Raw genomic sequence first — 62,778 nt, 5'->3', positions numbered from 1 at the left:
GCGATGCAGTGCCTTAGACCACTGCGCCACTCGGGAGGTTTTCAACAGGACAATGACCCAACACACCTCCAGGCTGTGTAAGGGCTATTTGACCAAGAAGGAGAGGGATGGAGTGCTGCATCAGATGACCTGGCCTCCACAACCACCCGACCTCAACCCAATTGAGATGGTTTGGGATGAATTGGACCGCAGAGTGAAGGAAAAGCAGCCAACAAGTGCTCAGTATATGTGGGAACTCCTTCAAGACTGTTGGAAAAGCATTCCAGGTGAAGCTTGTTGAGAGAATGCCAAGAGTGTGTAAAGCTGTCATCAAGGGAAAGGGTGGCTACTTTGAAGAATCTCAAATATAAAATGTATTTTGATTTGTGTAACACCTTTTTGGTTACTACATGATTCCATATGTGTTATTTCATTGTTTTGATGTCTTTACTATTATTCTACAATGTAGAAAATAGTAAAAATAAAGAAAAACCCTTGAATGAGTAGCTGTGTCCAAACTTTTGACTGGTACTGTATATTATAATGTTGAAACAGGCACACTGTTTTCATTGTCTGATGCAAGACTCAGTGTACATTCCACTCCCAGAGAATACAGCTTGGGGCTCCCCATTTCCATTTTCACCAGTTACTGTTTTGGACTTTAGATTGTATGTAATTCAAAACAACAGAAGGGCCATTAAAACTAAAATTGAGCTCCCTTCACCTTTAATGATGTCATATGATGCAGTTGGAAACTTAAGCTACAAAATTAATACGTACAATAGATTATAATAGTATGCTGCTGATGTAGAAAGGAATCGTCAGCTCACCTTGTTTGGGATGCTCCTGTCCAAACCTGAAAATGTGATGACACCTATTGCCTTAGCAGCTCCTAGTACTAACTACTATTGTAGCCAGCATCTGTAAAAACATAAAGTAAATCAAGTAATAAAACTTCACATGAGAGATTCATCTTTCATTTTATCCTAACTTTATCTACAAAGTATAGGTATGTTTACCTTAAAGAGATAGTTCACCCAAATTACAAACGGACACATTGGTTTTCTTACCCTGTAAGCAGTCTATGGAGAATGTATGCACTCACTAAAACTGTAAGTCGCTCTGGATAAGAGCGTCTGCTAAATGACTAAAATGTTAATGTAAATATGGACAAAGTATGACAGAAATCCATGCTTTGGTTTAGGTCCGATATTAGCATTTTTCGCACATCATGTCCAAATAATCTGAAAGTGTACAAAATGTATTGTGAAGCTCACCGAAGTTAATTATCGATGTTTTGAACGTGATGTGCGAAAAAATGCTAATATCGGTCCCATGAGTTGAATGGGATTTGTGCCACAAATGCTAAACCCTTAGCATGTGGAAACAGTGCCAGGGAAACTAAACCAAAGCCTGGATTTCTGTCATACCTTGTCCATAGACTGCTTGCAGGGTAAGGATTCCAATATGTCATTTTGTAATTTGGGCGAACTATCCCTTTAAGAAAGTACATTTGTTCTGGTTCTGGCTCTATTTTATAAGCAACTCTTCATTTCATGTTGATGAGGGGAATCTGCAAACAAAAATTATTAAATGATGTGTGACTTCAGCAAAATGTATGTGTGACATACAGTGTAGGGCAGGGTTCTTCAATTCCGGTCCTGGAGGGCCGAAACACCTCTGTTTTTCATCCTCTCCTTCTAATCAGGGGCTAATTCAGACCTGGGACACCAGGTGAGTGCAATTAACTACCAGGTAGAAATAAAAAACAGAAGTGTTTCGGCCCTCCAGGACCGGAATTGAAGAACCCTGGTATAGGGTATTATCATAACTACTATGGCCAGTATCAGTGGAAATTCCCATGTAGGAATAAAATACAGCCTTATTTGGCAATAAAAACACTCTTATTTTACCCTGATAAAATTAGCAACAGTCACAAACTCTCAGTACTTTGATTGGCTATAATGTCAAGTTTGACATTCAAAGCAGTCAGTGTTGTGTTCCTCTACACCAGAGGGTAGGCAACTAAATGTCTTCTCCAGAGTGACTTAGAGTAGGCCTAGTGAGTGAATACATTTTGGTACCGATTCCCCCATGGGAATCAAACCCACAACCCTCGCATTGCAAGTGCCATGCTCTACCAACTGAGCCACAGGTGACTTACTATTCTGCCACAGGACGGTTTTTGTTGGAGTGGATGGTTGTGAGGCCAGACCATAAAGTTGACTGCAAGTTGACCACAACTAAGCCCAAAAAGAGATTGTATTTGAAAATAATAATAATTTCGTAACTTGATTTATTTGTTGGAATAGATTTCATAAATTTAAAGTCATTTTTTGCTGAATTCCAGGTGGTTTTACAGTATTTTTTGACCAAAAACTAAAATCCTCCACCCCAAAATCACTTGCAGGACAGTTTTGCCCAGCCTGTTGCTGACCCCTGCTCTACACTGTGGTCAGCAAAACCTTTGGACAAGGTTTGATATGAAAATCTGTGCAAAACAGATTTCTGCCACACCACATGCAGCTACATTGACGTTGGTACGCCGATTTGCCTAACAACCCCAATCTGAATTCAGTCATTTCCTAAGTCCAACCATTGCCCGACAGCTGCTTACCTGTAACTGGTAAGGACGCTTTAAATTTGTTCACAACAATGATTAAAAACGAGCTGTATGTAAAATGCTGCATCAAAAAGCTTCAGAAACACAGCTGAACTCCCATCCATCATCCCTATGCTGTCATTCTTGGATAGTGAGCATTTAGCAAAGGTTTCCAATAGAGATAGAGGACTCATCTTCATATCTGTGCCATTATAGCGTCCATTGAGGCTACGACCCATAGGAAACCCCACCCAGTTGACTGCACGTACTTTGACTACCTTAAAATAGTGGAAGCTTGGGGGAAGCCCTCGATGGCGCTGCCCATGCTAAAATGGCATTTTGGCCACTAGAGATCTCTATCATTCTCTAAGGTTTTTCCCTTCAACTTGCACTTGTTGACGTTTCCGAAATTCTCTAAATACTACATCATGATTAAGTCAGAGGGGTTGTCTTCCAATGGTTTGTGAGTGATAAACATTGCTACAATGTCTCCACCTTGTGGGATGCAGAAGTACACTGCATGACCAAAAGTGAACATCTCATTCCAAAATCATGGGCATTCATATGGAGTTGGTCCCACCTTTGCTGCTATAAAAGCCACTCTTCTGGGAAGGCTTTCCACTAGATGTTGGAACATTGCAGCGGGGACTTGCTACCATTCAGCCACAAGAGCATTAGTGAGATCGGGCACTGATGTTGGGCGATTAGGCCTGGCTCGCAGTCGGTGTTCCAATTAATCCCAAAGGTGTTCGATGGGGTTGAGGTCAGGGCTCTGTGCAGGCCAGTCAAGTTCTTCCACACCGATCTCGACAAACCATTTCTGTATGGACCTCGCTTTGTGCATGGGGGCATTGTCATGCTGAAACATGAAAGGGCCTTCCCCAAACTGTTGCCACAAAGTTGGAAGCACAGAATCGTCTAGAATGTCATTGTATGCTGTAGCGTTAAGATTTCCCTTCACTGGAACTAAGGGTCCTAGCCCGAACCATGAAAAACAGCCTCAGACCATTATTCGTCCTACACCAACCTTTAAAGATGGCACTATGCATTGTGGCAGGTAGTGTTCTCCTGGCATCCGCCAAAACCTGCTCGGCCATGGAAAAGCATTTCATGAAGCTCCTGACAAAACAGTTCCTGTGCTGACATTGCTTCCAGAGGCAGTTTGGAACTCGGTAGTTAGTGTTGCAAGCGAGGACAGACGATTTTTACGCGCTACATGCTTCAGCACTCGGCGGTCCCGTTCTGTGAGCTTGTGTGGCCTACCACTTTGCGGCTGAGCCACTGTTGCTCCTAGACGTTTCCACTTCACAATAACAGCACTTGCAGTTGACTGGGGCAGCTCTAGCAGGGCAGACATTTTACAAACTGACTTGTTGGAAATGTTTGGCATGGGTCCTCAGGCATGGGTCCTCAGATCCTCAAAAGATTCTACAGCTGCACCATCGAGAGTATCCTGACTGGTTGCATCACTGCCTGGTATGGCAACTGCTCGCCCTCCGACCGCAAGGCACTACAGAGGGTAGTGCGTACGGCCCAGTACATCACTGGGGCCAAGCTTCCTGCCATCCAGGACCTCTATACCACGCATTGTCAGAGGAAGGCCCTAAAAATGGTCAAAGACTCCAGCCACCCTAGTCATAGACTGTTCTCTCTGCTACCGCACGGCAAGCGGTACCGGAGTGCCAAGTCTAGGTCCAAGAGGCTTCTAAACAGCTTCTACCCCCAAGCCATGACTCCTGAACATCTAATCAAATGGCTAACCAGACTATTTGCATTGTATGTGGCTATGGAGATTGAATGGCTGTGTGCTCAATTTTATATACCTGTCAGCAATGGGTGTGGCTGAAATAGCCAATTCTACTAATTTGAAGGGGTGTCCACATACTTTTGGTATCATATAATAGCACTCACAGCTTTCCAAGAAAACAAAATCTGAGACATTTATGGTCTGTTTACATACATTTTAGAGGATAATTATACAGAAAATGTGTATAAGACCTGCATAAACCGTATTTATAATTATTTGACAATATTTTAGGTTGACTATAATTCCATTACACAATTTCTGATATAATCACATGCCTTACTTCAGGAATCAGGAAATACATCACCTATAACTCTACTGCCATTCATTCCAATTAGATTGGTTTTAGATATCTCCCTGACCAAGATGGCTGCCATTTTGGCCCCATTATGGAACTTTGAGGGTTTATAACATAGTCCCTATAGTAATTTAATAGGATCTCTATGGACATAACATTGAAATAACACCAACATCACACAGTTTGAATATAGAAAAAGCACTACAGTCTTATGTTTTTCTTTTTAAAAAAAATCACAGTAATGATTTCACACAACTCACTGCCGTGGGCAGCATACATTTAACATCTCTAAGTAATTTATTAGAACAGGGATGTTTGCAGAGAAGTCTACCGTCAAGTGGCTCAAACAGTCTTACAAAAGGTTTGCGCCAGTCACCTGTGTCCATGCATTACCAGCAAGTCTTTCCAGAGCATTGTAATGTAAAGCTTTCAGTCACTTACAATATTAGTCTTAAATGTACCCCTTCCCCAACCCCAATGTGTGAAGCACAGGAGGTTGGTGACAGCTTAATTGAGGAGGACGGGCTCATGGTAATGACTGGAGCGGAATTAGTGGAATTAAATACATCAAACACATGGTTTCTAGGTGTTTGATACCATTCCATTGGCTCCGTTCCAGACATTATTATGAGCCGTTCTCCCCTCAGCAACCTACTGTGGTGTGAAATATACCCACTTTGGTCAAATAAAACCTCGCCTGGAAATGCAAGACACATGACTATAAGCAAGGTTAGCAGTTATACATTCTGTAGCACTCGATTGCTCCACATTGAACGGTCCATTTCCTTCAGACAAATTATGCAGTAGTGCTGCTGTAGTAATGATAAAACAATAATAATAATAGTAGAAAAATAACAGCAAAGATGATCACAAGAGGGAAAAAACTAAAATAAAAGTACGTTTCAGAGTACTGGTGCTGATAGAACCATGTGCTTTCCAAGCTCTAAAATAGATATTTATCAAAACGCTCTAAGTGCAAGATATGTCCAGAGTCGACAATCTTCCTTAGTATGAAACGACTATGTTCTCAGAAATAACAACTACTTCAGGCAAAACAGAGCTGCTTTTGAACTTGTGGTCAAGTGCCCGGAAGATGTCAAGTTCATGGCAGGGGAGTACTTTAAGTCTATAAGTAACAATTGTTCACAATCAACCCAATTGATTTCGCACGCACACACACGGTCACACAAAAAATAAGGTTACTAGTAGTAAAGCCTGTACGACCTACAAGGACCAGCCTAGAAATACATTTGGACCCTGGCTGCCCTGAAGACACAGGAAGTTAAGTCTGGACCAGGGACAAAGCACATGAACCACTGGTCCAGAAAAATAAGAGCCTATCAATAGGAAAATAAAGGAGGCATTGACTTTCACTGCATGACAAGCAGAAGAACATTAAGCTTAAGTGGTCACTAGACTACAGGTACATTTTTAAAACACAGTAATAGATTCAGTACAAAGGTACTCAAATGTATTGTAAGTTTAACATCCGAGTAATGCACAACTTAAAAGTCACCCTTTCAAAAAAAAAAAGCTTGTCTAAGATGACCCCAAAATATTCAGGTAAAGTCATGAGGAAAGCCTCGGGGTTAAAACACACACACACCTCCATCTCTGAAATACATTTATTCAAGCAGCAATATGAAAAAATATCCATGAAGTATGCATAATCTCTGAAAAAAAAAACATACTGTATGAAAACATCCCTGCTATCATGTCTCTAAATACAAAACGTTTACCAATAATTTGCTTCAGTTCATCAAGAGAAGTCATTTTTCCAATTTTTTTGGTCTTTTTATCTGTCCTTTTAAAAACAGGTTACAATTTCAGTCCTCAGGTGTGATGACAGTCTTTTTTTTTTATCGTATACTTGAAGAAGTTGTAAGCATGCAAGCCTCGTAGAGGAGGGGCCCGGAGGGGCGGGGCTAATGCCCGGAGGGGCTGATGGGGTGGGCTGGTAGCAGTGCTAGAGTATTAGGCCAGGGCCGGGAAGGCCTCTGGGTCGTCAACGTTGGGAACGGACACTCCACCCGGCTGGGGACAAGAGAGAGAGAAAAATATTTTTAAAAAAATTACAAAATCAGAGAATACTGGGTCGTGTTCAGTAGGGATTGGGAGGTACTACATGAACAACACAACTCAAAACAAGTAGAACAATGATCACAGTCAGCTTGAGCACCCAATTTGACTTTTTGTGGTCAGTGAAAACAGCTTTCTATGGTCAGTAACCATTAAGGTTGAATGGTGGGAACCCGGTTACCGAGGTTTACTGCCCAAAACCACTCCCTTTTCCTGCGAGAAACTGGTAAATTTGAATAAATTATTTATATGAACAGCATGGCGTGAAATGGAACTGTTAAATTATATGCAATGTCTAAATCTGGCTTCTCTACGGCCAATGCATGATGATTCAACGCTCAGGATGGGGACAGACAGCCCATCTCAGTATGGAGCGCAGTTCACAATGCATGTATCATCTCATCATGGCAACCTTTTTTCTTGTGACAGGTAGGCCTAGATTTGCTGCAGCATAGCCCTTGCTACAGTAATATAAGGACCGAATGCGTGTCTAATTTACCATCTCCATCTGGCTTTCGGGGTCACCTTGTTTTTAATTGTAAAGATTATAATTTTTAAAATTCCAGCTCCAGAGTTTTAAAAATAGCTTATCACTCGAATATCGTTGCTTTAAAATCAGTGCACGCGCGAGCAGTCTCTCGCAGTCTCTCTCTCTCTCCATCAACTCCATTCAAATTGCATCCAAAATAGATAATCCTGTTCTAGATTATATATATATATATATAAACTCAGCAAAAAAAGAAATGTCCTCTCACTGTCAACTGCATTTATTTTCAGCAAACTTAACATGTGTAAATATTTGTATGAACATAACAAGATTCAACAACTGATACAGAAACTGAACAAGTTCCACAGACATGTGACTAACATAAATGGAATAATGTGTCCCTGAACAAAGAGGGGGTCAAAATCAAAAGTACCAGTCAGTATCTGGTGTGGCCACCAGCTGCATTAAGTACTGCAGTGCATCTCCTCCTCATGGACTGCACCAGATTTTCCAGTTCTTGCTGTGAGATGTTACCCCACTCTTCCACCAAGGCATCTGCAAGTTCCCGGACATTTCTTGGGGGAATGGCCCTAGCCCTCACCCTCCGATCCAACAGGTCCCAAATGTGCTCAATGGGATTGAGATCCGGGCTCTTCGCTGGCCATGGTAGAACACTGACATTCCTGTCTTGCAGAAAATCACGCACAGAACGAGCAGTATGGCTGGTGGCATTGTCATGCTGGAGGGTCATGTCAGGATGAGCCTCGGCGTAACGCTCATTCCTTCGACGATAAACACTAGTCCGACCATCACCCCTGGTGAGACAAAACCGCGACTCGTCAGTGAAGAGCACTTTTTTCCAGTCATGTCTGGTCCAGCGACGGTGGGTTTGTGCCCATAGGCGACGTTGTTGTCGGTGATGTCTGGTGAGGACCTGCCTTACAACAGTTCTACAAGCCCTCAGTACAGCCTCTCTCAGCCTATTGCGGACAGTCTGAGCACTGATGGAGGGATTGTGCGTTGCTGGTGTAACTCGGGCAGTTGTTGTTGCCATCCTGTACCTGTCCCGCAGGTGTGATGTTCGGATGTACCGATCCTGTGCAGGTGTTGTTACAAGTGGTCTGCTACTGCGAGGACGATCAGCTGTCCGTCCTGTCTCCCTGTACCGCTGTCTTAGGCATCTCACAGTACGGACATTGCAATTTATTGCCCTGGCCACATCTGCAGTCCTCATGCCTCCTTGCAGCATGCCTAAGGCTCGTTCACGCAGATAAGCAGGGACCCTGGGCATCTTTCTTTTGGTGTTTTTCAGAGTCAGTAGAAAGGCCTCTTTAGTATCCTAAGTTTTCATAAGTGTGACCTTAGCGTGGAACCCTGTATTATCGGCATATTCAACAGCGTAATTTTTTTTTATTACCTTCAACAGTGTTATCTTGTGATCAAGCCATCAATGTTATGTGATTATTGGTGTCGTAAAAATGTTAGCTAACGGGTTAGCAATTAGCAAGTTTGACATTTCAGTGGAAATACTACTATTATCAGCTTTTTGATAAGCGGTTTAGCAAAGAAATACGTCCCGTATTATCGGCATACGGCCCCGTTATTGGCCACCTTACTATTTTGTTAAAAAAAGAGACACCAACCACGTACCCGAAGTGATTACTAGATAGTTGACTAGTTGGCTAGCCTTCCGGTAAAAAAGAATGACTTGCCTGTCAACTTTTCATTGCGTAGCCCGGTGCGCCCTCCTGTGGACTCTTAAAAAATGGTTCTTCACCAACATATTCAGCGTTTTACAGATTAATCTTATGTTTTGAGAAAGTAGATAACAGTTGAATACTAAAATATGAGTATTAATAATTTACATCAAATAAAACTTTAATTTCATTTATGTGCATTGACATAAACAATGAAAACACTGTTTGAGTTTGTGTTGCAGAGGTGCACTTGGAAAGTAAAGGAAGAAATACACAAGATGGGTTCAATAAATATATATTATATTTTAGACATTTATTTTTTGGTACAAATAAATAATTTCATATGAACACAAACAAAACAAACAATTAAATCTCGACCTATATTGTCACAAAAATCACAATAGAAATCCAGCTCCACCGCTACCTCTTGATCCCACTGCACACACCTGCAGTGGAACCAGTGCTGGCAGAAGTCACAGCACACCCATGGCACCTCGGATCTACACTCCTGAGAGGAGCTTGCAGGCGGATCATGCTCTCCGTAGCGAGCACAGCAGGTGTCTTCTTTCATATAAAATAAAATAAAATAATAATAAAAATTGATTAATATGGTTTTGCAAAATGTAGAAGTTCTTCAACAACAATAGTAATTGATACAACTGAGAGAGAGAGAAAAACAGATGATGAAGTACCTGAGAGTGGTGGCATGACAGATGTGACCGGTGGAGCTTTTCTCTTCCTTTTCTGTGCTGCAGTTTGAGAAAAAGTAGTGTTAGACAGAGCATGTTTCATGAAAACCCTTTTCAACTTTTTACATCAATACCTCTGGAGGAAGCTGCAGAGGTTTTGGAGGAGGTGGAGATGACTTGAGGGCTGGTGCTATGTACTGTAGATATGTAAAGAGAGATTGGCCGATGGTGTGGCCAGGAGAGTAGGCACGTGGCCTTCTTCTGCAGCTTGGGACTCCGGCGGCTCCTACAGGTGTTGCACACTGGGAGGCACTGGCAGTAGTGATACAGCTGTCAGGAGTGGTTCCAGCAGGGGGTCCTGCAGAGGCGATGGCGTCAATGGTCTCATCCATGGCAGCCCTCTCCTGTGCCCTCTGTGTTCTGAGGGCTGCCCGACACTCTTTCTCCTCTGCCTCGGCCCTCTCCTTCTCACCCCTCTCCTGCCACTGGCGCGTGTATTCCTCCCCGGTGAGGCATGTGGTGACCACAGGCAGTCTTCTGTATCGGTCCAGCCGATACTTCAGGACAGTAAGGATGTGCCCCAGGTCCTTCGCTATCAGCCCCCCCTCTATTAGGGGGTGCTCTTCTAGAGCTAGGCCTGGGACTGGAGCAGGGACTGGGACTGTAGATGGGGCTGAGGGTCCTCCTGTGGTCGCTGGGGAGGAAGTGCTGATGGACGGCACAGTGCTGCTGGTTCCAGGAGAGGCGGTGGTGTGACCCGGTAGGGACCGAGACGGCATTAAACGGGACCCTTCAATGGCTGAAGGGTGAAAAGGAAAGAGGCCACACTTCTTAAACCCTTCCACCACATAGCGCATGTCCTTGCATCGCTGGTACGGGTAGCGGAATACTGATTCTGATTTGTTTACCATGTAGGAGTGGTCAAAATGGCTAAAGGTCTCCAGCTACCTTGGAGAACTCAGCCTTTAAAGGGCCAAAGTATGCCACGTCCAGCGGCTGCAGGACATGGGTGCAGTGTGGTGGAAGACAAAGAAGTATAACCCCTTCCCTTAGTGCCGCCGCGAGCACTTCCGGGTCCATGTGGCTCTTGTGCCCATCGAAGAGGAGAAGGAGAGGGCGCTCCTTCACTGCATGCTTAAAGAAGTGCTGAAACCACTTCCTGAACAGGTCCCCATCAATGTAGCCACTGCTAGCCAAGGCTTGGGGGGGGGGGGCTCCCAGTGTGTAGTGGCCACCGGGGAAACACTTGGGGTAGATGATAAACGGGGGTACGTCCTCCCCAGCTGCGTTGAAGCAGGCCAGCACTGTGATGTGCTCCTTGGTCCCCGGAGCCTGCTGGTACACGTGTTTTGCGCCCCGGGGAGCCAGCACTTTGTGCCTGCTCTGGTCGCTACGACACCCAGACTCATCGCAGTTATAGATTTGTCTGGGTTACTCCCTCAACCCACTCTCCTCCAAGTGCTTCTCATAAGAAGTGAAGAAGGTGTCCATCGTCGGACGTGTGGCACACTCAGCTCTCCCCCTGCCCAGGGTGTCGGGCCTCCTCATGCTCAGGTTCTTGTGCCTCTTCCTGAACATTTCCCACCTCCTCTTCCCCAGTGGTGGGATTGTTTCCCCTGGGTGCCGAAACCTACAATAGAATAGAATATATAATTGTCCATCCAGGATGAAAATGTTTGTTTTGGCATCACCATACATATCCACATTTACATCACACACATTGAGAACAGTCAGTCCACCAATCTACATATATAAATACATAGAACACCAAATACCTGCCTATTTTGTTGGCGTATTTCATCAGCCTCTGTCTGGTGAAGGGGAACCCATAGATACAGTACTGCACCAGAGAATTTTCATCCTCTGGTGCAAGCAATGTGGGTGGTCCACTGCGACAACCATGGGTCACCCGGCCGCTCAGCCTGTCCGCCAGGGTCTGCCGAGGTACACCATGCACCTTGGTAGATAAGAAAATAAAACTGTTACTAGCAGATAAAATTCACATACACATGGTCATCTCCTAAAAACAAAAGATGCCTAACCTTGGCAGCCTGGCGGATAGCCATCCCTGCCCCGCAGTCCTCCATGGCATGGAACATGTCCACCTCACTCCACTGCTTCCTCTTGACTTTCTCCATGCTGTGGTGTTAATACATGTAGCTAAATAACTTGGCATACTATACACATTTTAGAAAGATAATCAAATCAAATCAAATTTTATTGGCCACATGCGCCGAATACAACAGGTGCAGACATTACAGTGAAATGCTTACTTACAGCCCTTAACCAACAGTGCATTTATTTTTTAATAAAAATGTAAAATAAAACAACAAAAAAGTGTTGAGAAAAAAAGAGCAGAAGTAAAATAAAATAACAGTAGGGAGGCTATATATACAGGGGGGTACCGGTGCAGAGTCAATGTGCGGGGGCACCGGCTAGTTGAGGTAGTTGAAGTAATATGTACATGTGGGTAGAGTTAAAGTGACTATGCATAAATAATTAACAGAGTAGCAGCAGCGTAAAAAGATGGGGTGGGGGTGGGGGGGCAGTGCAAATAGTCCGGGTAGCCATGATTAGCTGTTCAGGAGTCTTATGGCTTGGGGGTAGAAGCTGTTGAGAAGTCTTTTGGACCTAGACTTGGCACTCCGGTACCGCTTGCTGTGCGGTAGCAGAGAGAACAGTCTATGACTAGGGTGGCTGGAGTCTTTGACAATTTTGAGGGCCTTCCTCTGACACCGCCTGGTATAGAGGTCCTGGATGGCAGGAAGCTTGGCCCCAGTGATGTACTGGGCCGTACGCACTACCCTCTGTAGTGCCTTGCGGTCGGAGGCCAAGCAGTTGCCATACCAGGCGATGATGCAACCAGTCAGGATGCTCTCGATGGTGCAGCTGTAGAATTTTTTGAGGATCTGAGGACCCATGCCAAATCTTTTCAGTCTCCTGAGGGGGAATAGGCTTTGTTGTGCCCTCTTCACGACAGTCTTGGTGTGTTTGGACCATGATAGTTCGTTGGTGATGTGGACACCAAGGAACTTGAAGCTCTCAACCTGTTCCACTACAGCCCCGTCGATGAGAATGGGGGCGTGCTCAGTCCTCTTTTTTTTCCTGTTGTTCACAATCATCTCCTTTGTCTTGGTCACTTTGAGGGAGAGGTGGTTATCCTGGCACCACACGGAGATAACTAAATCTGAATATGTATAAACATTTACATTTCAAAGTTAAGGCATTGAAAGATGATGAAAGTTTTCACTAACTGAAAGTGTACCCACGTTTTTTGTTTGATGTTATCTGTAATGAAAATGAGTGTCCCAATTAGTTTAATATTGATGCATACATTGTAAAATTTGACTAAATACTGCCTGTATGTAGCTGTTGTAAGATGAAACATAGCCAACAGTGATAGGTGTCAAAAAGTTAATGGTTCAAAGTTCCAAATACATTTTTGCAGATTGTGCAAAACGCCCCCGTCAAAGGACTCCAATTTTGATACGATAAAGCTTGACAACATTCAGCTGTTTTTGTGATATGTATTATCTAACGCTTACAATTTCTTTCCTTTTTGCTGTCTTAGCAGTTCTAGCAACATTTAGCAACTAAGCTAGCAACATTAGAAAATCAGTTAGCTATATTTCAGAGGTAAAAAGTTGGATATGAAATTATGTGTGGTCTGTCGCGCAGTCAAATTTTACAATATGCAGCGTGTTGCACAAAATGTGTACATATATAACTTTTTTGAAAACGCTCAAAACCTAACTTAACTTACATAAATTGCACTGAAAATCGGTGGTCAGCTAGCTAGAAGGGTGTAGTCAAGAAACTTACCGTTCTTTTCCAGTCCATTTAAATGTTGAGCTTGAGGTGATTTAGTCCTCCAACCGCTAGAGAGTGTCCAAAGTTAGGGGGTGTCCGATGTTGGGGGGTGTCTGATGTTAGGGGGTGTCCGATGTTAGGGGGAAAATTAGCTAATTGCCTACTGTTAGTGTCTTGACGACCGTTCCACAGGTGCATGTTCATTAACTGTTTATGGTTAATTGAACAAGCATGGGAAACAGTGTTTAAACCCTTCACAATGAAGATCTGTGAAGTTATTTGGATTTTTACAAATTATCTTTGAAAGACAGGGTCCCGAAAAAGGGATGTTTCTTTTTTTGCTGATATATATATATATATATAGATAGATAGATGTCTTAGCCTACCTCTTACAGGTAATACATTTAATGCAGTACTAGCCTTATATTTATCTAATTAATGATGCATAACAAGTGTCTAACTTATAGCCTCTGTCTCTTGCGCAATACGCAACCACCTGTGCTCTGCTGGCCTCCTTAAAAAACGCTCCTTAGCTCTTGGAGTTCCATGCAGGAAAAGCTAGACTAGAATAGCTTGCTGGAAATCTTTTTTTTTTTTTTTTTTAGCATTTCTTATACCAATAGACTATTCGGCAAGCTATTTTTTGCTGAATGTTAAATACAGCAGCCAAGAGAACTCACGGGTAGTTTGAAAGAAGAGCAAACGCGCGATAGTGGCAGGCCATAGCAGTTATTTATTCAGCCCCATAACCATTCAATCTTAGTGAAGAGAAGTGAAAGCCTTCTGCATCTAATTCTAGTCCTATATTATTCAAGGATGTCATTAGAACGATGAAGAGGAGGCTAATAACATTAGGGGAAATATTATGAAAGGTATATATATTCGTCAGCCTACTAATGACACAAATAGGCCCCATTATATTTCAAAATTAAAATCTAAGTCAGTAGCCTATACTTGTAACTTTGTAGGCCGCATGTTCTGCACCAGAATCGCATGTTCTCTCCTGCTTTATCATGGTTTGAATGATGTGCGTAATTCCAGTCCGTATAATACAATACAGTACAGTAATACAGTTCACGCTCAAAAATATTAGCCTACTGGAGCTAGATTAATTGATTTACCCAAGAGAGGATATAGCTAGCTACATCTATGGGCTTTTATATAGCTAGGTACATCTATGGGCTTTTATATAGCTAGCTACATCTATGGGCTTTATATAGCTAGCTACATCTATGGGCTTTATATAGCTAGCTACATCTATGGGCTTTATATAGCTAGCTACATCTATGGGCTTTTATATAGCTAGGTACATCTATGGGCTTTTATATAGCTAGCTACATCTATGGGCTTTATATAGCTAGCTACATCTATGGGCTTTATATAGCTAGCTACATCTATGGGCTTCTATATAGCTAGCTACATCTATGGGCTTCTATATAGCTAGGTACATCTATGGGCTTTTATATAGCTAGCTACATCTATGGGCTTTATATAGCTAGCTACATCTATGGGCTTTATATAGCTAGCTACATCTATGGGCTTTATATAGCTAGCTACATCTATGGGCTTTTATATAGCTAGCTACATCTATGGGCTTTATATAGCTAGCTACATCTATGGGCTCGTTAATGTAGGACTGATAAAATGTATTTAATATATGTCTCAACAGGCTCAGGTAGCATCAAGTTTGAATTTTCATGCTGATCAAAGCTCTAATCAAATCCCAACATATTTATATGCTTTATAATGCTTTTGAATGACACTTCCGGTTTTGGCGGGAAATACCGGGTTACCCGGGAGAAAAGTGATTTATTCTCGGGATTGAACATTTGTAAAATACAGGGAAAATATTCAACCCTAGTAATCATAGCCTTTTGTGATCAATATTTACATCTATTTGTGTTCAATGACAACAGCCTCCATTAGCGTTACCTTTTCAGATCGGCCTCCTCCCGCACCGCGGCCTCCCCTTCCTCCACGGGCTCCCCCGCGCCCGCGCCGGCCCAGGTCTCCAAAGTTGATCTCCAGCTGGGCCGTGATGTCGTTGGCGGGCTTGCGGAAGTGGTGATCCGGGCCGACTTCTTCAGGATTGCCCTGATGGAGGAAGAATTGATGTTGTTTACATTTAACCAGAATCCACTGATAGCAACCATCTCAACTCAAATAGCCAACATGCTAACTACAGTTTGACATAATTAAACTCCTGATATACTATGCCAATGTGTATGAGTGTGTAGATAAAGGCTTGTTTTATCAGAATTGTATAGGGTTGAATATGTGAAACAACAGGCACCTTGAACAGAGGGGTCGTGTCTGCTTCAATCTCCGGAGCATCAATCACAGCTGGTCTCTGCAACATCCAAGAGAAAGGACCAACAATAAGGATGAATACGTCAGTCACATTTGTAATATATGCATAGCCTCTTGGGGAGGGTTGTAATGGCATAGCCTCTTGGGGAGGGTTGTTTGCTGGTTTACTATCTGGTTTATATCAGCCATTTTGTTGGCCAATACATAAACAAATACAGACCACCACAGTTATTTAATACCTTACCAAGATTTTTTCGCATTGATCCACAACTAGGGCTGGCACAATTACACATTGTTATTTTTATAGTTTTTTGTATTTTACCCCCCTTTTCACCCCAATTTCGATCTTGTCTCATCGCTGCAACTCACCAACTGGCTTGTAAGTTGAGTTGAATCAACAAATCACAGCACAAATTGATGGGTACACTTCCTGTTTTTACTTCCTGCTTTGCTCCTATGGATACACTTGTAATGGCCAGTCCACCCCTTATGCCTTCATTGACTTGAATGGGGATGCCCGTTCTTTTCATTATATTATTTATATGGCAGCACATGCAGTCAGGAGTGGAGGAAAGCAGAAAATGTAGGTCAAAACAAATACATATATATACACAAATATTCCTATTTGAATGGTTATTATGGAGACCGCGGCCATTTGGCTGGCCAATTACCGTCATCCAAAACTCCATGACTGTCACAGTCCTAAACACAACCAAATACAATGGGAAAACATCCATATATATATATATACACACACCTAACAGTGCACTGCACAACTATAGATAAGCAAAAAATAAATACAAATTCTCGGCTCGTGTCACTTACGTCTTTCGGCTTTTCGTCACTTACATCTTCGCTCTTGGACTTGTGCAGAACGTAGCCTTTGTTCCACTTGCTGTCGGCGCCCTCGTTGGGCTTGCGGATGTTGAACTCCACCTTGGCTCGCTCCTTGTCCTGCATGGCCTTCCATTCATCCAGGGTCATCTCCTTGGGGCCCTCCTCCTTTGGTTCCTCCACCTCATTCTCCCTGGAGGAGACAGAGACACATTTGTTATTGCAAGCGATTACCATCCATTGTCTGTTAGCTTTCACATTTCTGTTGTTGTTTTGGATTTATTCTAGATTGACTGTAGGGCTGCTTGCATTGTGGACCACAGGATGAATTGAACGTTGAGATCATACTGAATGAAGCAGCATGAATGCAGCACCATAGTGAACCAGTACAAATTCAAGAACAGGTATCCCTGGCAAAAATTCAACTTAACCTGTATAAATAAAGGTTCAATGAAAAGGAGCTAAATGAGTTGGTTGTGTAGTTGGTGGTCCCGTTTTACAGTCAGAGCAGCAGTCCTGGGGTGTTCTGCACAGAGGTGTGTGGGGAGGTTAACTAGACAGGTCCAGGAGGGTACTCACTTGTTCTCAGAGTCAGCAGGGGGGTGTTCCTCTCCCTCAGGGGTTACCTCAGGGGCAGAAGTCTGTTCAGCATCACCACTGGGGAATGGAAATTCAACACAACTTGATTTATCCCCTCAAGGGCGAAGGAACAAACCAGTCAACATCAACAAAGGACCTGTGTCCTTGACTACACATAACGATGCTCTTTCATCTCATTTAAGGGAGCAGGATATGATTGTTTGAACACCGACCTCGTTTCATCCTTGGGGTTCCCCCAGTTGTGAGAGCCACTCCCGCCACGCTTCTCCTCGGATTTCTGACTGTTGAGAAAAAAACGGAAACCAAAAGCTCCACCATCACCACCACTAGTCACAGAGCATCTGAATATCTAATCCCTCCAAAATACCATCACCACCACTAGTCACAGAGCATCTGAATATCTAATCCCTCCAAAATACCATCACTACCACTAGTCACAGAGCATCTGAATATCTAATCCCTCCAAAATACCATCACCACCACTAGTCACAGAGCATCTGAATATCTAATCCCTCCAAAATACCATCACTACCACTAGTCACAGAGCATCTGAATATCTAATCCCTCCAAAATAACATCACCACCACTAGTCACAGAGCATCTGAATATCTAATCCCTCCAAAATACCATCACTACCACTAGTCACAGAGCATCTGAATATCTAATCCCTCCAAAATACCATCACTACCACTAGTCACAGAGCATCTGAATATCTAATCCCTCCAAAATACCATCACTACCACTAGTCACAGAGCATCTGAATATCTAATCCCTCCAAAATACCATCACCACCACTAGTCACAGAGCATCTGAATATCTAATCCCTCCAAAATACCATCACCACCACTAGTCACAGAGCATCTGAATATCTAATCCCTCCAAAATACCATCACTACCACTAGTCACAGAGCATCTGAATATCTAATCCCTCCAAAATACCATCACTACCACTAGTCACAGAGCATCTGAATATCTAATCCCTCCAAAATACCATCACCACCACTAGTCACAGAGCATCTGAATATCTAATCCCTCCAAAATACCATCACTACCACTAGTCACAGAGCATCTGAATATCTAATCCCTCCAAAATACCATCACTACCACTAGTCACAGAGCATCTGAATATCTAATCCCTCCAAAATACCATCACTACCACTAGTCACAGAGCATCTGAATATCTAATCCCGCCAAAATACCATCACTACCACTAGTCACAGAGCATCTGAATATCTAATCCCTCCAAAATACCATCACCACCACTAGTCACAGAGCATCTGAATATCTAATCCCTCCAAAATACCATCACTACCACTAGTCACAGAGCATCTGAATATCTAATCCCTCCAAAATACCATCACTACCACTAGTCACAGAGCATCTGAATATCTAATCCCTCCAAAATACCATCACTACCACTAGTCACAGAGCATCTGAATATCTAATCCCTCCAAAATACCATCACTACCACTAGTCACAGAGCATCTGAATATCTAATCCCTCCAAAATACCATCACTACCACTAGTCACAGAGCATCTGAATATCGAATCCCTCCAAAATACCATCACTACCACTAGTCACAGAGCATCTGAATATCTAATCCCTCCAAAATACCATCACTACCACTAGTCACAGAGCATCTGAATATCTAATCACCCAAAAATACCATCACCACCACTAGTCACAGAGAATCTGAATATCTAATCCCCCCAAAATACCATCACTACCACTAGTCACAGAGCATCTGAATATCTAATCCCTCCAAAATACCATCACTACCACTAGTCACAGAGCATCTGAATATCTAATCCCTCCAAAATACCATCACTACCACTAGTCACAGAGCATCTGAATATCTAATCCCTCCAAAATACCATCACCACCACTAGTCACAGAGCATCTGAATATCTAATCCCTCCAAAATACCATCACCACCACTAGTCACAGAACATCTGAATATCTATTCCCTCCAAAATACCATCACCACCACTAGTCACAGAGCATCTGAAGCTCTAATCCCCCCAAAAGACCATCACTACCACTAGTCCTTTAAGGACTCAGAGCAGAAATGACTCACGGTTTGTCACCGCCGCCACTGTGTCTGTCGAAGTCCCGTTTGCCACGGGAGTCGAAGCCATCGCCCCGGCCCATGCCCCGCCCCCGTCCACCACGCCCGCCACCACGCCCTCTGGGGGGCCGGTCTCCAAGAGGTCTGAGGAGGGACACACACATAGGCTCAGCATCAAGCAGCACAGAACTACGAATACTACTTTATTGAACGTTTTAAAAACATGCAAGGATATATACAGTACCTTCAGAAAGTAGTCATACCCCTTGACTTATTCCACATTTTGTTGTCTTACAACCTGAATTCAAAATGGATTAAATTGATTTTTTTCCTCACCCATCTACACACAATACCCCATAATGACAAAATGTTTTTAAGAATTTTAGCATAAATTCTAAAAAATTCCTAAAACATGTAACAAGTGTTCACACCCCTTTGCTATGACACTCCAACTTGAGCTCAGGTGCATCCAATTTATTTTGATCATCCTTGCGATGTCACTACAACTTGGGAGTCCACCTGTGGCCAATTCAATTGTTTGGACATGATTTAGAAAGAAACACACCTGTCTATATAAGGTCCCACAGTTGACAGTGTATGTCAGAGCAGAAACGATACCATGAAATCCAAGGAACTGTCCCTAGATCTCTGAGATAGAATTGTGATGAGGCATATATCTGGTGAAGGGTATAGAACAATTTATAGTGTTGAAAGTTTCCTAGAGAACAGCGGTCTCCATCATCTGGAAATTGAAAAAATATAGAACTACCCAGACTCTGCATAGAGCTGGCCGTCAGACCAAACTGAGAAACTGGGCAAGAAGGACCTTGGTCAGGGAGGTGACCAAGAACCCAATGACCACTCTGACAGAACTACAGAGTTCCTTGGCTGAGATGGGAGAACCTGCCAGAAGGACAATAGTTTCTACAGCACTTCACCAATCTGGGCTTTATGGGAGAGTGGCCAGACAGAAGCCACTCCTGAGAAAAAGGCACTTGACAGCACGCTTAGAGTTTGCAAAAACGCATGTGAAAGACTGAGAGGCAAAAGATTCTGTGGTCTGATGAGACAAAAATTTAACTGAATGCAAAGCACTATGTCTGGAGAAAACCAGGCACAGCTCATCACCCGTCAAACACCATCCCTACCATAATGCATGGTGGTGGCAGAATCATGCTATTTACATTTTTTACATTTTAGTCATTTAGCAGACGCTCTTATCCAGAGCGACTTACAGTTAGTGAGAGCATACATTTTTCATACTGGCCCCCCGTGGGAATCGAACCTACAACCCTGGTGTTGCAAGCACCATGCTCTACCAACTGACCCCAAGCATACAGCTAAAGCAACACTAGAATGGCTTTAGAACAAGAATGTGAAAGTCCTTGAGTGGCCCAGCCAAAGCCCAGAATTGAAAATCTGTGGAAATCACCGCCGCTCCCGATCTAACTTAACAGAGTTTGAGAAAATCTGCAAGGAAGAATGAGAGAAAATCCCCAAACCCAGATGTGCAAAGCTGATAGACATACCCAAGACGACTCACAGCTGTAATCGCCGCCAAAGGTGTTTCTACAAAGTAATGACTCAGGGGTGTGAATACTTATGTAAATGAGATATTTCATTATTTCCTTTTCAATAAATTAGCAAAAATTTCTAAAAACATGTTTTCACTAATTTGATCCATTTTTAATTCAGGCTCTAACAACAAAATGTAAAATAAGTCATGGGGTATGAATACTTTCTGAAGGCACTGTAGGTTATACAGTGAGGGAAAAAAGTATTTGATCCCCTGCTGATTTTGTACGTTTGCCCACTGACAAAGAAATGATCAGTCTATAATTTTAATGGTTGGTTTATTTGAACAGTGAGAGACAGAATAACGCAGAAAATACAGAAAAATTCAGAAGAACGCATGTCCAAAATGTTATAAATTGATTTGTATTTTAATGAGGGTAAGAAGTATTTGACCCCTCTGCAAAACATTACTTAGTACTTGGTGTCAAAACCCTTGTTGGCAATCAGAGGTCAGACGTTTCTTGTAGTTGGCCACCAGGTTTGCCCACATCTCAGGAGGGATTTTGTCCCACTCCTCTTTGCAGATCTTCTCCAAGTCATTAAGGTTGAGGCTGACGTTTGGCAACTCGAACCTTCAGCTCCCTCCACAGATTTTCTATGGGATTAAGGTCTGGAGACTGGCTAGGCCACTCCAGGACCTTAATGTGCTTCTTCTTGAGCCACTCCTTTGTTGCCTTGGCCGTGTGTTTTGGGTCATTGTCATGCTGGAATACCCATCCACGACCCATTTTCAATGCCCTGGCTGAGGGAAGGAGGTTCTCACCCAATATTTGACGGTACATGGCCCCGTCCATCGTCCCTTTGATGCGGTGAAGTTGTCCTGTCCCCTTAGCAGAAAAACACCCCCAAAGCATAATGTTTCCACCTCCATGTTTGACAGTGGGGATGGTGTTCTTGGGGTCATTGGCAGCATTCCTCCTCCTCCAAACACGGCGAGTTGAGTTGATGCCAAAGAGCTCCATTTTGGTCTCATCTGACCACAACACTTTCACCCAGTTCTCCTTTGAATCATTCAGATGTTCATTGGCAAACTTCAGACGGGCATGCATATGTTCTTTCTTGAGCAGGGGGACCTTGCGGGCGCTGCAGGATTTCAGTCCTTCACAGCGTAGTGTGTTACCAATTGTTTTCTTGGTGACTATGGTCCCAGCTGCCTTGAGATCATTGACAAGATCCTCCCGTGTAGTTCTGGGCTGATTCCTCACCATTCTCATGATCATTGCAACTCCACGAGGTGAGATCTTGCATGGAGCCCTAGGCCGAGGGAGATTGACAGTTATTTTGTGTTTCTTCCATTTGCGAATAATCACACCAACTGTTGTCACCTTCTCACCAAGCTGCTTGGTGATGGTCTTGTAGCCCATTCCAGCCTTGTGTAGGTCTACAATCTTGTCCCTGACATCCTTGGAGAGCTCTTTGGTCTTGGCCATGGTGGAGAGTTTGGAATCTGATTGATTGATAGCTTCTGTGGACAGGTGTCTTTTATACAGGTAACAAACTGAGATTAGGAGCACTCCCTTTAAGAGTGTGCTCCTAATCTCAGCTCGTTACCTGTATAAAAGACACCTGGGAGACAGAAATCTTTCTGATTGAGAGGGGGTCAAATACAGATTTCCCTCATTAAAATGCAAATCAATTTCTAACATTTTTGACATGCGTTTTTCTGGTTATTCTGTCTCTCACTGTTCAAATAAACCTACCATTAAAATTATAGACTGATCATTTCTTTGTCAGTGGGCAAACGTACAAAATCAGCAGGGGATCAAATACTTTTTTCCCTCACTGTAGGCTGTGAGGATAATAGGTGTGATTTGAATTTTGACCGTTTTTTGCATTGCTTTAGTTACTAGTTAGCACAAACTACAGTCAAAGCCAAGTGAAAGAGAGAGGTGTCATCTGGTGTATGGGTGGTCCTCTGTAGCTCAGCTGGTTGAGCATGGCGCTTGTAACGCCAAGGTAGTGGGTTCGATCCCCGGGACCACCCATACACAAAAAAATTTATGCACGCATGACTGTAAGTCGCTTTGGATAAAAGCGTCTGCTAAATGGCATATTATTATTATTATTATTTGACACTTAGAAATAACAAACTGAAGCATGCAGTGTGTCCCGGACATCTGTCTATCCCACGATTCCCAGACATCCAGATTTCATCAACGATGATAATAATAATTATTATTATCATTAACAAAAAATTGCTCTAAGCGTTGTCATTTACTACAGCAACTACTCACTTTTCTGCAGAGAATTCTCCTCTCTCTCCGATGTCGGGCTTGTCCTCGACGGGTTTATCGAAGCGGCGCTCGCGTGGGGGTCTCCTGTTTTCCGGCCTCCTCTCGCCAGCGGGCCGCCCTTCGCCCTGCCCGGCCTGGTGCTGGGAGCCAGGTTGGCCCTGCTGGTCCGGTCTCCGGCCCACCCGCCTGATACCTGCCACCACAACAACACATGGAGGCTTTAGAGGTGGACACTGATATGACTACAGAGACTAATTAGAAGGGCGGTGCAACCAAAAACCACTCTTTCAATAATACTTTTTGATTAAAACATGTTTTGGCTTGATAAAGGCTATTGGGGCCAAATCATCATGTTGTAACCAAAAAGTATAATAACATCAAGAGTGGTACTGTGCACGAGTGTCTAGACTAGAGGCGAATTGCATGAGGAACTTCAAGTAAGCATAGATACACACGGCATGGCGTGGCATGGCTTAACGTGACCACGCCCCCGAGTAGGGTACAGCCGTAGGCTGCTCCTGTTACTCCCATGTTCAATTTCCTGCTTTACACATAACCCGACAACAGCTGTATTATTTTTTATTTGCATTCATTGGGCTCCCGAGTGGCGCAGCGGTCTAAGGCACTGCATCTCAGTGCTTGAGGCGTCACTACAGACGCCCTGGTTCGATTCCAGGCTGTATCACAACCGGCCGTGATTTGGAATTCCCATAGGGCGGCGCACAATTGGCCCAGTGTCGTCCGGGTTAGGCCGGTGTAGGCCGTCATTGTAAATAATAATTTGTTCTTAACTGACTTGCCTAGTTAAATAAAGGTTAAATAAAAAAATTAAATAAAAATCTATAATCATTTTGGATGTGCTTGATTGGTCATTTTTAACATATTTCCATGTCGTCTTAACAAGCTACATCAGGGTTCTTCAATTCCGGTCCTGGAGGGCCGAAACACTTCTGTTTTTTTATTTCTACCTGGTAGTTAATTGCACTCACCTGGTGTCCCAGGTCTGAATTAGCCCCTGATTAGAAGGAGAGGATGAAAAACAGAGGTGTTTCGGCCCTCCAGGACCGGAATTGAAGAACCCTGAGCTACATCATACCTAAAAACACGTTCATTTTAAAACAAAGAATGTTAGCATGAACAGGTAGACAGTCACATGGACTGTGCGTCACGATTATCAGCCAAAGAGCCGATTCCAACAGACTTTCTTCAATTAGCTAACTAACCCTGCTTTTAAAATGCCGAAAGGCTGTTGCGTTACCGCTTTGTTTGAACAATAGTACGAGAAAACACCACAAAATTAAGTTTCATCAACTGCCCAAGGACCAGGTTAGACGAATCTCATGGTTTCAGGCTATTACGCCATGTTGATGGAAAGCTCCGGTTACGCGATACATTTATGTGTGTTCAAGCCGTTCATCACCGGTAAGTCGCTTTGTATAAAGCTTGCTAATTGGCTTGTAGTAAGGCAGGGTCTCAAACCTTTTCTAGCATGAGAGCTACTGGAGAAAAAAATGAAACGTTGCAAGAGACTCATTTCTATCTAGATTTCAAATAGGCACATTCTTCTCTTCTCTCCCCTGGGTCCTTAGTGTACAAGATAAACTAGTACACTATGTTTTCTGTCAATATACCTGGTAAAATAATGGTTGATAAACATCTAAGAGGGACCCTATAAAATCTGTAATATTTTCCCAAATTATGTTCCGAGTTTTATTTTTCCTGGTTTTCGATTTTTTTGTTTTTCACTCTCAAAATTACAATTGTTCATAGAGAAACAATGAAATTGGATGTTATGAGTCCATGCCAATGGTTAAATCACAACAGAATACCATTATATTTGTAGGTCTGGAAGAAAACTAACAAATTTAGATTTTTTTAGTGTAATTCTCCTTTAATTGCGGCTCTGGCCCTTTAATTGCGGCTCTAGCGAGTGAGGAATGTGCTGTCTAATATGCAGGTCTAGCGATGGTTCTGTACGGCTGCTGCTCATTTTAAGGCAAAGTTTGCAAATAACAAATAATAGATACAAATGATATACTTCCTCATGACATTACTTCTGCCAGGTAAGACTACTTTGTAGTTAATATTTAATTGAGAAGGTTTTGAGGAAAGTATTTCTGTCAAATCACAAGACGGTTATCACATCAACTGGCTACACACGGAGTGATAGACAAACACGCGCACCACTCAGACAGACGGGCAATATTGCTGGAAATGAATAGGCATTTATTGTGTTCGGTTTGGCTTTTTAAACCAATAGTGGCTAACCAGGGGTGGGATAATGTCAATGTTGTGTTGATTAGCTAGTAGTTGGGAGCTTGCCGTGTCTGATACTTGAGATTTGTTCATGACAGGTTCGGTGGAACGTGAAAATTGCATGTACTTTCATGTACTTTCAGAATTGTTTGGAGAGTTAATCATAGTTGGGCTGCGGGCTACTGGTAGCTGGGGATCAACCTGTTGGAGACCCCTGAAGTAAGGACTATTGAGCTGTATCCGTCCAAATAACAGCTCTAATATTCTTCTGCATTTTGATATTTATGCAAACCTGGAGATTGCACCATGTAGGTGTAGATATCGCCATAGGCTACTTTGATTTGGGCCATTAGGTAGGGTTGTATCTAGTGCTGTCCCCGACAAAAAAAATTATTGGTCGACCGAGTCATCTGTTCTAAATGTTAAAACGTGTATTTTTCCACATATAGACACGACCTGTGTTTCAATAAAATCAACTATTACTGAACAAAAATATAAAACACAACATGTAAAGTGAGCTTCTCTGATGCTTTAAGCGCACTGTTTGATTAAATAATTAAGACACACAAATTACTCAAGAGATGGTCATGCTGTGTAAACATTTTTTAAATGACAGCGAGTGCCTGTGTGACTAGCGCACGTTGTCTCTCTCCTCCCTGCTGCAGCGAACAGGCACCACAGGACAGCAAGTGTTTATCGCACTGTCCGTGCTGAAGCTGCAACTTAATTACAGCCATTTCGTTTCTTACTTGTTTCTCTGACTGAAAAGTTGTTACTGAAATACCTCATTTGTTTAGGAAAAACATTCCCTCAACCCTTGCTCTCTTAATGTGAAACATCTACGCATTGCATGCACGTGACCAATAGGGCCTGACCTATAGCCTATCATAATGACATCAATAAATTGGTTATAACAAACTCCGAACACCGTAGCAGCAAAATGGATGCAGAGGTCAGAGGACATGAAAAAAGAAACTCGAAACGTGGGAATGTTTACTGGTTGCTCAGGAGGGAAAGGGGAAGTCAGATATGTGGAAGACATTTTACTTAGTTGTGGAAACTATTGGTGATCAAGAAAAAGGAGGGTATAGGACAGGGTTCTTCAATTCCGGTCCTGGAGGTGCCGAAACACCTCTCTTTTTCATCCTCTCCTTCTAATCAGGGGCTAATTCAGACCTGGGACACCAGGTGAGTGCAATTAACTACCAGGTAGAAATAAAAAACAGAAGTGTTTCGGCCCTCCAGGACCGGAATTGAAGAACCCTGGTATAGGAGCAAGCGCTATGTGAGTATTGTGTGCCAAACAGGTGCAGTAAGATTACAATATGATACGAACAGTGTAAACCCTGAATAAATTATAAATGTACCAAAAAAGTATGTTCTAACGGGAAAGAAAATAAATATATAGACTTTATTACAGCAAAGACTAAAAACAGTTGCATTCATTCATGAATTACGGTTTATTTATTGTTTAGGCTAATCATCCAAAACTCCCTTTTGTTATTTCATTTTAAAACTAAAATGCTTGATTGCATTTTCAAAGCATGAATTACTTGTATGCTGTGTGATGACATGAAGGAATGAATGATTGATTGATATTGAAATATAGGCCTAAGTAAGTTACGGTATTAGGACTAAACAGGACGCGCTCTTTGGCCTACAGCTCAATGGTGGTTATACAAGGCTGCTATACTAAGCCTACTAATGATAATGACATCACTTATTATAATGATTATCATAATAATAACAACAACAATAAGGAGATCAAGAAAGAGGGTATAGGAGTGAGAGCTGCGTGCATATTTTGTGTAACAAACAGGTGCTGTTTACATTTTTACATTTTAGTCATTTAGCAGACGCTCTTATCCAGAGCGACTTACATGAGCAATTGGGGTTAAGTGCCTTGCTCAAGGGCACGTTGACAGATTTTTCACCTAGTCGGCTCGGGGATTAGAACCAGCGACCTTTCGGTTACAGGCACAACGCTCTTAACCACTAAGCTACCTGCCGCCCCTGTTAGATTACAATACTATTTTCTACCCCTTGGGAACAGTGTGTTCTAATGAAAACAACATTGAAAAAGCCTTTTATTACAGCATAGCAAAGATTAAAAACTGCTGAATTTGTGAAATTGCTTTATCCGACATTTTGTGGTTGCCTGAGGCTTGGTGCTCATGGAATCACTAGGCTATTAAACAAACACTCAAACTGGAAACAGAAGCAGGATATGTCTTATTTCTGTAGATCTATATGGATGATTTAAAAGCCAGGCACGTTTAACAGTTAGGCTATTGATTATAGACCTAATTAAGTTGGGATTTCCTCTCTCCTCACTTCTCTTAGACAATTAAGGCAAGGGCTGTTTTCTCGTCTCCTGTCTTAGCTGCTGCCTCCCATACATTGTTCTCAACACCAATATGCTGCTTAACTTCGCTATTATGCACTTAGCAACATATAGGGAAAGGCGCCAATTCAACGGCGCACTGAAGACTGTTTCAGAACCGCGGACGGCGACCGCTATCCATCGCGGGACAAAGCGCATTTTGTTCTAAAATAATATGTATTAGTGTTGCACCATTATTCTTACATAATATAACCATTTACACAATTTCAGTAGCACATGTCTTAGAGTGATGGACTGTGCCATCACTGTGGCCTCCAAAGGATTAGTCCACTGAAACAGGCGCCAATCAGACAGGTGTCTTGTGCACCGTGAAACAAACTAAATCATTTGTGACAGCTCGACTAAAGAAATCTGGGTTGACCAACAGCCTTTCGACTAAACAATCGACTAAATGGGATCAGCCCTAGGTATCCCCATCTGGTCTCCAGCAAGTTGAAAGGTCATATAGGCCTGCCAACAACAATCTACTTTTCTAAATACCTAGACCGTTCAAGGGTAGGCAAAGACTGGAAGTAGTTACGCGACATATCTAAGACTAGCAAATTAGCCTAGATCGAGATGAACTTCTCTCACTAGCCAGCCAGCTAACGTCAGCTAACCGGCGAAAAAGCTAGGGGTAAACAAACAGTGATGTAAGTATAATGCGACAGCTTTACTGTAGGTCTTAGCAGGGTTGGACAACAAATTAAGAGTGACTGAATAAGTATCATGCAAATAATTTGTTGTTGTGACAGCCAAGTATGTTAATAACGACAAGTGCGGCTGCTGAAAACGTTTATTGAAACGACAAAAAAGTGTCAGTAGTTTGCTTTGGATGATGCCAAAGGTAGCCTAATTACATTGGAGTAACAGGAGTACCCTATGCCTGTACCCTACTCGGGGGCGTGGTCACATTAAGCCTTTCCATGTGTATCTATTTAAAGATGCACTATGCAGAAATCGCTCCGACATTTCCTGGTTGCAATTTTTTAAATAGTCTGCCTAATTTCAGTATGTGACAAAACAAGCAAATATAGTTTAGATAATTATTGTACCATCTAAACCATTGAGAAATACATTTTCCATAACCAAAAATATTGTTTTTAGCGGTTTGAAGTACAAAACTGAAAGTAAAAGAGGCACAATCTAAATTTAAAAACAGAAAGCATAGAAATAAAGCACATAGAAAAGATCCACTGCTTCTTAGACTTGCTTTCAATGAGAATATTTAATGACAGATTTATAACTAACATTTATATGTGAATTTGGTCGGGTCGCCCAAAAAGTTACATATTGTAGCTTTAACAACATGAAATATGGGCCTGCTGTCAGCAAAGATGTTAGGTTACTCCAGCGGAAGTTGCTTAGCTATTTCATGAGGGTGTTGTGTTAGCTAGCTACATCCTGTCATTATTACTTTGACAGCATGCACTCTTGACTACTGGCTGACACACCTTCCTTCAATGCATTTAGCTAGTGCTAATATTTCGAGGGGGCTTAGTTAGCTACTTGTGTTGTGGTGGACATCTGGCCAGATGCACTCGTTTACAAAAACATTGCGCATGCATGTCGAAAAAATCTTACAAGTAGCTTGTTAGCTAGAAAGTTAAGTACAGTAACATTATCTGTTTAGAAAAGCTTCTGAGCAGATGAAAACAAACGCCATCACGCTAGTTACACTGTCATAACACTTCACTGCATAAACCGTTTGAATACGCTAGCTACATGAAAACAGTGCTATGCAATAACTGGATAGCCAACTTGCACTGTTTTATTTGTGTTGGCCAGTTTCTAGCTACCAAATACTAAAACAACAACCACCTGCACCGGACATTGGTTGGCTAGGTCGCCCGAACTACCTAGTTACAGCATCACGCACCGGCCTTAACGTTCAGCTCGACATTTCTGACAGTTCAGTATCCGTGTTGTTTTGAAGAATAGCTAGTTAACTACGCAGCAAGCTAGCTTGTCCCGCAAATCCCTAGGAGAGCCAGCTAGCTTTTTATTCTGCTAAGAAATAATCTAGTTTGAATATGCCCACCAAGCTCGAGCTGTTTCACAACAAAAACATTCTCATGCGCAGCAACCACAGCGCCATCATCTACAAAGTCCACATCCTGCAGGTGGAATGGATTTCAGCGAGAGGCTAGCCAGAGTGCACAGGTGGATGCTATCCAATGCATGATTAACCTGTCTAACAATCATGCATTGGATATGTGCATGTTCGCAGTTGGTTCTTCTGTTGCCCTCTAAATTGATCGCAACAGGACAGAACCCATGTTGACCCTGATCATGTTGTTGTTAGCAAATTGGCTAGGTTTGTGCAGGTTTTGAAATAAATGCACCACCAATTTGTCAGCGTGCAACCTTACCTTCTTTCTTCAGAGGTACTGCAGCCTGTGTTTCATCTTTCTTGTCAAAGAGCGGATTCTTCCTATCCTTCTGTGACTCCTTCTTGGGCTGCTTGGCGGCTTGGGCTGCAGACTTGGTGATACCAGCTGCGGCCGCCTCTTTCTTCTTATTCTCCGCAGCCTTTAACACCTCGAACGGGTCTGATTCATCGTCCAATAGCTGGTCGAACCGATTGGTTACGACGCAGCCGAAGCTTTCTTGCAGATGTCCGGGCATGATCGCGCCCCTTCAGCGGAATTTCACCTCCGATTCTACGAGGCTTGGTGCGAACAATTCGCTAGATACGGCCACAAGATGGCTGGGAAATGTACCTCTTCTCTTCCGGCGCGAGGAATATCCGGGATATTCAGTAGCGCGATATGGGGAATGTAGTCGTCTAGCCCAGTGTTTCCCAAACTCGGTCCTGCCCCCCCCTGCTTGTAAACAAATGCAAATGTTATCGTGTCAGGTGACGACTGTTTGATTATTCATAGATGTCATTAGCCATTAAATAATATTGCTATTAAAATGCATGTTCATTGACAAAAAACCAAATGCCTATGCACTGTTGACTGGTTAAGAAATACACCGATGACCGATACATCTCTTCATTGCCTTATGTTTACATGCTTTATATGCAGTTAATGCTTTTCACTAAATTTTGAGAGAGAGGAAGAGAGGAAGAGAGAGAGAGACGAGAGAGAGAGAGAGAGAGAGAGAGAGAGAGAGAGAGGACCTTCCAAGTGAAACATTTCCACATTCCAATGTACAGCTGCTCTCTGTGTGTGAACTAGTGCACATCTTGATGAATAAGGAGGATTTTAACTGTTTATAAAAAGCAGCAAATAAAAGTGTGTGGGGAGGGCAGGCAGGGGTCATGTAGTAAAACAGCTGGCAGTGTCATACAGCTGTCTATCTGACGAGACACTTCTGTTGTAGCCTATCAGGGCAGTTTGGGAACTAAACCATCAAGCCATATACACAGCTGTTGAATACATGGTCACACATTTGATGCCAAGTTCATATTGCTTTTTTTCTTCTTCTCCATTTTCTGTTCTAAGAGTACAATATATACAATATCTTTGTAATAGTGCTGGGAGGAATCATATTTTCTGCTGTTGTACATACAGCATGTCTACTACAGAGTCGTAACAATGCAAGGGCAACACACTCACCACTAAATAGTGACAAGGCAATTTGGCAAGCAAATGCCTCTCCTGGTAATGCCCAAAAGTGGTTTCAATTAAATTAGAGCCATGCACAATATCAGTGACAATCTAAGACCAATAAACATATTGGAAGTATCTGTGTCATGTTGGAACCAGCATTATAGCTGATGTATTTCTCTTTAGACCTACTGTATATGGTGCACATCTGACTTAAGACCTGTTTTAGTAGAGGGAGGGATATTACTCATAGATTAACTTCACTGTTCAAAATGCTGTTATTCGTTGTTAAGTGAGACACCATCCATCACCACAACTATTCTTCATCTTTTATGAATGAAGTAACATGACAAAATAAACACAAATGATAACTGGCTTGACGTAATTGGCGTTGGCCAAAGGAAACCACACCACTCAAATAACCCTAATCATGTCCCATAAGGCCACACCACACCGTAGCAGCCTGTGTGTAACATGATAAAGCTATCAGGTAAAGACCTGGCTAGTATTTTAGTTACACCAGTGAGCTAGGCTATTTCAGCTCACATGCTCAGCAATACAGACTACACCAACTGTTGCTGCTCTGTAGACCCATTGCAACCTGTGAAATATCCATTTGAACACATTTGAATATAACAATGTTGATTTCAGATTGAAATATAATTGGAAATGGTTGTCTATGAATACTTCGATGAGATTGAACAAGTATGCAAGACAATAATGTGAAGCCAAAGTCATGTACAGTCAGCATTGGATAGAACAGTGGTGGTACTAGATAACATTTTTGTTCAAACAAATTAAAGGAGTAATGCAGAGATGCGCAAAAATCGTTCATTTTAAACGTACATTTTAATAAAAGTTCAACAGCTCACAAGTAGTTATTCATCTTGCCATAAGGCAGCACTGTGAACCTAACACTCACAGAAAAGGAATGCTTTGATATCATTTTTCTCATTTTGGTCAAGTTATTACCATGTGTGCTTTACGATTCACAAAGGCCACCACAGTCTAGAGCCATCACATTTAGGTCATAGAGTTAGCAGCAGGAATTTACAGCCTAGTCTGTGACAATAACAAATGTCCCCTATTAAAATCAATTTTAATAGCATTTCTGTATAGGTGCTATTTGGAACCAGAAAGAGTTCTATCTGATCTTAAATGGTTCTATCTGGAACCTTTTTTTCAGAGGATTCCCCCATTGTCTTACGTCAGATAGCGCGACGATTCCACCTGCACTGATCGGTTGAGGGGACAAGCGTTGCGTAGGAGTGACGCCCTCTGACGTAAGACAATGAGAGTGTAGTGCCTCATGGCCGTCGTCAATTTATACAGAACATACCATTTCCTTCCATTGACACATGAGTAAAACCGTTTCAACCAAATAGATTCTATGTTATAGAATAAAAGTTGAGTGATTTAAACTAGTCAGTCGAGGTGAATAGCCCACTACTCTGTCTGGTGGAGGTACTTTTTGTAGGCTTGTTTATCGTCATCCTCTTCTTTCAATCTCTTACGCATAGCCTTTTCAATTTCCAGCAGTTTCACATACAGGGCCTCTGACATGTCGTCGTCCATGTCCATCTGAAAAACACAAAACAGCAAAGCCATGGAAGAACAACCTAGATAACGTCCCCTTTTAAACCTAAACCTAACACTATAACATAACATAAAAACGTCTAGATAAGCTTTTTTCTTTCAAATATAATTTGTTTCAAAAATGTATTTGTATTTATTATGGATCCCCATTAGCTGCTGCACTCTTCCTGGGGTCCAGCCAAATTAAGGCAGTTATACAATTTTAAAAACATTACAATACATTCACAACAGATTTCACAACGTATTAAGTGTGTGCCCTCAGGCCCCTACTCTACTACCACGTATCTATAACACAAAATCCATGTGTACGTGTGTGTACAGTGCGTGTGTGAAGCTAAAGCTAGGACATCGGCCCTATCAGGCTGAAACAGTAATATAGAACCTGTTCACACCTTCACAGATGTTTTATCTTAGGCCTAGCGTTCCAAAACTTTCTACGAGACACACTCACTTGTCGAGGCTGCGTGTAGTTGCTCCCCATGCCTGACGTCAAACTGTGGTACTTTGCTCTCGGATCCAGGGACTCCGGTTTTTGCAGAAACAGCGAGTGCTGTAAAAGACGGGATGACATTTCCGATTATGAAAAATCACTCAAAGGAATTAGTATAAAAAAATGTTAAGCTGTTGAGAGTGACATACAGTGAGGGAAAAAAGTATTTGATCCCCTGCTGATTTAGTACGTTTGCCCACTGACAAAGAAATAATCAGTCTATAATTTTAATGGTAGGTTTATTTTAACAGTGAGAGACAGAATAACAACAAAAAAATCCAGAAAAACGCATGTCAAAAATGTTATAAATTGATTTGCATTTTAATGAGGGAAATAAGTATTTGACCCCTCTGCAAAACATGACTTAGTACTTGGTGGCAAAACCCTTGTTGGCAATCACAGAGGTCAGACGTTTCTTGTAGTTGGCCACCAGGTTTGCGCACATCTCAGGAGAGATTTTGTCCCACTCCTCTTTGCAGATCTTCTCCAAGTCATTAAGGTTTCGAGCCTGACGTTTGGCAAGTCGAACCTTCAGCTCCCTCCACAGATGTTCTATGGGATTAAGGTCTGGAGACTGGCTAGGCCACTCCAGGACCTTAATGTGCCTCTTCTTGAGCCACTCCTTTGTTGCCTTGACCGTGTGTTTTGGGTCATTGTCATGCTGGAATACCCATCCACGACCCATTTTCAATGCCCTGGCTGAGGGAAGGAGGTTCTCACCCAAGATTTGACGGTACATGGCCCCGTCCATCGTCCCTTTGATGCGGTGAAGTTGTCCTGTCCCCTTAGCAGAAAAACACTCCCAAAGCATAATGTTTCCACCTCCATGTTTGACGGTGGGGATGGTGTTCTTGGGATCATAGGCAGCATTCCTCCTCCTCCAAACACGGCGAGTTGAGTTGATGCCAAAGAGCTCGATTTTGGTCTCATCTGACCACAACACTTTCACCCAGTTCTCCTCTGAATCATTCAGATGTTCATTGGCAAACTTCAGACAGGCCTGTATATGTGCTTTCTTGAGCAGGGGGAACTTGCAGGCGCTGCAGGATTTCAGTCCTTCACGGCGTAGTGTGTTACCAATTGTTTTCTTGGTGACTATGGTCCCAGCTGCCTTGAGATCATTGACAAGATCCTCCCGTGTAGTTCTGGGCTGATTCCTCACCTTTCTCATGATCATTGCAACTCCCCGAGGTGAGATCTTGCATGGAGCCCCAGGCCGAGGGAGATTGACAGTTCTTTGTGTTTCTTCCATTTGCGAATAATCGCACCAACTGTTGTCACATTCTCACCAAGCTGCTTGGCGATGGTCTTGTAGCCCATTCCAGCCTTGTGTAGGTCTATAATCTTGTCCCTGACATCCTTGGAGAGATCTTTGGTCTTGGCCATGGTGGAGAGTTTGGAATCTGATTGATTGATTGCTTCTGTGGACAGGTGTCTTTTATACAGGTAACAAACTGAGATTAGGAGCACTCCCTTTAAGAGCGTGCTCCTAATCTCAGCTCGTTACCTGTATAAAAGACACCTGGGAGCCAGAAATCTTTCTGATTGAGAGGTGGTCAAATACTTATTTCCCTCATTAAAATGCAAATCAATTTATAAAAATTGTTACATGCGTTTTTCTGGTAATCCCATGAATACCCAGTGCCGTCTGAATACCCTGTGGCGTCTGAATACCCTGTGGCGTCTGAATACCCAGTGGCGTCTGAATACCCAGTGGCGTCTGAATACCCAGTGCTGTCTGAATACCCAGTGCCGTCTGAATACCCAGTGGCGTCTGAATACCCAGTGCTGTCTGAATACCCAGTGCCGTCTGAATACTCAGTGCCGTCTGAATACCCAGTGCCATCTGAATATCCAGTGCCGTCTGAATACCCATTGCCGTCTGAATAGCCAGTGCTGTCTGAATACCCAGTGCCGTCTGAATACCCAGTGCCGTCTGAATATCCAGTGCCATTTGTACTGGTGCATCAAGGCTCAGACCAAAATAATCCTAAACAGCTTCTATTTATATATTCCTGCTATCAGTCACTTTTCAGCCCTGTTTATTTGTACAGTGCATTCGGAAAGTATTCTGACCGCTTCACTTTTTCCACATTTTGTTAAGTTACAGCCATATTCTAAAATCGATTAATCAAACGTTTTTCCTCATCAAGCTACACACAATACCCCATAATGACAAAGCGAAAACAGGTTTTTATAAATGTTTGCACATCTTTCTATTCTGGTTAGGGCCAGTTTGTGCTGTTCTGTGAAGGGAGTAGTACACAGCGTTGTACGAGATCTTCAGTTTCTTGGCAATTTCTCGCATGGAATAGCCAAGAATAGACTGATGAGTTTCAGAAGAAAGTTATTTGTTTCTGGCCATTTTGAGCCTGTAATCGAACCCACAATTGCTGATGCTCCAGATACTCAACTAGTCTCAAGAAGGCCATTTTTATTGCTTCTTTAATCAGCACAACCGTTTTCAGCTGTGCTAACATAACTGCAAAAGGGTTTTCTAATGATCAATTAGCCTTTTAAAATGATAAACTTGGATTAGCAAACACAACGTGCCATTGGAACACAGGACTGATGGTTGCTGATAATGGGCCTCTGTACGCCTATGTCGATATTCCATAAAAAATCAGCCGTTTCCAGCTACAATAGCCATTTACAACATTAACAATGTCTACACTGTATTTCTGATCAATTTGATGTTATTTTAATGGACAAAAAAATTGATTTTCTTTCGAAAACAAGGACATTTCTAAGTGACCCCAAACTTTTGAACGGTAGTGTAAGTATTTAGACCCTTTGCTATGAGACTCGAAATTGAGCTCAGGTGCATCCTGTTTCCATTGATCATCCTTGAGATGTTTCTACAACTTGATTGGAGTCCATGATTTGAAAAGGAACACACCTGTCTATTTTGGGTCCCACAATTGACAGTGCATGTCAGAGCAAAAACCAAGTGATGAGGTCGAAAGAATTGTCTGTAGAGCTCCGAGACAGGATTGTGTCGAGGCACAGATCTGGGGATGGGCACCAAAATAATTCTGCAGCATTGAAGGTCCCCAAGAACACAGTGGCCTCCATCATTCTTAAATGGAAGAAGTTTGGAACCACCAAGACTCTTCCTAGAGCTGGCCGCCCGGCCAAACTGAGCAATCGGGGGAGAAGGGCCTTGGTCAGGGAGGTGACCAAGAACCCGATGGTCACTCTGACAGAGCTCCAGAGTTCCTCTGTGGAGATTGGAGAACCTTCCAGAAGGACAACAATCTCTGCAGCACTCCACCAATCAGGCCTTTATGGTAGAGTGGCCAGATGGAAGCCACTCCTCAGTAAAAGGCACATGACAGCCCGCTTGGAGTTTGCCAAAAGGCACCTAAAGACTCTCAAACCATGAGAAACAAGATTCTCTGGTCTGATGAAACCAAGATTGAACTCTTTAGCCTGAATTGCAGGGACTGGGAGACTAGTTAGGATCGAGGCAAAGATGAACAGAGCAAAGTACAGAGAGATCCTTGATGAAAACCTGCTCCAGAGCACTCAGGACCTCAGGCTGGGGCAAAGCTTCACCTTCCAACAGGACAACGACCCTAAGCACACAGCCAAGACAACAAGACAACACAGGAGTGGCTTCGGGACAAGTCTCTGAATGTCCTTGAGCGGCCCAGCCAGAGCCTGGACTTGTACCCGATCGAACATCTCCGGAGAGACCTAAAAATAGCTGTGCAGCGACGCTCCCCATCCAACCTGACAGAGCTTGAGAGGATCTGCAGAGAAGAATGGGAGGAACTCCCCAAATACAGGTGTGCCAAGCTTGTAGCGTCATACCCAAGAAGATCTGAGGCTGTAATCGCTGCAAAAGGTGCTTCAACAAAGTAAAAAACTGTTTTTGCTTTGTCATTACGGTTTCCCGGACACAGATTAAGCCTGGTCCTGGACTAAAAAGCCATTTCAATGGAGATTCTCCACTGTGCATGCTTTTAAGTCGAGGGCTATGCTGTGTATGGGAAACCAACCCACAAAGATATATCACAAACTGTCAATATGTAAATAATACATATCTGAACTGTTTAGACTAGTTTCTGCGACACGTACCAAGGCTCCTGCTCCATTGTATGGTGTCAGTGTGAAAGTGTTGGTGAAGATTCTTATCTGTTCATGAAGACAAACATGTTGAGTAACAATACAAGTCTATGCAAATCTGCTTTTCTGGGAAAATCACAAGACCACAACAAATAATGTCAATACAATACTACCGTTACAGTAAGGTACTTACAAATAATGTCAATACAGTAAAAGAGTAAAAGAAGACTAAAGAGTAAAACCAACTTACGAGATACATGATAGGCATGATGAGGGTCCAGAAGAAGGAGGGGAGGATTCCATAGGTCAGATTGGTCATCACCAGCCCTGGACAAATCACTGACGAGTACAGCCCCTGTCAATCATGTAAAACATGTACCCTTATTGGTTATCAGATACATGACCTGAATATATGAGGTAGAGTTTTACTAAATACTGTATAAGTGTCATGAAGCTTGACATTATGAACAATGACAGAGGACAGCATTGAGGATTTAGCATAGACAATCCACTCTCTCACCAAGTCAGGACCTAGAATGGATCCGCCACAACCCACCAGTGGCTCCTGACCTACCATTAGGCAAGCACTGCTATGTACAACTGAGTGAATGTGTACCTCACCTAGTACACGTCTCTTGCCAGGACCCAAAATGGATCAGCCACAGTCCGCCAGTTTCTCCTGATTTACCAATAAGGGAACACTACCATGTGCAACTGAATAAGCATGTGGCTCACCTGGCTGTTTGTTGAGGGCCAGGTTAAAAATCAGGAACTAAAATGGATCTTGCCATAACCCACCAGTGGCTCCCGACCTACCATTAGGCAAGCACTGCTATGTGCAACTGAGTGATCATTTTGGCTCACCTGGCTGTTGTTGTGTCTGTTGAGGGCCAGGCTGAGGAGGTCAGAGGCATACTTGGAGGAGGCGTAGGGCTCGGTCCCCCTTCTATGCTGGACATCGTCTAGACTGAAGGCCGAGCGTCTGGCATTGCTGGATGAAGTCCACACTAACCGGGAGGTCTGACCTGCTTGGCACAGGACTGGCTCTAACTCCCTGACCTGGACCACAGGGACAGATAATATGACATCATGTTACGGAGGGACAGATAACCTGGACCAAAGAGACAGGTGAGATTATTTTCTCATATAGAGGTTTTATTTTGACTTGACTTTTTCTTTGTTGTCCTTTTTGTCTTTGTCTATTGTGGGTATGAATAAATAAAATAAGATAAGTAAGAATAATAATAAATAATAATAAAATAAAGTTGTCACTTGGGAATCAAGAAATATGATGAGTGAAACTACGTAAATCAGAATGACCTCATGAACTATAAAAAACGAGAACGGCACATGATGGTAAACGTTGCTACTGAATGCCTGGTTAGATTGAATTCCAGCCTGTCATCTGCCGTACCTCTCACTGAGACCCAGTCCAAGGGACTAGACAGTAAGGTGCATGGACGGTGCGGCGTGGAAACAAAATGGACAAGATGGAAACAAAGATGTTTAATGGTTAATGTTGTGAATCTCTAGCCGTTACAGTGAGCTGGGTATCAATTTACCTTTGGCTGTGAACAGCAGCTGGGTTTCTTAGAGTTTCCGATATCTTTGTGCTTTTTGCTTTCTTCACCATGTGACCATGAAACATGACCTAACCAGGGAAAACTCCAGGACCTATACCCTAGTTGTACCTGGAGGTAAGGGAAAACTCCAGGTTCTATATCCAAGTTGTAATTGGAGGTGAGGAAAAACTCCAGGCCCTATACCCTAGTTGTAACTGGGGCCCTGGTCAGGTTACCTGGGCAAGGAAAAACTCCTGGTCCTTATGTTTTAATTTCCAGGCTCTGTTTCCATTTGAGACAAACCTCTCTCTGTTGAGAAATGTTACATTTTACATTACATTTTAGTCATTTAGCAGACACTCTTATCCAGAGCGACTTACAGTTAGTGAGTGCATACATTATATATTTTTATTTTTTCATACTGGCCCCCCCCCGTGGGAATCGAACCCACAACCATGGCGTTGCAAACGCCATGCTCTACCAACATCCCCTGCCTGCCATTCCCTCCCCTACCCTGGACGACGCTGGGCCAATTGTGCGCCGCCCCATGGGTCTCCCGGTCGCGGCCGGCTACAACAGAGCCTGGATTCGAACCAGGATCTCTAGTGGCACAGCTAGCACTGCGATGCAGTGCCTTAGACCACTGCGCCACTCGGGAGGCAACCATAAGATAAGATCAGATAAGACGTGACTCACCAGCATGAAGTGACCGAAGAGGTTTGTGGCGAACACTTCCTGTAGACCGTCTTTGTTGACACGGTCCTGCTGGGTCAGGAGGCCTTCTGCTGTGGCAAACATGTTGACGGCGTTGCTGCAGCACAAAGATGACATCACATCAGAGCCAGTGGTGGAAAAAGTACCCAATTGTCATACTTGAGTAAAAGTATAGATACCTTAATAGAATGTTACTCAAGTAAAATACTACTTGAGTAAAAGTCTAAAAGTATTTGGTTCTAAATATACTTAAGTTTCAAAAGTAAAAGTATAAATAATTTCAAATTCCTTTTATTAAGCAAAGCAGACGGCACCATTTTCTTGTTTTTAAATTTTACGGATAGCCAGGGGCACACTCCAACACTCAGACATAATTTACAAAAGATGCATTTGTGTTTGGTGAGTCTGCCAGATCAGAGGCAGAAGGGATGACCATGTGTTGTCTTGATAAGTGCGTGAATTTGACCATTTTCCTGTCCTGCTAAGCATTCAAAATGTAACGAATACTTTTGGGTGTCAGGGAAAATGTATGGAGTAAAAAGTACATTATTATCTTTAGGAATGTAGTGAAGTAAAAGTTGTCAAAAATATAAATAGTAAAGTACAGATACCCCCAAAAACTACTTAAGTAGTACTTTAAAGTATTTTTACTTAAGTACTTAACACCACTGCTTAATATACTTGTCCAATACATCACTTCATACTAAGTGGTACACACGTTTTGATATTGGAACAGAGCTCATATTACTGACCCATGCTGGCGATGAGTTGAGAGATGACTTGAAGGTTACCTTGAACCTTACCTAGAAAATAGGCCCTTGAAAAAAGCTTTAACGTCAATCTGTGGATTGGGCATGATCCCGGCATTAAGGTATAGGTAGTCCAGTCTGTTGTACCTGTGGAATTAGTATTAGTAAAAGTATTTATTGATGTCACATCAAACAGGATGTAGAGTGTGTATAACGCTTCAATCACACCGACTGCGTCATTGCATTTTAGGTCACCAGAAGTACATTCATTTCCAATGGAACGATGCGTTTGCCTTGCAGCATTGTGTTGCAGAGGCAGTTGCAGTGCGTTCTGTGTGGTGCATACGTTAGATTTATCTAATGTATGCATCAAACTGTATGCGTAGACGGCTTGACAGAAATGGTAACAGAAGGTGAATGTTGAACTTTTGTTGTACACATATTCCAGATGATGCTGCGTACCATTTGCCGCAATGACGCTGTCGGTGTGATCGAGACGTAAGGTTGTGTGTGTGTGTGTGTGTGTGTGTCTATGAGTATGTGTGTGAGGGGGTAATAACTATTACTACCACTGTGTGGCAGCGCGGATCACCGAGCAGACAGAGCCCACGTCCAGGTGTGTGTGTGTGTGTCTGTGACGGGTTAACAGGTCAATGGTCTGATGGTCTATACCTAGCCTTGACCTCGTGGGCGGCGCAGAGCACCGAGCGGACAGAGCCCACGTCCAGGTGCAGCAGGTCTATGTGGGCATCGGGGTGAGAGGTCAGTAAGGCGGAGCGGGCAGCCTCGGCCCTCTGCATGTTCCTGCAGGCCAGACACAGCTGCAGCCCAGCGTCCTCACAGAGCAGGCGCTCACACAGGGCCAGGCCGATACCACTGTGGAGATGGAGAGGACATAGGAGAGGACATAAAGGAGAAGCATATGGGCTTCTACTCTCCAGCGGACACACACACTTATGTACACACACACACACACACACACACACACACACACACACACACTTATGTACATGATGCACACATGCATACACACAGACACTCCTACTGCTACATAAATGCTTATTTCAATTCTATAGGTCAACTGTTATTACACAGTCAGTGGACAATCAGTGTATCACAGTCGGCTTAAGGATTAGACTGAATGACGACAAGCTATATAAGAGGGCTTGTGATTTACTGTGTAAACGTGCATGTATTGCTATAGCTTCACTACATGTGAAGCAAGTCAAGTGAATGGAACTTACCAGTTGCCAAACACAGCAACTCTCTGTCATTACAACGTAATATATTACAATATAGCAAGTGGACACACGTTCTTTAGAAAAATGTCTGACCCATATTGACTTTTTTCAACGCATATTAAATCGCTGACATGCAGTGATATGCAACATTGTATCGCTCTAATAATGAATTTATCGTAGGGGTCGTAACATTCATTAACTGACAATGACGGTCAACCTATTTAGGAATAATGTACGTACCTATTCGCACCAGTCACTAAAATCACTTTCTCCATGATGGCTCTTCTTCAATAGTGTGAAAATGGTAAAAGGTGAACTATAGCAGAAAATAATACTATGAAATGTACAACCCTCTCGTCCGATTATATGAACACAACCGTAGCCTATGCAGACACCTCTATGTGGTGTGATTGGATGACGACACAGCACTATTGGCCAATTAGATTTAACTACAGAGAGCGAAGAGGATCATGCTTCCCAAGCAGCGGAGAGCTTGAAAATCTCGAATGTGGTTGTACAGGAGTCTGTTGTACAGGGGAGAGGGGCAGGCAGTGGGAAGACACTTTCATCGTTTCCAAGTCTTGTTTAATTTCAAGATCTAGAAACAAGTTAAAGAGATCAAATAGAAATGTAGAACAAATGTGGAATGCAAAATATGTTTTAATTTATGATCAAAATGTTTTCTTTGTTGCACAATTTGGGTTTGAGCTACATTATCACTGTGTGGCTAATGCACTTTTATTGAAAAGTAGGCACATTTTTTTGCATGTTATACTTGTAAAGTGCCCCTTTGATTTTTCATTTTCAATTTTGCTTTGTATGTAGGTATGTTAGCCTGGTTACCAGTATGTTTAGCTAACATTCCATCCTTACTCCATGTCATGTACCATTAGCATGTGCCATTAGCAATGGCAATGAGCACAAGGAGTGGAACGTTAGCTAAACTGACTGGTACCCAGGCTTATGTTGCAATACTGGGCAATCAAACTCTATCATGGATTGAATAAGAAATCGGTATGATAGAGGGCCTTCAGAATTATATTAGTCTGCAACAACCATCACAATCAGGAATGGAGTCTTTGACTAGGCTACAGAACTCTCAAGAAATGAACAGCCCATAACTCTACTAACACAACGAAGACAGCGACTTTTACACTGATAGTAATTTATTTCTCAAAAACTATATATTTTTTTACTTTCAACTTTAAAATATGGAAAACAATTTTGACAGTTGAGAACATTGAAATTGTATCTAAAATTATATATTTTAAATAGTTAATTAGAAAATAGCAATCTGATTAGAAAGAGGATATCTAAGATGAAAAGTGTGAAAGATTAGGCCCAGGTAACTGTTGGCTGTGTTTGTTGTTAACTATATCAAATGCATTTTAAGTTTTACATTTGCTGTTATAGAATTAATATTTTTCAATACTTTTTTCAGTTGATAATATCTGCAATTAAAACAAACCATGTCATAAATGAGAATATCCCTTACTTATAATGCCCAAATATTTTTTAACTTCTGAAAATACAACTTCAACTGGCGGCCATGGACCTCCCTAAGACAGAGGTAGAATCTGGGGCCCCAGATTGCACCATGCTCTCTCTCACCAATGAGATCATGGGTGATGAGTATGCTGCATATGACAGCTACAGCTCCCTGTCCTCCCTGCCGTCATCACTCAGTGGAAGCTTTGCTTCGATAAGCAGCATCGACACTGTATCATCTTGGGCTTCACATGACTCCTTCATCTGTCTGGCCATTCAGATACTTCTAGAGGAGTTAAACCTCCATAACACAGAGGTAGCATCATCTGGGGTTCCCTCCATCTTCCCTGGAGAACTGTCAGTGAACTCTGTGGCCCCTCAGGATGGCACACTTGTGGCTGAGGCCCCTGGTAAACTACAGATGCCTATCAGTGATGAGGTGCTGACCTCTACCAGGAACCGGCTGCTTCCAGGGACTCTGGAGAGCACTGAGAGGGGGGCAGAGGAAAGGAGAAGGAGCCTGTAAGCATTACTAGTCACTGTTGTACTTTTTACAGTTCTCTAATATTGTAGCAAGACATCCTGTCAACACAGAATGTTGAAAAGACAAAGTTGTGAATAACTGTTTTATCCCCTTCTTTTTTTTTGTCTTTCATTTTTTCAGGCTCACTGAGTTGCTAATTAATTAGCAAGCAAAATTAAGGCAGTGCAAAATAAGAATAATCTGCATTCTTGTTTGATTAGAAGAAGAAAAACTATTACATGTTGAAGAATGTTCAGTAAATCTTTGATATTTTGTTTTGTTTTTCATTGAATTCATAAGTAGGCCTAGTGTCTAATAAGAGTAAGAACAAATAAATATATATACAGTGGGGGAAAAAAGTATTTAGTCAGCCACCAATTGTGCAAGTTCTCCCACTTAAAAAGATGAGAGAGGCCTGTAATTTTCATCATAGGTACACGTCAACTATGACAGACAAATTGAGAAAAAAAAATCCTGAAAATCACATTGTAGGATTTTTAATGAATTTTTTTGCAAATTATGGTGGAAAATAAGTATTTGGTCAATAACAAAGGTTTGTCAATACTTTGTTATATACCCTTTGTTGGCAATGACACAGGTCAAACGTTTTCTGTAAGTCTTCACAAGGTTTTCACACACTGTTGCTGGTATTTTGGCCCATTCCTCCATGCAGATCTCCTCTAGAGCAGTGATGTTTTGGGGCTGTTGCTGGGCAACACGGATTTTCAACTCCCTCCAAAGATTTTCTATGGGGTTGAGATCTGGAGACTGGCTAGGCCACTCCAGGACCTTGAAATGCTTCTTACGAAGCCACTCCTTCGTTGCCCGGGCGGTGTGTTTGGGATCATTGTCATGCTGAAAGACCCAGCCACGTTTCATCTTCAATGCCCTTGCTGATGGAAGGAGGTTTTCACTCAAAATCTCACGATACATGGCCCCATTCATTCTTTCCTTTACACGGATCAGTCGTCCTGGTCCCTTTGCAGAAAAACAGCCCAAAGCATGATGTTTCCACCCCCATGCTTCACAGTAGGTATGGTGTTCTTGGATGCAACTCAGCATTCTTTGTCCTCCAAACACGACGAGTTGAGTTTTTACCAAAAAGTTATATTTTGGTTTCATATGACCATATGACATTCTCCCAATCCTCTTCTGGATCATCCAAATGCACTCTAGCAAACTTCAAACGGGCCTGGACATGTACTGGCTTAAGCAGGGGGACACGTCTGGCACAGCAGGATTTGAGTCCCTGGTGGCATAGTGTGTTACTGATGGTAGGCTTTGTTACTTTGGTCCCAGCTCTCTGCAGGTCATTCACTAGGTCCCCCCGTGTGGTTCTGGGATTTTTGCTCACCGTTCTTGTGATCATTTTGACCCCACGGGGTGAGATCTTGCGTGGAGCCCCAGATCGAGGGAGATTATCAGTGGTCTTGTATGTCTTCCATTTCCTAATAATTGCTCCCACAGTTGATTTCTTCAAACCAAGCTGCTTACCTATTGCAGATTCAGTCTTCCCAGCCTGGTGCAGGTCTACAATTTTGTTTCTGGTGTCCTTTGACAGCTCTTTGGTCTTGGCCATAGTGGAGTTTGGAGTGTGACTGTTTGAGGTTGTGGACAGGTGTCTTTTATACTGATAACAAGTTCAAACAGGTGCCATTAATACAGGTAACGAGTGGAGGACAGAGGAGCCTCTTAAAGAAGAAGTTACAGGTCTGTGAGAGCCAGAAATCTTGCTTGTTTGTAGGTGACCAAATACTTATTTTCCACCTTAATTTGCAAATAAATTCATTAAAAATCCTACAATGTGATTTTCAGGATTTTTTTTTCTCAATTTGTCTGTCATAGTTGACGTGTACCTATGATGAAAATTACAGGCCTCTCTCATCTTTTTAAGTGGGAGAACTTGCACAATTGTTGGCTGACTAAATACTTTTTTTCCCCACTGTATTAAACTCGCACGAACAATAGAAACCAGGTTTTAAGAAAGAAATGTCAATATTCCAAGGCACAAATTGAACTCAAAATACTATTTATGAACAAGTTTATCTTTGGAAAAAAAATACAAAATATTTCACAACATGAACTGAATAATGAAACATCTAGCAAACAGATAAATTGTTGAATATCTGACTTTCTAAACATTATTATTATCTTTATATAATTATTATATTATAAACCAAATTACATTTCCTAGATTGCACTCTGACAGAGCATCACAGACACAATCAATCATTTTTACAAAACTGTCCCCCACCCAAAAACTTGATTGAGAGAGAGAGACTGTAGAGAACACCAAGAGTGTGCAAAGCTATCATCAAGGCAAAGGGTGGCTATTTGAAGAATCTCAAATATAAAATATATTTTGATTTGTTTAACAATTTTTTGGTTACTACATGATTCCATATGTGTTATTTCATAGTTTTGATGTCTTCACTATTATTCTACAATGTAGAAAATAGTAAAAATAAAGAGAATCCCTTGAATGAGTAGGTGTGTCCAAACTTTTGACTGGTACTGTATATAAGACCCCCTAAATCATTCTAAGATTATTTACCTCCCTAAGCCATCAGTATTAACCAGTTGCAGATATACACAGGTACCTCCTTGTACATTCAGCTCAGGTAATTGACTCTCTCCATTCACAGTACATGCAGTATAAGTCCCCAGCGTATATGAACAGCCTTGTAAAAGGCATTTAAATGTCTCAGTGAAATATACCCACTGCACAAATATGCACTACATGGTAATGCGTCTGTACTTACAGTCATTCATGTAATGAGTTTGTAGTGTATGTTATTCGTAGGTGTTACCGTCAATCAAGGAGTCTGCTCATACTGAACGTCGATCATAAGGTTTATTCAGATCATAAGCTTCAGCATGAGTAACAGGTGACATGACACCCGGAGAGCAGTAGTGTCGTCCAATTCTGATGTCTGCTCTGACCTATCTTCTTCGTGTACCCCTATTTATAACCAATGCAACAAGATGGCTCCCTCTGCTGGCCAGTTTACAATACACTTCCTGTCTATTATATGTTACATTATACTAACAACCAACATTCCATTTCGTCATGAAAAACATTTAACAAAGGCATAATCTTCAGATACGATAAGTTCACCCCAAAAATGCGAGCAGGGGGGAAAAGTACTGACTGTGTGGTTGTGTAGCCCTGGTGAGTTGGTGAGGTCACATAGACAGCATCAGATGCCCACAGAGCCTTGCTGTAAAGTGCTGCCTCTGTGCTTTTGCATGGTCCTGTCCTATCCTGCGTTAGGCCTATTTCGTCATACTAAACTGCTCTCTATCTCAGTTGGGTGTGTACAGATGTGGGATCTTAATTTGAGCCAGTTTGCTACAGCAGGAAATGTTTAATTATTATGTGGATTATAATGAATGGAAATTTTTGTAGGGGTTGATACATTTTTCATAAGGGAAAATCAAGTCTAACATTTCTACGTGGAAATTACAAACTTCTGAACCCTTTTTAAACCTCAAATACTCTACAAGTTTGACATTTCCTCCATAAAACTCTGGGCCTAGTTATAAAACTCTGGGCCCTAGATCTCTATTTCAGTTCGGTTTCACATAAGAACTTGTTGGAGTTTTTCTTACCATGTAACCTGACCAGGAATGTGGGGCCCTAGTTATAATGATCTATAATTAGAAAAATAACTCAGCGTTTAGGTTATATGCACTATGGATAATATACTGATTATGTTAATGACCTTATATCACTTGAGTCATGTCAGGTCCCCTGTGTATTCAAATAAAGTCTGAAAATGAACATAAATACAATAAAATAAAGTAAATCATTAGAAGCTCACAGAAAGGGATTCCACTCTTTCCTCAAATAAATAAAATAAATATAAAATAATGAAATATTATCTAATGGAAAATAACTCATTTGTGTTAAATAACTTATTTCTACTTATATGTCAATTAAGTTGGGAGGTAATAGTAGAACTTTTCTCAACTTTCAATCTGATTGATATCAAACATACCCATAGCTGTCAATCTGATTGATATCAAACATACCCATAGCTGTCAATCTGATTGATATCAAACATATCCATAGCTGTCAATCTGATTGATATCAAACATACCCATAGCTGTCAATCTGATTGATATCAAACATACCCATAGCTGTCAATCTGATTGATATCAAACATACCCATAGCTGTCAATCTGATTGATATCAAACATACCCATAGCTGTCAATCTGATTGATATCAAACATACCCATAGCTGTCAATCTGATTGATATCAAACATACCCATAGCTGTCAATCTGATTGATATCAAACATACCCATAGCTGTCAATCTGATTGATATCAAACATACCCATAGCTGTCAATCTGATTGATATCAAACATACCCATAGCTGTCAATCTGATTGATATCAAACATACCCATAGCTGTCACCGAAACGTGGCTACTTTCAGCGTCAAAACACAACGTCACATGACTGTCTGTAAAAGTAAGAGTTATCGAAGAGAAAATAATGACTAGTTTTCTACAGCCCCACTTCCTTTTCTCTTTTCTACAGTCCCACTTCCTTTTCTACAGCCCCACTTTCTTTTCTACAGCCCCACTTCCTTTTCTACAGCCCCACTTCCTTTTCTACTGCCCCACTTCCTTTTCTACACCCCCACTTCCTTTTCTACAGCCCCACTTCCTTCCCAAAATCATTAGTAGTCCAGGGGAATATTATTCCAAAATCGACTGGATAAAATTCCAGATCTGGGAATGCCGCAACAAAATCCTACCCTCTTCCCGGGAACGACTTTCTGGAAAAAGAGGAGGAGAAGGCAAGCTCTCTCGCTGAAGGAAAGAGAGATGGAAAAACACATAACAAGACATTAACACACTCTGGGATTCTTTGGGGTGTCGCCAAAAAGCCCCAGAATTCCACCTGATCCACATAAGGTTTCAATTATGGCCTGGAGAGCTGGAGGGGCCGTTAGTTTAGCGCAGGCCTCTGTTGGGCAGCCAAGGGCTACTGAAGTAGGACCAGAGGTTACATTCCTCCTCTGGAAAACCTGTTCATTACTTTGGGAGTGATGATGTGTTATAGGTCTTCTAAAATTAACACACATTATGTAGACCAAAAAAGAACAATTGTTGGACATAGAAGTAAAAAGATGTCTGACTGAACTTGAATGCTCCTTGTATTGCTTTTTATTGACTGTTGGAAAAAGTCAGCAAACAGACTTTGCTCTGTTTTCTAAGTGCTTTTTTTAATCAAACACTTTTTCAACATCCAACAGTTTCCACTGAAAGCCTAAAGCAGGGTTTCTCAAACTTGGTCCTGGGGTCCACCCTGGGTGCACATTTTAGTTTTTTTTGCCCTAGCTGATTCAAATAATCACAGCTTGATGATGAGTTGGGTATTTGGATGGAGTTTGGGAAACACTGGCCTAAAGGATAAACATAAGGATAAACCGTGTTACCTCCACCTGCCAAAAGTCCTGACAGATCAGCGATAATGAAGCATAGAGAAAGTAATACAGGGAACGGAAGTGCATTCAGACAAACTGCTATTGCATTAGTTTAATACTATATGTGGTCCTCTGTAGCTCAGCTGGTAGAGCACGGCGCTTGAAACGCCAAGGTAGTGGGTTCGATCCCCGGGACCACCAATACACAAAAATGTATGCACGCATGACTGTAAGTCGCTTTGGATAAAAGCGTCTGCTAAATGGCATATTATTATTATTATTATTATTATTATTATTATACTATAATACATATGTCCTACAGAGCGCATCTCCTATCTTTGCAATAGCCACTTCTGTGACAGCATGGGCAGTGGCATTGAGGAATATCTTCATTTTAATAAAATAGTCAATTTCTTATTTTTCTACTTCTATGAGTGTATTGGCAGTTTGTAAATAACCTGAAAAAGGTGCATACCACCACCTGCTGTGCTGGAGTGTGTGTAGTCTGGCCAGGTGTAAAACCAAGGTTGGGGATTTACTGCCACCTGCAGTTATGGAATCGTGTGATCCTTCCTTAACCTATAACATGTCCCGCCAAAATATATTCATTAAAGGAAGATGCTAAATAGCGGGAAAAATGAATGTAGACATGCAGAAAGCTCAGAGCATGGGGTTTCTTGACCAATCACGTTCACGCTGTCATGCTGTGTCACGCAGTTGCTAAGCCGTTCGTCACGGGCTACCTTCTAGAAAGTCAGGGTATGAGTTGAGAAACTGCTTATTTTTAATGTCATGATAACACAGATAACAAGGTAATAATCTGTGTTTACCTGTTCAGTTGACCTGTTCAGTTTACCTGTTCAGTTTACCTGTTCAGTTTACCTGTTCAGTGAATGTAGCAGATGGGAAGCTGTGAAACTCACTCCTCAGCCTGAATTGAAGGCCTTTGTCAATAGCGCAATGGGTAGGAATGCTTCAGTAGGAGTAGGGCAGTCACTTGTCTTTGCGAGGCAGAGATTCTGAGTTCGAGTCATGGTGTGAGCTGAATCAGGAGGAAGCGATACTCACTAAGCAAGCAGTGTGATGTCTTTTACAATGGTATTTGCTTTCTCTTGGAAATGCAATGTTTTTAATCAAATTTCCCCCACTCCAGTGTGGGCGGACTAATCTACCAGCTCATGTTTGTTGACTATGTTTCAGGCCTAGTGCTTATTTGACTAATTATGAACATTGCTTTAGGCCTATTTGAAAGGATTGGAGGGTTAGTTTAAGAGTTGGGGAGACAGGGCAGCCACAGGGCCATGAGATATGAGTGATACAGTTTGGTCATTGAGGTTTTTACCAAAAGCATTATGACACAGCCATTTATGATGCATGTACATGACATCACATGTAATGGCAGCAGATAGAATTATGGGTAACGTAGTCATTCTACAGTTTCCAAATTGTCCTACAAATGGCTACAGCATAAGTATTGTGACATCGTTGTTGCTCTGGGTTACCAAGATTCCAAAAACAAACAAAAAACTGGAAAATTAACAAAAATCCAAAGCACAGCGGAATATAAAGTGGACAATGGCATGTTCCTGGACAACGCACTTCTCAACAACATCACATCACACCCACTCATGGACTTATGCAATAGCCCACACTCTTGTTGATGTAAATGTATCATCTTTACTCTGACACAGATGCATGTTTGTTTTAAACAGAGCGCTATGAGCCTTATGAGCCCTGGTCAAAAGTAGTGCACTATATAGGGAATAGGGTGCCATAGGGCCCTGGTTAAAGTAGTGCACTATATAGGGAATAGGGTGGCAGACTAGTCAGTCATATTCGTCTCTGTGACTTGCTGTATGTAAAACTCTCCAATTATGCCTACCTACAGTTGGTGCTGATAGTAGTGGTTGGATGGTGTTGTACTGGGTTGTACTGTAGGGTTTGGTTGTACAGTACCGCTGTAGTTGAGGCCTAGTTCCTAATCTACAGGCCAGTTAAATGAATTTCAGACTGACTCTGCTGTTCCACCTGTTTCCTCTGGTGCTCAGTGGAGATCTGTCAAATATGGACTAAATATTACCACAATGATGGGCCACAGAAGCTGTACGATACGATATATACTTTGTTGTCCATTTACCCCCCAAAAACAATACACTATATAATGTGTTAATTAATAGTTAATACACACATTTATTCACAGTCCCTGCAGCCTCCTCTGTAGCTCAATTGGTAGAGCATGGCGCTTGTGACGCCAGGGTAGTGGGTTCGATCCCCGGGACCACCCATACGTAAAAATGTATGCACACGTGACTGTAAGTCGCTTTGGATAAAAGCGTCTGCTAAATGGCATATTATTATTATTATTATTATCCTTTATTATCAAAATTATAATCATTATTATTATCCATCATCAGGATCCTTACTTCATGTTTATTTTTAATGTAGCTAGTACTTTTAATGTAGCTAGCAAATTCACTACATTAAACTATATTACAAATATATGTATATTTTATGAAAGACATGTATGAAACCGAAATGAAAACGTAATATCTAAAACTGTTTCTTTGCATTGACAAATTGTATAACCAAAAGCAACCTAGCCTTGTCCCAGATGTGTTTGGAATCTTGCGTACTCATATGCTGTCAGTAAAGACAAATGCTTGACATGACAATGAGTGAAGGAGTTGGAATGATAGCACAAACAGACTGGCACCCAGGCTATATGAGATGGCATGCTAGCACAAACAGACTGGCACCCAGGCTATATGAGATGGCATGATAACACAAACAGACTGGCACTCAGGCTATAGGAGATGGCATGATAGCACAAACAGACTGGCACCCAGGCTATAGGAGATGGCATGATAACACAAACAGACTGGCACTCAGGCTATATAAGATGGCATGATAACACAAACAGACTGGCACTCAGGCTATAGGAGATGGCATGATAGCACAAACAGACTGGCACTCAGGCTATATAAGATGGCATGATAACACAAACAGACTGGCACCCAGGCTATATGAGATGGCATGATAACACAAACAGACTGGCACTCAGGCTATAGGAGATGGCATGATAGCACAAACAGACTGGCACTCAGGCTATATAAGATGGCATGATAACACAAACAGACTGGCACCCAGGCTATATGAGATGGCATGATAACACAAACAGACTGGCACTCAGGCTATAGGAGATGGCATGATAGCACAAACAGACTGGCACTCAGGCTATATGAGATGGCATGATAGCACAAACAGACTGGCACTCAGGCTATAGGAGATGGCATGATAGCACAAACAGACTGGCACTCAGGCTATAGGAGATGGCATGATAGCACAAACAGACTGGCACTCAGGCTATATGAGATGGCATGATAGCACAAACAGACTGGCACTCAGGCTATAGGAGATGGCATGATAACACAAACAGACTGGCACTCAGGCTATAGACTAGCACTCAGACTAAAAGCTAACAGCATGATTCACTTTTTTAAGTCAGGTTACTAAAGGTCGTACTCAGGCTGATTGTTGAAACCCTTGGCCTATTAAAAAGAAATAACTTGGCTATTAAAAGGAAAACTTGTGTAATGTTTATATTAAATGGGTAATCAATGAATCATACAATAACAAGGCGACACCCCGCCACTTTTTTGGTAAACAGCTGAGGGCTAGAGCTAGAGAAATGTAACCACTCAAATTCACAGAAAGACCTACGGATGCAAGGACTGAAAATCAATATGATAGTTCAACCATAATTTAAATCTATTCCGCATTTGTTTACAGGAGGAGGTGGGAACATTGATTGCAGTCTGCCAGTTTGGCTTTATACATAGCTTGGGCTTTGTCGAGTAAGGCTTAAACTATGTATTTAGATTGTAGTTAGGTATTATAGGTAGGCATCGTGGGCTGTATATTATTAAGTAGTATAGGTAGGCATCGTGGGCTGTTGTGGGTAGTTGTTGTGTAGTTATTGTAGGTTACTTTTGTATTCGGCGGTGCCGGGTGTAGCACGAAGCTAGCTAGCTAACTCACCTCCTGGATTAGCTGGCGAGTAGCTATTAGCAACGGTAGCAACTAAAAACAATATCCTTTTAGCCAGCTACATTCGTTCGCAGCGACACCGTTTTTCAAACAAAGTCAACACAGCAGCCATTGCTAGCTAGCCAACACTACCAGCTGGCTGTACTGTAGTAGCTAAATACAATATCTTTGTGCTAGCTACCCAACGTTTAATCATTGCTGCGTTATGAAAGGTAAGCTTGGCTTCTTATATGGTGTTGAGTAAAGCTTAAACCATGTATTTAGATTGTAGGTAGGTATTGTAGTTTGGTATTATAGGTAGCTTACTCAGGTAGTTATTGTAGGTTATTGTAGGTAAGTATTGTATTCGGCAGACCCAGGCGAAGCACAAGGCTAGCTTACCCACTACTTGGACCAACAAAGCTAGCTAGCTAGCTAGCGGGTAGCTACTGGTAACTTTTAGCAACTGTGGTTAGTTGTTTCCAATGTTATTTCATGCTTAAGAGTACCTGTGATTGAGCCAGCTAGCTGCCACCATTCAGCTGTTTTCCTAACCTCATTATCCGAGGCATTAACGTTAGGTGGTTGGTAGCTGCTGTACTCAATTACAGCTACTGATAACAGTCTGCTGTAGTTTACAACAATTCTAATTTCTAAAGTGGAAGTTGGGAGAGTTTTATTCGGGTGGTTCAGTGAAACAATTATAGTTTCTGAGGTGGAAGTTGGGAGAGTTATATTTTTTTTTGGTGAGGGAGGCCTGCTCTCTCCTTTCCCAGATGTTTAGTTCATTTCATTCCGATCTCCTCTGCATTATTGTAGCCATCTGCTGCAGCCTGTCAACTATGCCTCTGCCTATCCCTGTTCTCTCCTCTCCGCACAGGCTACACAAACGCCTCACACCGCGTGGCTGCTGCCTCTCTAACCTGGTGGTCCCTGCACGCACCCCACACCTGGAGTTCCAGGTCTCAGGCAGCCTCTGGAACTGCCGTTCTGCCGCCAACAAGGCTGACTTCATCCCAGCCTATGCTACCCTCCAGTCCCTCGACTTCCTGGCGCTGACGGAAACATGGATTACCACTGAAAACACTGCTACTCCTACTGCTCTCTCCTCGTCTGACCATGTGTTCTCGCATACCCCGAGAGCATCTGGTCAGAGGGGTGGTGGCACAGGAATCCTCATCTCTCCCAAGTGGTCATTCTCAATTTTTCCCCTAACCCATCTGTCTATCTCCTCATTTGAATTCCACGCTGTCACAGTCACTAGCCCATTTAAGCTTAATATCCTTGTCATCTATCGCCCTCCAGGTTCCCTTGGAGAGTTCATCAATGAGCTTGACGCCTTGATAAGTTCCTTTCCTGAGGATGGCTCACCCTTCACAGTTTTGGGGGATTTCAACCTCCCTACGTCTACATTTGACTCATTTCTCTCTGCCTCCTTCTTTCCACTCCTCTCCTCTTTTGACCTCACCCTCTCACCATCCCCCCCTACTCACAAGGCAGGCAATACGCTTGACTTCATCTTTACTAGATGTTGCTCTTCGACCACTACTTTGTATCCTTTTCTCTCTCGCTCTCCTCCAACACTACTCACTCTGCCCCTACACAGATGGTAACGCGCCGCCGCAACCTTCGCTCTCTCTCTCCCACTACTCTCTCCTCTTCCATCCTATCATCTCTTCCCTCTGCTCAATCCTTCTCCCTCCAATCTCCTGATTCTGCCTCCTCAACCCTCCTCTCCTCCCTTTCTGCATCCTTTGACTCCCTGTGTCCCCTATCCTCCCGGCCGGCTCGGTCCTCCCCTCCAGCTCCGTGGCTTGATGACTCATTGCGAGCTCACAGAACAGAGCTCCGGGCAGCTGAGCGGAAATGGAAGAAAACTAAACTCCCTGCCGACCTGGCATCTTTTCACTCCCTCCTCTCTACATTTTCTTCATCTGTTTCTGCTGCTAAGGCCACTTTCTACCACTCTAAATTCCAAGCATCTGCCTCTAACCCTAGGAAGCTCTTTGCCACATTCTCCTCACTGCTGAATCCCCCCCCCCCCCTCCTCCCTCTCTGTGGATGACTTCGTCAACCACTTTGAAAAGAAGGTTGACGACATCCGATCCTCGTTTGTTAAGTCTAATGACACTGCTGGTCCTGCTCACACTGCCCTACCCTATGCTTTGACTTCTTTCTCCCCTCTCTCTCCAGATAAAATCTTGCGACTAGTGACTGCAGGCCGCCCAACAACCTGCCCGCTTGACCCCATCCCCTCCTCTCTTCTCCAGACCATCTCCGGTGACCTTCTCCCCTACCTCACCTCGCTGATCAACTCATCCTTGACCGCTGGCCATGTCCCTTCCGTCTTCAAGAGAGCGAGAGTTGCACCCCTTCTCAAAAAACCAATACTCGATCCCACTGATGTCAACAACTACAGACCAGTATCCCTTCTTTCTTTTCTTTCCAAAACTATTGAGCGTGCCGTCTTTAGCCAACTCTCTTGCTATCTCTCTCAGAATGACCTTCTTGATCCAAACCAGTCAGGTTTCAGGACTGGTCATTCAACTGAGACTGCTCTTCTCTGTGTCACGGAGGCTCTCCGCACTGCTAAAGCTAACTCTCTCTCCTCTGCTCTTGTCCTTCTAGACCTGTCTGCTGCCTTTGATACTGTGAACCATCAGATCCTCCTCTCCACCCTCTCCGAGCTGGGCATCTCCGGCGCGGCTCACTCCTGGATTGCGTCCTACCTGACCGGTCGCTCCTACCAAGTGGCGTGGCGAGAAGCTGTCTCCACACCACGTGCTCTCACCACTGGTGTCCCCCAGGGCTCAGTTCTAGGCCCTCTCCTTTTCTCCCTATACACCAAGTCACTTGGCTCTGTCATATCCTCACATGGCCTCTCCTATCATTGCTACGCTGACGATACACAACTAATCTTCTCCTTTCCCCCTTCTGATAACCAGGTGGCGAATCGCATCTCTGCATGTCTGGCCGACATATCAGTATGGATGACGGATCACCACCTCAAGCTGAACCCTGGCAAGACGGAGCTGCTCTTCCTCCCGGGGAAGGACTGCCCGTTCCATGATCTCGCCATCACGGTTGACAACTCCGTTGTGTCCTCCTCCCAGAGTGCGAAGAGCCTTGGCGTGACCCTGGACAACACCCTGTCGTTCTCCGCTAACATCAAGGCGGTGACCCGATCCTGCAGGTTCATGCTCTACAACATTCAGAGAGTACGACCCTGCCTTACACAGGAAGCGGCACAGGTCCTAATCCAGGCACTTGTCATCTCCCGTCTGGATTACTGCAACTCGCTGTTGGCTGGGCTCCCTGCCTGTGCCATTAAACCCCTACAACTCATCCAGAATGCCGCAGCCCGTCTGGTGTTCAACCTTCCCAAGTTCTCTCACGTCACCCCCCTCCTCCGCACACTCCACTGGCTTCCAGTTGAAGCTCGCATCCGTTACAAGACCATGGTGCTTGCCTATGGAGCAGTGAGGGGAACGGCACCTCCGTACCTTCAGGCTCTGATCAGTCCCTACACCCAAACGAGGGCATTGCGTTCATCCACCTCTGGCCTGCTGGCTCCCCTTCCTCTGCGGAAGCATAGTTCCCGCTCAGCCCAGTCAAAACTGTTCGCTGCTCTGGCTCCCCAATGGTGGAACAAGCTCCCTCACGACGCCAGGACAGCGGAGTCACTCACCACCTTCCGGAGACATTTGAAACCCCACCTCTTTAAGGAACACCTGGGATAGGATAAAGTAATCCTTCTACCCCCCCCCCCCCCAAAAAAAAAAATTATAAAAAAAAAAAAAATTATAATAATAATAATAATTGTAAAGTGGTTATCCCACTGGCTATAGGGTGAATGCACCAATTTGTAAGTCGCTCTGGATAAGAGCGTCTGCTAAATGACGTAAATGTGCCCTTGAGCAAGGCACTTAACCCTAATTGCTCCTGTAAGTCGCTCTGGATAAGAGCGTCTGCTAAATGACTAAAATGTAAATGTAAAATGTAGCAAATGAGGTGGCAGATTTGCATGTGAACAACAGGCACAACTCAGATATAACGTTTATTTTATTTTATGTAAGATTGTGCCTTCATTCGTAGCAACAACCTAAGCATTAGGAAACTTTTATTATAGGCCTCCCACAGGCCCGGCTCCAGGATGACATGTCTGGCAGGCCCAACAACGCTACATTGGCAGAACCGGGCATTGTAATTCATATACCATTTTGTTATGTTTATGGGGAAACAAAACTGGGGGGGGGGGGGGCACAAATTCTATCTGGGAGGTCCATGCCCGGCTTCGCCACCCCTTAGAGCTCTGTAGACCTCACGTAGCAAATTAGCAATACGTTTGTATGCTGACCAAATTCTCCCATTGCCTTCCATAAAAAAAGGCTAAATAAACGTACACTGCTTCACGCTTTAGTCAGACCCCTCTGATTTGACCATGAGAGGGCAGTGAAAGTCCATGATGATCTCATATTGGCTTGTCTTGTGCAGAATGACACCATTATGGGTGTATCTCAATAGTCTTCAGTGGCTCCCTCTCTTGTCGCCACTCATTCAGCTTCACTAATAAAAACAAAAAACAAAAATTATGGACAGGTGAAAGCAATATGGTGGATCCTTTCACATGCCCAATTTCTTTCCCATCAGTGCAGATGAAGGTAATTACAGGAGAGGAAACCACTTTATACTGCTATAAAGAACATACAATATGACTCATCATGCCAACATACCTCACAGGTTCAGTTATGAGGCAGAGGTCAAAAGATTTCAGCTGCAATTTAGAGAAAGACAGCACAATAGATTGTTTAATCACTATGTGCACAGGTCTCCTATCTCAGTATAACACATGTTGCTCTGTATGAAAGATTCCATGTCTCAAACACCATATTATCATTGAAGGAAAATATGTGACGCTTGTATGTACGTCAGGGGTGTCTGTCTGCGGGTTTTTGGTTTTTCCTTTCAATTAAGACCTAGACAACCAGGTGTGGGGAGTTCCTTACTAATTAGTGACCTTAATTCATCAATCAAGTACAAGGGTGGAGCGAAAACCTGCAGACACTCGGCCCTCCGTGGAATGAGTTTGACACGTGATGTATGTGAAGTACAACAAGTTGTAATAAAATTTACATTTTTATCTGATATAAAATTAATGAATACATAATATGGGTAACAATAACAAATCAGACATGGAATATCTCTTTAAGCATGGTCAAGTTAAAACAGCTACAGAGTTCAATGGCTGTGATGGGAGAAAACTGAGGATGGATCAACAACATTGTAGTGACTCCACAATAATTACCTAAATGACAGAGTGAAAAGAAGAATGCAAATATACAGAATAAAAAAGTAATACTGCAAAAAAAAAAAAAAAAAAAAAAAAGGATTTTTTTTTGGCCTAAATGCGAAGCCTTATGTTTGGGGCAAATCCAACACAACACATTGCTGAGTAACTGCCTCCTTATTTTCAAGCATGGTGGTGGCTGCATCATGGTATGGTTATGCTTGACATCGGCAAAGACTGGGGAGTTTTTCAGGATAAAAAGAAACAAGATGGAGCTAAGCACAGGAAAAATCGTAGAGGAAAACCTGCTTCAGTCTGCTTTACACCAGACACCGGGAGAGAAATTCACCTTTCAGCAGGACAATAACCTACAACAGAAGGCCAAGTCTCCTTTGGAGACATTATCCAGAATGAGATTCTGATGTAATATGAGTTGGTTTGGAGTGTTTTGGAGCGTTTTGATAATGCAAGTGATGACTCAGCAAAATGTGACAGCCAATTTTCTCTGTAACGAAACAAAATATTTAAAAAAATGTATACAGAAGATAGCCCTATTTGGTAAAAGACCAAGTCCATATTATGGCAAGAACATCTCAAATAAGCAAAGAGAAACGACCGTCCATCATTACTTTAAGACATGAAGGTCAGTCAATACGGAAAATGTGAAGAACTTTGAACGTTTCTTCAAGTGCAGTCGCAAAAATGGGCGGCAGGTAGCTTAGTGGGTAAAAGCGTTGTGCCAGTAACCGAAAGGTCGCTGGTTCTAATCCCCGAGCCGACTAGGTGAAAAATCTGTCGATGTACCCTTGAGCAAGGCACTTAACACTAATTGCTCCTGTAAGTCGCTCTGGATAAGAGCATCTGCTAAATGACTAAAATGTAATGTAAATGTAAAAATCATGAAGCGCTATGATGAAACTGACTCTCATGAGGACCGCCACAGGAATGGAAGACCCAGAGTTATCTCTGCTACAGAGGATAAGTTCATTAGAGTTACCAGCCTCAGAAATTGCAGCCCAAATAAATGCTTCACAGACTTCAAGTAACAGACACATCTCAACATCAATTGTTCAGAGGAGACTGTGTGAATCAGGCCTTCATGGTCGAATTGCTGCAAAGAAACCACTACTAAAGGACACCAATAATAAGAAGAGACTTGCTTGGGCCAAGAAACACGAGCAATGGACATTAGACCAGTGGAAATGTGTTCTTTGGCCTGGAGTCCAAATTGGAGATTTCTGGTTCCAACCGCTGTGTTGACGCGGTGTGGGTGAACGGATGATCTCCACATGTGTATTTCCCACCGTAAAGCATGGAGGAGAAGGTGTTATGGTGTGGGGGTGCTTTGCTGGTGACACTATCTGTGATTTATTTAGTATTCAAGGCACACTTAACCAGCATGGTTACCACAGCATTCTGCAGCGATACGCCATCCCATCTGGTTTGGGCTTAGTGGGACTATCATTTGTTTTTCAACAGGACAATGACCCAACACACCTCCAGGCTGTGTAAGGGCTATTTTACCAAGAAGGAGAGTGATGGAGTGGCCTCCTCAATCCCCCTGACCTCAACCAAAAAAAGCAGCCAACAAGTGCTCAGCATATGTGGAAACTCCTTCAAGACTGTTGAAAAAGCATTCCAGGTGTAGCTGGTTGAGAGAATGCCAAGGATGTGCACAGCTGTCATCAAGGGAAAGGGTGGCTACTTTGAAGAATCTCACATTTGTTTAACACTTTTTTGGTTACTACAGTCGTGGTCAAAAGTTTTGAGAATGACACAAGTATTGGTCTTCACAAAGTTTGCTGCTTCAGTGTTTTTAGATATTTTTGTCAGATGTTACTATGGTATACTGAAGTATAATTACAAGAATTCCATAAGTGTCAAAGGCTTTTATTGACAATTACATTAAGTTTATGCAAAGAGTCAATATTTGCAGTGCTGACCCTTCTTTTTCAAGACCTCTGCAATCCGCCCTGGCATGCTGTCAATTAACTTCTGGGCCACATCCTGACCGATGGCAGCCCATTCTTGCATAATCAATGCTTGTAGTTTGTCAGAATTTGTGGGTTTTTGTTTGTCCACCCGCCTCTTGAGGATTGACCACAAGTTCTCAATGGGATTAAGGTCTGGGGAGTTTCCTGGCCATGGACCCAAAATGTTGATGTTTTGTTCCCCGAGCCACTTAGTTATCACTTTTGCCTTATGGCAAGGTGCTCCATCATGCTGGAAAAGGCATTGTTCATCACCAAACTGTTCTTGGATGGTTGGGAGAAGTTGCTCTCGGAGGATGTGTTGGTACCATTCTTTACTCATGGCTGTGTTCTTAGGCAACATTGTGAGTGAGCCCACTCCCTTGGCTGAGAAGCAACCGCACACATGAATGGTCTCAGGATGCTTTACTGTTGGCATGACACAGGACTGATGGTAGCGCTCACCTTGTCTTCTCCGGACAAGCTTTTTTCTGAATGCCCCAAACAACCGGAAAAGGGATTCATCAGAGAAAATGACTTTACCCCAGTCCTCAGCAGTCCAATCCCTGTACCTTTTGCAGAATATCAGTCTGTCCCTGATGTTTTTCCTGGAGAGAAGTGGCTTCCTCGCTGGCCTTCTTGACACCAGGCCATCCTCCAAAAGTCTTCGCCTCACTGTGCGTGCAGATGCACTCACACCTGCCTACTGCCATTTCTGAGCAAGCTCTGCACTGATGGTGCCCCGATCCCACAGCTGAATCAACTTTAGGAGACGGTCCTGGCACTTGCTGGACTTTCTTGGGCGCCCTGAAGCCTTCTTCACAACAATTGAACCTCTCTCCTTGAAGTTCTTGATGATCCGATAAATGGTTGATTTAGGTGCAATCTTACTAGCAGCAATATCCTTGCCTGTGAAGCCCTTTTTGTGCAAAGCAATGATGACGGCACATGTTTCCTTGCAGGTAACCATGGTTAACAGAGGAAGAACAATGATTTTAAGCACCACCCTCCTTTTAAAGCTTAAAGTCTGTTATTCTAACTCAATCAGCATGACAGAGTGATCTCCAGCCTTGTCCTTGTCAACACTCTCACCTGTGTTAACGAGAGAATTACTGACATGATGTCAGCTGGTCCTTTTGTGGCTGGGCTGAAATGCAGTGGAAATGTGTTTTGGGGATTAAGTTCATTTTCATGGCAAAGAGGGACTTTGCAATTAATTGCAATTCATCTGATCATTCTTCATAACATTCTGGAGTATATGCAAATTGCCATCATAAAAACTGAGGCAGCAGACTTTGTGAAAATTAATATTTGTGTCATTCTCAAAACTTTTGACCACGACTGTACATGATTCCATATATGTTATTTCATAGTTTTGATGTCTTCACTATTATTCTACAATGTAGAAAATAGTAAAAAAGAAAAGAAAAACCCTTGAATGAGTAGGTGTTCTAAAACTTTTGACCGGTAGTGTATGTCAACCCCTATTATTTCACACAGAGTGAGTCCATGTAACTTATTTTGTGAATTGTCAAGCCAAATTTGACTCCTGAACTAATTTACGCTTGCCTAAACAAAGTTGGTGAACACTTTTGCAACGACTATATTTTAGTTATTTAATATGTATTAATCTGACACTTTTCTCTTTGACATTATGTGTCACGTCTACTCCCACTCAACGTCGCCGGTCTACTAACCACTGGTCCTGGCAACCCATCGTTACGCACACCTGGCAACCATCATTATGCACACCTGTGCCCCATCATGAGGCACACCTGGACTTCAACACTCCCTGATTACTTCCCCTTTATCTAGCACTCTGTTGTATCACCCATTAGGTAGTATTGTTTCCTGTTTTCATGTTTAGAAGCTACTCCTGCTTTTGTATTCACGCCATGTTTGTTACTATTAAGCTCACTGACTGCACCTGCTTCCTGACTCCCTGCATCTCCATTACAGAATACTACCTCACATAATGGAAGTAGCAGCCAACCGATACATCTCCCAGATTGTCGGCAAACAGGGGGACCTACTTCGCCAACACCACGACCAGCTGGCGCAACTGGGGACGGCTATGGATGAGGTCCTCTGCGTTCTTCAACGTCTAGATCTTCCTCAAAGGACGTCACCCCCAACGAGCGGAGGATCTTCTACCATGAGTCGACCCAGTGAGCATTCAGCAGTCTGCCCAGGTCAGCAATGCCCGTTTGTACCTTCCGGACAAATAGGATGGGACTCCATCCAAAGGCCGTTGCTTCCCCATCCAGTGCTCCCTCTATTTTTCCCACCACAAGGTTGCCCGGGCGGGCGTTGGAGTGGGCTATGGCCATCTGGGAGAGAGGAGAGGAAGAGCTGGGTTC

At 42.8% G+C, this 62,778-nt stretch overlaps 3 protein-coding genes across 5 annotated transcripts; all 3 read right to left on the bottom strand.

Annotated features, from left to right (window-relative positions):
- Positions 1 to 6,290: 6,290 nt before the first annotated feature.
- On the bottom strand, positions 6,291 to 30,432 carry LOC311147010 (SERPINE1 mRNA-binding protein 1-like). 2 transcript variants are annotated; one of them, XM_084183608.1, is made up of 9 exons: positions 30,079 to 30,432; positions 23,068 to 23,260; positions 19,268 to 19,402; positions 17,402 to 17,470; positions 17,169 to 17,246; positions 16,581 to 16,782; positions 15,739 to 15,795; positions 15,378 to 15,539; positions 6,291 to 6,717 (listed from the first exon to the last, which is right to left on the bottom strand). In XM_084183608.1, the coding sequence occupies exons 1-9, from the start codon at positions 30,332 to 30,334 to the stop codon at positions 6,658 to 6,660; spliced, it is 1,212 nt and encodes a 403-aa protein (XP_084039734.1). In that variant the 5' UTR covers positions 30,335 to 30,432; the 3' UTR covers positions 6,291 to 6,657. The 2 variants fall into 2 exon arrangements, with proteins under 2 accessions (XP_084039734.1, XP_084039735.1); XM_084183609.1 differs by having other exon boundaries at positions 16,605 to 16,782.
- Positions 9,301 to 11,944, bottom strand: LOC311146221 (uncharacterized protein). 2 transcript variants are annotated; one of them, XM_084182727.1, is made up of 4 exons: positions 11,411 to 11,944; positions 9,770 to 11,265; positions 9,639 to 9,695; positions 9,301 to 9,510 (listed from the first exon to the last, which is right to left on the bottom strand). In XM_084182727.1, exons 2-4 carry the CDS (start codon positions 10,544 to 10,546, stop codon positions 9,367 to 9,369), a joined length of 978 nt encoding a protein of 325 aa, XP_084038853.1. In that variant the 5' UTR covers positions 10,547 to 11,265; positions 11,411 to 11,944; the 3' UTR covers positions 9,301 to 9,366. The 2 variants fall into 2 exon arrangements, with proteins under 2 accessions (XP_084038853.1, XP_084038854.1); XM_084182728.1 differs by having other exon boundaries at positions 9,301 to 9,507.
- A 1,148-nt stretch (positions 30,433 to 31,580) lies between the features above and the next one.
- Positions 31,581 to 42,092, bottom strand: LOC311146752 (3-keto-steroid reductase/17-beta-hydroxysteroid dehydrogenase 7-like). Its single transcript, XM_084183316.1, has 9 exons — positions 41,927 to 42,092; positions 41,118 to 41,321; positions 40,500 to 40,592; positions 39,679 to 39,793; positions 38,285 to 38,479; positions 37,671 to 37,775; positions 37,433 to 37,489; positions 33,311 to 33,409; positions 31,581 to 32,844 (listed from the first exon to the last, which is right to left on the bottom strand). The coding sequence occupies exons 1-9, from the start codon at positions 41,959 to 41,961 to the stop codon at positions 32,710 to 32,712; spliced, it is 1,038 nt and encodes a 345-aa protein (XP_084039442.1). The 5' UTR covers positions 41,962 to 42,092; the 3' UTR covers positions 31,581 to 32,709.
- Positions 42,093 to 62,778: the final 20,686 nt, after the last annotated feature.

Source organism: Coregonus lavaretus, assembly GCF_964263955.1.
Source record: "Coregonus lavaretus genome assembly, chromosome: 19".
NCBI lineage: Eukaryota > Metazoa > Chordata > Actinopteri > Salmoniformes > Salmonidae > Coregonus > Coregonus lavaretus.
Note: the sequence above shows the minus strand (reverse complement) of the source record. Positions and strands in the feature narration are given on the sequence as shown.

Bases quoted from the DNA above. Each gene is read 5' to 3' on its own strand.
- LOC311146221 (XM_084182727.1), bottom strand. From the start codon at position 10,546: ATGGTAAACAAATCAGAATCAGTATTCCGCTACCCGTACCAGCGATGC. The intron at 9,696-9,769 runs GTATTGATGTAA...CTCAAACTGCAG, and splicing joins CTCTGCAGCTTCCTCCAGAG to CACAGAAAAGGAAGAGAAAA. The intron at 9,511-9,638 runs GTACTTCATCAT...TTTATATGAAAG, and splicing joins TGTCATGCCACCACTCTCAG to AAGACACCTGCTGTGCTCGC.
- LOC311147010 (XM_084183608.1), bottom strand. From the start codon at position 30,334: ATGCCCGGACATCTGCAAGAAAGCTTCGGCTGCGTCGTAACCAATCGG. The intron at 19,403-23,067 runs GTGAGTAGTTGC...GTCCCTCCTCAG, and splicing joins GGAGAATTCTCTGCAGAAAA to ACCTCTTGGAGACCGGCCCC. The intron at 15,540-15,738 runs GTGCCTGTTGTT...TTCCTCCATCAG, and splicing joins ACACGACCCCTCTGTTCAAG to GGCAATCCTGAAGAAGTCGG.
- LOC311146752 (XM_084183316.1), bottom strand. From the start codon at position 41,961: ATGGAGAAAGTGATTTTAGTGACTGGTGCGAATAG. The intron at 40,593-41,117 runs GTATAGACCATC...CTAATTCCACAG, and splicing joins GCCCACGAGGTCAAGGCTAG to GTACAACAGACTGGACTACC. The intron at 39,794-40,499 runs GTAAGGTTCAAG...TTTGTGCTGCAG, and splicing joins TTCAAGGGCCTATTTTCTAG to CAACGCCGTCAACATGTTTG.